The sequence below is a fragment of the Erinaceus europaeus genome, chromosome 14 (genome assembly GCF_950295315.1).
Source record: "Erinaceus europaeus chromosome 14, mEriEur2.1, whole genome shotgun sequence".
NCBI classification, from domain to species: domain Eukaryota; kingdom Metazoa; phylum Chordata; class Mammalia; order Eulipotyphla; family Erinaceidae; genus Erinaceus; species Erinaceus europaeus.
The window spans coordinates 34,195,397-34,267,485 of NC_080175.1; positions in this window are offsets into that span (position 1 = coordinate 34,195,397).

Sequence of the window (72,089 nt, forward strand, 5' to 3'; positions counted from 1 at the left end):
TAGAACAAAAACTACAAGCATTTATCTGGAATCAGAAAACTCCTAGAATTGCCAAAACCATCTTGAGGAAAAGAAACAGGAATGAGGGAGTCGGGCTGTAGCGCAGCGGGTTAAGCGCAGGTGGCACGAAGTGCAAGGACCTGCATAAGGATCCCAGTTCAAGCCCCGGCTCCCCACCTGCAGGGGAGTCACTTCACAAGCAGTGAAGCAGGTCTGCAGGTGTCTATCTTTCTCTCCCTCTCTCTGTCTTCCCCTCCTCTCTCCATTTCTTTCTGTCCTATCCAACAACAACAATAACTATAACAATAAAACAATAAGGGCAACAAAAGGGAATAAACAAATAAATATTAAAAAAAAAAGAAACAGAAATGAGGCATCACACTCCCAGATCTCAAACTATATTATAAAGCCATCATCATCAAAACCGCATGGTACTAGAACAAAAATAGGCACACACCAGTGGAACAGAATTGAAAGCCCAGAAATAAATCCCCACACCTATGGACCTCTAATCTTTGATAAGGGGCCCCAAAGCATTAACTGGAAGAAGGAGGCTCTCTTCAATAAATGGTGCTGGGAAAACTGGGTTGAAACATGCAGAAGAATGAAATTGAACCACTTTATCTCACCAGAAACAAAAATCAACTCCAAATGGATCAAAGACCTGGATTTTAGGCCAGAAACAATCAAATACTTAGAGGAAAACATTGGTAAAATAGTTTCCCACCTACACATCAAGGACATCTTAGATGAAATAAACCCAATAGCAAGAAAGAGTAAAGCAGAAACAAACCAATGGAACTACATCAAATGAAAAGCTTCTGCACATCCAAAGAAACTATTTATCAAAGAGACCCCTCACAGAATGGGAGAAGATCTTCACAAGCCATACATCAGACAAGAAACTAGTCACCAAAATATATAAAGAGCTCAGCAAACTTAGTAACAAAAAAGCAAATGACCCCATCAAAAAATGGGCAGAGGATATGAACAAAACAATCACTACAGAGGAGATCCAAAAGACTAACAATATATGAAAAACTGCTCCAGGTTGCTTTGATTGTCAGAGAAATGCAAATTAATACAATATGGAGATACCACCTCACTCTTGTGAGAATGGCATACATCAAAAAGGACAGCAGCAACAAATGCTGGAGAGGCTGTGAGGACAGAGGAACACTTTCTGCACTGCTGGTGGGAATGTAAATTGGTCCAGCCTCTGTGGAGAGCAGTCTGGAAAACTCTCACAAGGCTAGACATGGACCTTCCATATGTTCCAGTAATTCCTCTCCTGGGGTTATACCCCAAGGACTCCATAACACCCAACCAAAAAGAGGTGTGTATGTTCATAGCAGCACAATTCATATTAGCTAAAACCTGGAAGCAACCCAGGTGCCCAACAACAGATGAGTGGCTGAGAAAGCTGTGGTATATATACACAATGAAATACTATACAGCTATCAAGAACAATGAACCCACATTCTCTGACCCATCAGAGCTAGAAGGAATTATGTTAAGTGAGCTAAGTCAGAAAGATAAAGATGAGTATGGGATGATCCCACTCATCAACAGAAGTTGAGGAAGAAGATCTGAAAGGGAAACTAAAAGCAGGATCTGACTTAATTGAAAGTAGGGCACCAAAGTAAAAACCCTTTGGTGTGGGGTAGAGATGCAGCTTACTGGGGGGGGTGGGGGAGGGTGGGTGGGATGGGACACAGTCTTTTGGTGGTGGGAATGGTGTTTATGTACACTTCTAGTAAAGTGTTATCACATAAATCACTAGTTAATTAATATGAAAGGGGGGAAATTAATTGTATGCCTCGAAGTTTTTAAAATACAGACTGAGTCTTTTTAATATATAGGCTGTGTATTTGATATGCGGACTCTCTCAAAAACCTAGACCAAGTAAATCAGAGGCAACCTGTGGCACAGCTATTTACAAGATACTGGGTACTATAAAGCAAACCCTAACAAAAGGGCTTTTCAAAGTTAACCCAATTACCAAATAATGTGATAACATTAACTATCCATTGTCTTTTCGAACCCTAAGACAGCAGGAACCTCACATCTCCACTATAGAGCCTATATTTCTCCCAGTCCTGGAACCTTAGGATAGGGCCCACTTACCTGCATGCCTCTCCTAATCCATATCAAATAATATTGTATCAGCCGATCACAACCTAATCAATGCAATGATTGCCACCTCAACATGCTTAAGCTTAGACTGTGTCCAGAGAATTCACGTGTTGAATGACAACCCTTATGTTTCATTACTCAGGTGAGACCTTTCCTTTCATAATATTCTCTAATTCCATCCCAGGTGGATCACTTTCTAACCAAGTCCCAAAATCTAGATATAGACCAGGTTCTGTGAGAGAGAGCATATGTTCACACATATCCATAAACAAGTGCAAAATATATACCTGAAAGCAGAAGTACACTACAGTTTGCAGTGAGGACCCCCCCAACACTTCCTCTCAACTATTCCAACCTTTGGGTCCATGATTGCTCAACAATTTATTTGGCTTTGTGTGTTAACTCTCTTTTCAGCCACCAGGTTCCAGATGCCATTAGGATGCCGGCCAGGCTTCCCTGGACTGAAGACCCCACCAATGTGTCCTGGAGCTTGCTTCCCCAGAGACCTACCCTACTAGGGAAAGAGAGAGGCAGACTGGGAGTATGGACCGACCAGGCAACATCCATGTTCAGCGGGGAAGCAATTACAGAAGCCAGACCTTCCACCTTCTGCAACCCTCAGTGACCCTGGGTCCATGCTCCCAGAGGGATAGAGAATGCTATCAGGGGATAGATGGGATATGGAGATTGGGTAGTGGGAATTGTGTGAAATTGTACCCCTCCTACTCTATGGTTTTGTAATTTTTTCCTTTCTTAAATAAAAAATAAATTAAAACAAAAAACACATAGGATAAGAGGTGTATAATTCAACACAGTTCCTGCCACCAGAAATCCATATCCCATCTCCTCACCTGATAGGCTTCCTACTCTTTATTCCTCTGGGAGTATGGATCCAGGGTCATTATGTGGTACAGAAGGTGGAAGGTCTGACTTCTGTAATTGCTTCCTCTGTGAACATGGGCATTGACAGGTCAATTGATACTCCCTGCTTGTGTCTCTCTTTCCCTAGAGGGATAGGGCTCTAGGGAAGTGGGGCTCCAGGACACATTGGTGGATCTTCTGCCCAGGGAAGTCTGGTTGGCATCATGGTCACATCTGGAACCTGGTGGCCTAGTAATGAGGTTGAAAGGTTGACTATCCATGCCTGACATCTCTGTACACAGTCTGAAGTGAAGCATGCTGAGGTGGTAACAGTTGCATTAATTCAGTTGGGATCAGTGGATGCAATATCATTTGGTATGAATTGAGAGAAGCATGCAGGAAAGTGAGGCCTACAGTAGAGGATCCAGGATTGGGGAAAACATAGGCTCTATATTTGGCAGCTGTATCCGTACTCCCGACCTGTCTCTCTCTTTCTCTAGTGGGGTGGGGTTTTGGGGAAGTGGGGCTCCAGCATACATTGGTGTGGTCTTCTGCCCAGGGATGTCCAGTTGGCATCATGTTATCATCTGGAACATGGTGGCTGAACAAAGAGTTAAAATATAGAGAAAATCAAATTGTTGACTAATCATGAACCTAAAGGCAAAAAGAGTTCATATGAAGATTAGGGGGGAGTCTCTATTTTGTAGTTTGTTAGTAGGCCTATTTTAGTTATATTCCAAAGATATAACTATAACTATACTAGCTTTATTTTTTTTTCCCTAAGACTGACATCTAAGTGCATGTCAATGGATCTAAGTTATTGTCTGGGGAGATGATATCACGGCTGGAAAAAGGACCAGAATGCTGGATCAGGGAAGAAAGTAGCTCCTAAATATGGAAAATGTGTATAAATATTGCTGACTGTAAAACCCCATTGATTTGATCTGATCTGGGACCATATTCAACTTAGGAGCCTATGTGACTTCTGCATCCCTATAGATCTGAGCTCATATTCTGTGGTCATGAGTAGGGACATTCCAAGCTGACCCAATTTCAGGACCCATCTTCCTCAGGTGGAATATAGAGTATATTGTCCATCCTCCCCTCAGAGGATGGAGCATTCACTAACGTGGTTGATCCAAGTTGAGAGCAAGGTCCTATGGCAGCCTACAGTGGGGTCTATTGTGTTGTTCCTGATAGAGATGACCAGTAACAATGGAGAGAGGGATCTATTCAAGATCTAGGCCTTCATGTCTGTTTGGGAATCTCTTGCCCTTATTTATCTTTTGTAGTCCTTACTTTGCTAAGGTTAGGTTTGGAGTGAGTAAGGGAAGTGTAAGGAAGTAGGTGAGGGGGTTATCTAAGTCTAAGTAGACACTATTTCATTATAACTTTTTTTAAAAAAAAAACATGTATTCCCTTTTGTTGCCCTTGTTTTATTGTTGCAGCTATAATTGTTGTCATCGTCATTGTTGGATAGGACAGAGATGAAGGGAAGACAGAGAGGGGGAGAGAAAGATAGACACCTGCAGATCTGCTTCACCACTTGTGAAGCGACGCCCCTGCAGGTGGAAGCCAGAGGCTCGAACCAGGACCCTTGCTGGTCCTTGCGCTTGGCACCACCTGTGCTTAACCAGATGGACTACCACCCACTCCCTCATTATGAACTTTATGGTATCTTTTTAGATCTTTCTACTTGCTTGCTGTATATACTGATTCACTGCAGACTATTATGCACTTTTGCTTTCAGGTGTGTATTTTGCCCTAATTTATAGATACATGTGATCATATGCCCTACCTCATGGAACCTGGTCGATATTAAGGTTTTGGGACTTTGTTAGGAAGTGAACCACCTGAAATGGAATTAGAGAATTTATTAAAAGAAAGGTCTCATCTGAGTAATGAGGATGAAGAGTTGACATTCCATGCCTAACGTCTCTGGACACAGTCTGAAGTGAAGCATGCTGAAATGGTACTCATTGTGTTGATTACTTTGGGATTAGCAGATGCAATAATTTTGGGTCTGAATTGAGAGAGGCATGATAGATAGGTACCCTGCTGAATGAGCTATCTCTAATCTACCACATTTTTCTTTAATGCACTTAAATACCTTATTAATTTATATATTATCTTTTCCACATTAGAAGCAAATGAGCACACATGTCTTTTTGGATAGTTGTGTTTGATTCCTTAAGATATATTCCCCAGGAGTGGAACTGCCTGCTCATAGGGTAGGTGCATATCTAGCCTTCTGAGTGTTCTCCAGACTGCATTCCACTGGGGTTGGATCAATTTACATTCCTCCCAGCAGTGCAGGAGTATTCCTTTACCCCTGTACACTTTCCAACAATTTTTTATTACTCTTTATGATATATGACATTCTCACAGGAGTGATGTGGTATTTCACATCCATCGAAAAGTCTGTGTATACCTATGGTCATATCAGCATAATTTGTAATAGCCAAAACTGGAAGCATTCCAGGTGTACAACAACAGAAAAATGGCTGAGAAAGTCATGGTCTATATACAAAATATAATACTACTCAGTTAACCAAAAAAATATAAAGAGCTCACCAACAAGCAAAAAAATGACCCCATCTAAAAACAGGGAGAGGACATGAATGGAATATTGTTCATACAAGAGATTCAAGAGGCTAACAAGCAAAGAATGTTCTAAGTCATTTATGGTCAGAGAAATGCAAATAGAGACAACAATGGGATACCACTTCTCTCCTGTGAGAATATCATACATCAGAAATGGTAGCAGCAGTAAATGCTAGAGAGGCTGTGGGGACAAAGAAACATGTACTTCTGGTGGAATGTAAATTGGTCCAACCCCTGTGGAAAGCAGTCTGGAGAACTCTCAGAAGGATGGAAGTGGACATACCCTATGATCTTGCAATTCTTCCCCCAGGGTTATATCCTAAGGAACCAAACACACCCATCCAGAAAGATTTGTGTATACCTATGTTCATAGTAGTACAGTTTGTAATAGGCAAAACCTGGAAGCAACCCATACATCCAACAACAGATGATGGCTGAGAAAGTTTATGAGATGCATCCAATTCTAAGTAGAAGCAATAATTTTGTTTTGAAGCAAGGTGTTTTATTCTTTTATAAAAGGGCATGCTGTTGACAGAATGGTGGTCAGGCAGCTATGTGACTTTCACACCTTTCTTCCATGCATTATTTTTAAATTTATAAAAAGGAAACACTGAAAAAAACCATAGGATAAGAGGGGTACAACTCCACACAATTCCCACCACCAGAACTCCGTATCCCATCCCCTCCCTTGATAGCTTTCCTATTCTTTAACCCTCTGGGACTATGGACCCAAGGTCATTGTGAGATGCAGAAGGTGGAAGGTCTGGCTTCTCTTAACTGCTTCCCACTGAACATGGGCGTTGACAGATCGATCCATACTCCCAGTCTGCCCTAGTTGGGTGGAGTTCTGGGGAAGCGGAGCTCCAGAACACATTGGTGGGGTTGTCTATTCAGGGAAGTCTGGTTAGCATCATGGTAGCATCTGGAACCTGGTGGCTGAAGAGAGTTAACATACAAAGACAAACAAATTGTTGACCAATCCTGAACCTAAAGGCCAGAATAGTGTAGATGAAGAGCTGAAGAGCTGGGGGGGGGGGGGGTGCCTCTGTTTTGTAGTTAGCTAGTAGGCATATTTTAGTTCTATTCCCACATAGTCAATGACTGCCACCTCTCCAGATTCAAAGGAGGTCTCGAAACTTTACATCAGGCTCAACCTGATGCTGTTGACTGGCTACGGAAGAAGGGCAAACGCTAGAAGAAGAAGAAGTTCTATTCCAAAGTGCCTGTGGCTATACTAGTTTTTTGTTTCTTTGTTTGTTAAGCAGATTTGCTTAACTTTTGAGCCACTCTCTGCCCCAATCATCTTAATGGCCATTTTTCAAAAGTAAATGTCTCCCAGTACCTACTGATCAATTCTTGCCACAATAAATTTTCCCTCAAGTCTCATTCCAACTTATCACATTTTAATTTCCACTTTTTTGAAATCTTAGCATACTTATTTGGCAATGCCTTGAAGTACTATCTCAGCAAGAAGTTAGTTACAGAGTCCTACTAGAATATAATTAGTATTTTATGTTGGTTTATTTTAATCTAACCTCACTTATTGAATAAAGTTACATTGTGACAGAGTCCTGGATCTAAATTTCTTCTCTACTAAATAACTAGGAGACCCACTGGATGGTGCATAGAAGTCATTATCTATGTTAAGTTGTTGAAAATGTAACCTAAGACTGAATTTGCTCTCTAGGATGAGGTAGCAGTGATGTATACTAAGATGCTGGAAGTCCATCTAAGTCATCACACTGATGGTCGGTCATACACCAGGTTTTAGAATCCATCTTGTACAATGGCATAGACCTGGCTTTTTTGTGAACAGAAACAAAAATAGGTAAAAGTATCATGATTTGAGGCAAAAGTAAGTTTCTAAAATCATGCCAGACTATAGTTAAGTGTGGCTAGTTCTCTATCCTCTTACCACATAGTGATAGATGTAAACTGGGCAACCTTCTAGAGAAGGAGTTTCCCTCATCTGTATCTGACTTCTGTGAAGTAAATTTGGGAATCTAACTTCATGGTAGAGAAATGAGATGACTGTTCATAACTTACACTTTAGGGTTCTACCTAAAAAAAAATATTTTTGGGAATATCATCTGCCTGGCATTTAGCTATTAACCTGGAAACATGGGGGGTTACAGAAGTTCTGATGGTAAAGGCATACTCATACTCATGAGAGATAACTTAGTTTGTCTCAGCTCAAAACCTGAGGAAATAGTTCTAACAGGTTGCAGGGCAATTTAAATGACAACACAAACCATTTATCAGGAAATTCCACTGTTCACATCACAGTGTCTTGTTAGCTTCACATGAAATTGGTGACAGTGACAAGTATTACATTATAGAATGTTAAGATGAAATAAGTTCATATATAAACAGGGACTTTGGCTATAGTGAAGAAAGTGCATTGCTTAGTATCACTACCAAACTGTTTTGGAAAACATGTCTATCTTACGGGGCACATCACCTGGACTGCTGCATTTGGAATTAACATAGTCTTCAACATATAGCAATTGGCACAGGAGTTAATGGATCATATTTTCTATTCATATTTTCTATTATTCTCATTTTCATTCTTTGTGTTGTGAAGAATGTCAGTCATATAAAGTTAGGACTACAAAACATGAATAAGGGCAAGAGATTGACATACTTCAATGATGGCTCTTTGGGTCACTACTAGGCCACCTATCATCTGGGGCCCTAGTCAGGGAATCCTTGGACTCCCACAAACATATGAAGGGCCTAGATCTCTAACAGATACATATCTCTGCTCTCACTGGCCATCTCCATCAGGAAAAACATAGTGAACCCTCTTGTGGGCCTCTGCTGGACCTTTTCCTCAATGTGGGTCAACATTTATAGGGACAGCCCCATTCTCTGAAGGAAGGAAGGGTCAACATACTATGCCACTCCAGAAAGATGGGTCCTACAATGAATGCATCCTAAACTGTTCTTTTTTTTTCCCTGAAGCTTAGAGATATTTTATTTTCAAACAAGTGTCAACAGGAGGTAACTTTGATATTCATAAATTTCTGGAGATAGTTTCAGTTATCCATAGAATAACCTTCAGACTACTTATATAGGTGGACACACTTGATTTTAAAAAATAAAGTTATTTGTTTCCTTCTTTAAAATTATAATGAATTTCTTTGCTTTATTCAAATTTTCTTTTTTATTTTAATTTTATTATTTTTTTAAACCAGAGCACTGCTCAGCTCTGGCTTATGGTGGTGCAGGGGATTGAACCTGGGACTTTGGAGCCTCATGCTTTTATTAACCATTATGCTATCTACCTCTGTTCTTCACATTTTCTTATACCATTGGAACAGAATCATGAGTTTGTGGATGAGCAAGTCTCTGAAGAGAGCTGTATGGGATTTGCAACTGTAAATTGTCCTTCAAGTCTTCAAGTCACAGTCCCTCTCTCTCTCCACAATAAGGGATTACCAGTACCTGCTGTTCACAGAAACACACACACACATACACACACAAAAAAAACTTTCCTCATCCCCAACACCAACACAGTGTATCAGGAAGTATCAGGATGCCACAGAGGCAGTGTGCAAGAACTCAGCACAATTCAGATCAGATGTGTGGTAAGAACTCCACTATCTAACAGCTATCTGAGACTCTCTGTGCTTGTACTCATAAGCCTATATTGCATTTCAAAGCGTTTTCTCCACCTGCAGCCTCTGTGGTATCTAAATCCTAGCTTCTGGGTTTTAGGATGAGACAAATTTGATACTGAACAAATAGGGAAAAGGGGAGAATACAGGTCCATGAAAAATGATGAATGAAATAGTGGGGGTTGTATTGTTAAATGGGAATCTGGGGAATGTTATGCATGTACAAACTATTGTATTTACTGTTGAATGTAAAGCATTAATTCCTCAATAAAGAAATAAATTATTAAAAAAAAAAAAAGAAAAAAAAAGGCCACCAGGAGCAGTGAATTCATTGTACAGGTGCTGAGCCCCAGCGATAACCCTGATGGCAATAAAAAAAAAAAAAAAAAAAAGAGTCAAAAGTGGTGTCTGTATCAGAACTGAAGTAATAGTAATATTATCACTTATGTGAAAGTGTATTTCTAATGTCTTCAACTCTGCTACAACTTTTTTTTTCTTGCCTCCAGGATTAGAACTGGGACTTGGTGCTAGCACTATTGAATCCACTACTCCTGGCACTGGCAGCCATTTTATTCTATTTTATTGGATAGGACAGAGAGAAATTAAGAGAGATGCGGAAGATAGAGAAGGAGAGAAATAGGCACCTGCAGACAAGCTTCGCCACTTGTGGAATGTCCCCGTTGCAGATGGGGAGCCAGAAGCTCCAATCTGAATCCTTGAGGGAGTCCTTGGGTTTAGTACTATGTGAGCCTAACTGGGTGTACCACCACCCGACCCCAAATCTACAACTTATTTTTATTTATTTAAAAAACATTAATCTACCAATAAAGAAATTTAAAAATAATTTTTTAAAAAGTATGTTCTTAATTATGACCTACAGGGATACAAAGGTTCCACAGACTTCTGTGCCAAATATGGGCCTCAGATAAGTTCGATGGAGTTTATGCTAACAATATTTATATACTTTACCCATATTTAAAAGCTCCTCTATTCCCTGATCCAGTTTTCTATTCCTATTTCCAAGTCTGACACTATCTCCACAGAAGATGCCTTTAGCCCACCCCCATGCTAGCTCTCAGGCTCAGGCAAAAATTAGTAAAATAGTGGGCCCCTTGGAATATACCTAAAATAGATTTACTAGTTTTTTTTTCCAAAATGGACACCCCAAATCTTATCTGCTATATGCTTACCTTTGGGTTCCTGATTATTAAACAGCTTGTTCTGGGGGGCTGGATGATGTCACAGGGGGTTAAATGCACATGGTGTGAAGCAAGGATCCTGCTTCTAGCTCTCATCTCCTCACCTGCAGGGGGGTCACTTCTGCAGGTGTCTGCCTTTCTCTCCCCATTTCTGTCTTCCACTCTTCTCTTGATTTCTCTCTGTCCTATATAATAACAACAAGGGCAACAAAAGGGGAAAAAAGCCTCCAGGAGCAGTGCAGACATAGAGTCCCAGTGATAAACCTAGAGAAAAAAAATGTTCTACTTTATATGTAGATTTTTCAGCCCCCCAAATTGCAGATGCTACCTTGATGCCAACCTGAATTTCCTGGGCAGATAACCTCGCCAATATACCCTAGACACCCAACTCTCCAGAACCCTACCTCACTAGGGAAAGATGGAAACAGGCTGAGATAAAACTGCCAATACTCATGTCCAGTGGAGAAGCAATTACACAAGCCAGACCTTTCACCTTCTGCACCCAATAAGGTTCCTTGGTCCATGTTCCCAGGGGGATAGAGAATAGGATATCTTCTAATGGAGGGGATAGGATATAGAACTCTGATGGTGGGAACTGTGTGGAATTGTACTCCTCTTATCCTATGGTCTTGTTGATCATTATTAAGTCAATAATAATAATAATAATAGAAAAATGCTTACCATAAATATTGACAGAATATGTATACTATTTTAGAGAAAGGTATCAAATCTAGGTATTGCAGTGTTTTAGCACTATTTTTAATTTGAGTGATCGAGGCTATGTTATTTAACTATGGTATGACCCTTGCTTCTTTCCCTATCAATTACTTAAAGCATATTCTGGTTTGTCTAAATCACTTAACCCTCAATCAAAGTCATGTGCTCCTACCCTGACACCTACCATAGTTTTTGCAGAGATTAAGAGATAACTTTAGCTACCATTTCTTTGTATCATCATCATCATCATCATCATCATCATCATCATCATCATCATTTTTGCCAAGAGGATTACCATTGGGACTCAGTACCTTCATAATTCTACTAACATTTCTTGGTGGCCATTTCCTGCTCCTCAATCCTTTGTTTTGGAGGGTGAGAGACATAGAGAAGGAACGTGCCAGAAAGAAGGAGAGAGAGAGTGACAGAAAGGAGACATTTGCAACTGTGCTCCACTGCTCATGAAGCTCCCTCCTGAAAGTGAAGGATAGGGCCTTGAACCTGGGTCTTCTAGTATGATAATGCGTGTGTTCTACCAAGTTCATCATCTAACAGCTCTGGCATTTCTCCTTTTTGAATTCATTTGCTTTAGTCATCTATATTCCATGTATGAACAAAATCATTTGATAGTTGCCCTTCACTTCTCTGTCTATGAAATCATAACCCTGAATTTTTATAGTTTTGTAAAACATGGTTAAATCCTTAAAAAATGAAATTTAAAATGTATTAATTAAAAACATATCCTGAGGTAATTAGAATGACAAAATTAGGTAACATTCAAATACTATCTGACATATTACAGGTGCTTAATTAGTGCTAATCCCATCTCTCACACCCTGTACACGGTTAACAGTGTTTTTAATGTAAAGTTTATTAAAAACAAAATTAAGATTTATCTGATTTAAAAATTGCTTAAGAAGCCAGACACTTCGGCTATTTAGTTGATTCAGCTGTCTGGTGAAGTTCCTTAGAATTACTGGAGTGCTATTGCTCATGAATTTTTTATGAGATTAAAGTTACTTACATAACAGATGCTGTGGCCTAAAACTATATAATGTTAATAGAGAATTATGTTCCATTTCAGAGCATTTCAGCAGATTTAAGCATTTTTTCAGTAGGAGGCTTTATATTTGTGAAGTATTCCAAAATATTCAACTGAATCAACTAATAATTTTGAAATGTGAATTTTAAGGTCAGGATCACTGTCAGAGTATGGAAGTCTATATAAGGCAAAGCCCTGCAAACCAATCTGTATAATATAGCCCCCTCCCCCTTTTTTCTCAACAAAATGGTGTTATAAAAGACATGGTGATTCACAAGACTGCTGTTGTCATCGGAGTGTAATTTTACATCTCCCCAAAATTTGTGTCAGCTAGACTTACCCTCCACTAAATTGCTAGTTACCTCTACCACAGGTGCCTGGGCTCTGTTTGAACTTATCTTCTTTCAACCCATTCTGAGCTTACCCTTTTAAGTCTTTATGGAGCAGGTCATATAGACCACCATTCACTAACATTTTATCCTGCTTTCCCTTGCTTTGTATTGTAAGCTCCACATATGGGTGATACCATCCAGTATTCATCCCTCTTCTGAATTTTATCTTTTAGTATGCCTCCCTCAGTTTCTTTCTTCCTTTCTTGCTTTTTAAATATTTTACTTAATTATTATTTATTGAATAAACACAGAAGAAATCCAGAGGGAAAGGGGGGATAGAGAAGGAGAGAGACAGAAAGACACCTGTGGCACTGCTTCTCCACTCATGTAGCTTTTCCTTTCTCGGTGGGGATCAGGGGTTTGAACCCAGGTCTTTGCACATGATAACCTGTGTGTTCACCAAGATATGCTATCATCTGCCCCGCCTCCCCCAGTTTAATCTGTATTGTGGCAAAAGAGATCTTTTCTTATGGCTAAGAATTGTCCTTTTCATTTTTTTAATTATCTTTATTTTGTTTGATAGAAACATCCAAAACTCAAGAGGGAAGGGGGTGACAGAGAGGGAGAGTCAGAGAGACACCTACAACACTACTTCACCACTTGCAAAGCTTTCCACATGCAGATGGGGACCAGGGACTTGAACCCAGGTCCTTGTGCACTGTAATGCTTGAACTCAATCAGATGTGTCACCACCTGGACCCAAGAACTGTCTTTTTAAGGAAGTCACTGTATACCATATATAGATCTCTTGCATGTGAAACACAATCAGTCCCACCGATTATGGAGAATTGAAAGCCTGAAGGATAATAGCATTGCCATATGTAAGTCCACCACACTATGTTTCTGGAGTCTCTCCCCAACCTCTGACTAAGGTCAGTCTAGGGACGAGATACTACAAAAGTCCCAGGGCAATAAAAGAGTGTCTCTTATGAAAATAAGACATTTCTCAAGCAAGTCACCCACCCATAATCCCTCCTACACAATTTTAAATAAAGAAGAAATACATATATATTCTATTTGAGGCCATAATCTTTTGTTTCTTAATAAAAAATACTTTGAAAAGTGAAATATGATCTGACTAAAAGTAAGGCATAAAGCCTCACACAAAGAGGAAGCTTTCCTAGTGGTAGAGCAGTGCTGTGCATTGTTACTTCTCTCCTTCTTTTGTCTCTATCCCTCTCTGTTTCCTTCTTTCTAAATAAAATACATAAGGAAAAAAAAGGAAGAATAATGTGATATGTGGGGGTGGGTGGGTATGTGTGTGTGTGTGTGTATACAGTGAGGCAATAGAAGCCCCATAAGGCTATGCTGAGCAAATATATGCAGGCAGTCACCCTGTGCAGGCAGTCACCCCGTGCAGGCAGTCTCTGATACTGTTCTTGCTTGTTTCATGTTGCCATAACTAATCTATTGTTCCTTACATGTCCCAGCTACACTAAGTTGACAATACTCCATGAATGACTGATTTTGTCACAATTTTCATACCTTGGATAAGGTCAATATGATGTGGCTTCTTACATCAAATTATAGATTCTTAAATTTCATCTCACTACTGAAATCTGTATCAACTTTTATGATACTTCTCTCTTTTGGCTTGCTCCTGCTCAGACTTTCGTGTTCAATGTAGTTTCAAACAAAAATGTTTTTTGTTGCCAGATCAATAGCTCACTGATTTGGGTACATACCTTATGTGTGGAAATCTGGTTCAAGTTTTAACACCATTGCTTCTGGGAGCGTTCCTACATTCCTACTTAGGACCACAGAATTCAGATCTACAGGGATGCAGAGGTCACATAGGTTCCTAAGCTGAATATGGGCCCCAGATGAGATCAAATCAATGGGATTTACAGTTAACTATATTTATACACCTTCCCCACATTTAGGAGCTACTTTCTCCCCTGATCCAGATTTCTAGCCCTTTTTCCAGCCTTGATATCATCTCCCCAGACAATAACTTGGGTCCACCTGCATATCAGATGTCAGGCTCAAAAACAAACAAACAAAAAACAGTATAGCCATGGGCCCTTTGGAATATAACTAAAATAGGCTTACTGGCTATTTATAAAACAGAGACCCTGGGGCTGGGTGGTGGCGCACCTGGTTGAGCGCACATGTTACAATGCATAAGGACCCAGGTTCAAGTCCCTGGTCCCCGCCTCTAGGGAGGAAAGCTTCATGAGTGGTGAAGCAGTGCTGCAGGTGTCTCTCTGTCTCTTCCTCTCTATCCAACCCTCCCCTCTCTATTTTTGGCTGTCTCTATCCAATAAATAATAATAATTTAAAAAAATAGAGACCCCCAAATCTTAATCTGCAATATTCCAAACTTTAGGCTCATGATTAGTCAAAAATTTGTTGGCTTTATATGTTAACTCTTTTCTCAGCCACCAGGTCTGAGATGCTAACATAATGCCAACAAGACTTCCCTGGGCAGAAGACCCCACCAATGTGTCCTGGAGCCCAGCTTCCCCAGAGCCTAGCCCCACTAGGTAAAGAGAAAGATAAGCTGGAAGTGTGGATAGACCTGTCAATGCCCATGTTCAGGGGGAAGCAATTACAGAAGCCAGACCTTCCTACTTCGGCACTCCATAATGACCCTGGGTCCATACTCCCAGAGGTTAAAGAATAAGAAAGCTATCAGGGAAGGGGATGGGATATGGAGTTCTAGTGGTGAGAATTGTGTGGAGTTGTACTCCTCTTATCCTATGGTTTTTGTTAGTCTTTCTTTTTTATAAATAAAATTAAAAAAAAAAAACTTAACTCCATATGGAAGTTCATAGGTATAGTATGGGAAATTTTGGTGCTGTGATTTCTCCTCCTAGCTCTCTGTATGTCTTCCTGTCTACAAGCAGAACTATCCCTGGAGTGATGAAATCATACAGATGCAAGGCCTGGCTCCTAAAATAAATAACTAATAAAATAAATGAAATGATTAACCTCTTTGTCACTACATTTTTGATGTGCCTACTTATTTTCCTCTTAGTGCTTGTTTCCAAATAAATTTACACATATCATATACATAACAATCTGTCACTATTTTATTTCGATCTTCTATAATACTTGACAAATAAACTGGAATGAGTAATATGAATTTGTCTATCTCCTCAAACCTTTGTTTAATTGTACTTTTTCATTCTCATTTATTTTTCTTGATAATTCTTACTTACTCTTAAATATTTATGTCAGGTACAGCCTCCATGGGTATTTATAATAAATCATCCTTAGAGTTCTTTCCTGGGTAAATTTTGTTATAAACTTGTACCATTTCTTCAACTTGTTCAGGTCATCATTAGAATAGCACATTTTTCAGATCAATGACATTATCTCTAAAATGTAATGTGATGTTTCCAATAGAAAAAGCACCACATTTACAATATGCTTATGTCAATTTTACATGATTCTAATATTCAAAAGGGCACCTAAGATATTTTAAACAAAAGGCTAACCTTTTACATACATAGCGCTTTCTAGGTTAATCATATGCCAAACTAAATATTGTTTACCATTACTCATTTGTAAGATTTTTTTATCTAACATCTTATAAATTTTCCATGCTTACATTTATAAGCCCTCTGTCATTATATCTTATATTAATAAATACCATATATCCAGTTAAGTTATTTATTACTTATTAGTATGTTTATGGTATGAGTTCAAGCTTGATGTACTTGTCCAGCCTTGGCTTGTTGCAAAAACAATAATTCCAACTATGGAATTAATTTGACAGTGTGGTTAAAATAAAGTTTACCATGAATGTAAATAAACTTTTCTGAACTGCCAATTCTGTTCCATTCATATATCCTCTTCTTTAATCAATAGCATAATGTATACATAACAAGAAATTTATGGTAAATTAATTTTGGCATTATAGTTCTTCCAATTATATTATTTCTTTCTAGAAACATTTTGTCTTCTGGATATTTTATTTCATAATATTTTTGAATAGTTTATCAATTTGTTTTGCATAATTAATTACTACCTATGTTTATATCATCGTGAATGAATTGAATAGCTTATATAAAATTTGAATATTATGGATGTCAACTTTGTTATTATTTCTAACAGGCTTTAAATATTCTTTCTCATTTTTCTTTAAGTACGTGTCATGGAAAATTTGTAGTGGATACATCTCTGAAACTTTTAATCTCCATATTTCTCTGTATATTTATTTTATTTAAAGTGGAATCCTTTTTCATAGTCCCTAGCTATCACATGAGCTTAAACATCAAATGTTTATTTATTTTGTGGAAAGCAAGAGACTACTGCAAGTAAAGAATTGTTTATTCTGTCTAGAATAGCAATATAAAGTCAGAGCTCTTTCTCTAAGCTAACAAATTGGCCTGAGTATGATGAAATTCCATACATATGTACCAGTCCCCAGGTCCTCAACAGATACATAAATAAATAAATGTAAATAAATTCAAGTTTAAATACATGATAATATCATCTCTTGAGTGTCTTTCCTTTACAGATTGCTTTAAAGGTATGCCTTTAATGTATCTTTCAGACCTATTGTTTGAGTTGATTCTTACATGAATCCTATGGAGAATACAAGACATGTTTTAATTGTGGAGGACAACAAAGTGTATGACCTACCAGGTAAATCATCAGCTAGCCACCTGATGCTTTGTTTTGCGCTGTGTTGTGTTTGTTCTATTATTTATAATACATAGCACTGCTAACTTTTGTTCTATAATGGCGACAAGGACTGAACTTGAGACTTTTGAGCATCAGGACTGACTTTGTCTTTTGGCATAGACACTATGTAATCTCCCTGGTGCAAATGAAGATACTTTCTTTACTGGTGATTTGAGAGTTTCCATTTATACTTATCATCTGGGATAGTAATTCTCAATTGAAATTAGAATCATATATTCCATAAATCACTGTTATAGTTATGATAATGTCTGTGAAAAATGTATCAGCTTTTCAAGTTTCTATCGACTATTCATAAAGATTCTCCTTGACTTTATAAAGGTCTATGAATTTTTATAAGAGTCAAGTTTAGAAAACAGGCAATGTTTCTAATTTAAATTCAATGTAATCATCTGTTATCTATTTAAATTAGATAAAGAAAATGAGATAAAGGGAATAGACATTAATTTACACTAGCTATTATCTTTCCCAGGAGTATGCTATTAGAACTAAAAAAAGGTATGTGGAGATTGTCCTTCAGTTTAATTTTGTTCAGTAATGCCACTAATGATCCCATTAAGAGCATTAAAAGTTTCCTTTTCTGATCAGTTTTCAGAATATTGAGCTCCATAAAGTATCTACAGACTAATCAGTTAAATAAATCAAGGTCACCTTTAAGAATGCATCCTAAAGCTAATTGTTAATACCAGACTCATCACCCAGCTCTCAATCAGTTAGTTTCTTAGCTTTATTGGGGTACAGCTGGTCTACAACACTGTATAAGTTTCAGAGCCCTGTATTTCCTTTAAGCACCATGGTTAGCAGAGAAAATTCACTTGAGATTCAACAATTTGGTTTTTGGAAAAGTTTAATAAAGGAGACTTGGAATAACTTAGAAGCAAGAATGTCAAAATCTTCTTCACAATGTTTGATGCCAGCAAATGCCAGAAGACAGATCACCCAATACAGCATATAATTTAAAATGCATAATAACCCAGGTTTGAGTCTCCTACCACCCCATGGGAGCACATGCAAAGGGTAAGCTTCACAGCTTTGATGTCTATCCTTCTCTATCATTTCTCTATATCTCTGTCTCTCATATCTCACCCTCTAAAAACTAGTCCACTGGAATTAGTAGAATAATGTTGGCATGGAACTTCAGCAATAAATCTGGTGATTAGAAAAAGAAGAAGAAAGAAGGGGGTTTCCAGAAGATGGCGGACTGAGAAGCTGGTAGTGGCTGAGCTCTGACCACATCTCCTGGAAACGGTAGGATTTTCTGCCTTTAGCAGGCCAGCCAATAAGGGGTCCTAGCGGTGACACCAAGGAGGTGACTATAACTTAATTTGGGTTAAGGATTAGAGTAGGGAAAAAGGGGGAAAAAATTTTTTTCTTTCTTTTAATTTTCAAGCATACCTCCTTCCTCCGCCCACATAACCAGTCCCTGGGGCCAGCTCCTAGAAGGGGAGCGGAGCTCCTTTTCTTTACCAAATTCTTGCCCCACCAGGGAGTATCATTAATTCTAAGTCTATACCCTTCTGAAACCTCTGGCCTTTTTTCTTTCTAAGTAGCCAACCCCCCCCCCCACATCACCCCACATAGCTAATTAAATAATTAAAAATAAACACAAAAAAAACCTACCTTTCACTGCCCTTTTATGACTGTTATTTTTCTTATCTTTTTCTTTTCTCTCTCTCTCTTTCTTCTTTTTTTCTTTTTCTCATTCTTGTCATCCCTTCTTCCTTAATCCTACAGCTTCCAAAGTCACAGCCCCCAGCCCCCACACCACAGTGTACTTTTTTGAATTCACTGATACACATTAGGGAATTTCCTTTCACTGCTCTTTAATTACAGCTCTATTTCTTATCTTTTCCATTTTCTCTCTCTCGTCTCTCTCTCTCTTTCTCTCTTTTTAATCTTTTCATACACTTCTTCCTTCTTCTTTGCCTTTCTGAATATGTAAAATATTTTAGGGGAGAAATCTGACTCAGAGTGGACTCTCTATGTGTGTATCTCTGCTCTAGTTCCCTTTCCCCTCTTGTTACCCCTAGAATATACAGTGGATAGTAAATTTGCATAACTGTCTATTCTTGCTATCCTTACTTTTCTCTTTCTTCACTGGGATTTGGTTACTATTTTTTCACGGATTGGAGAAATTGTTTGGCTAATTTGTAATGATTAAACTACTTCAATACTTGCTTCACTTGCTACTGTAATTCCTGAGGTTGGTGAGTGCAATTGTCATAAATGTATTTAGTACAGTTTTACTTGTACTCAAGACACAACAACCGAGGAACAACAGAGCATAAAAAAAGGAAACAAATAAATCAAAAAAATGGGTAAATCAAAAACAAATAAAACTGCTACTCCAATGAATGAAGACAAGAAGAAACTACAAATCAGCCAGAAGTAACCATAGATAAGAAAAGTATGCAAGCAATAATAAACTTATTAATCACAGAAATGAAAACAACATTGGAGGAAAGGAATGGCAGTATTAGGGAAACAACAGTTGAAACCCCCAAGGAAAATACTGATTATCTTGAGGCAATAAGAGAACTGAAAGCTGAAATAGCTGTAATGAAGAAAGAAGCTGAGGCAAGGGAAAGCAGACTAACAGAAGCAGAAAACAGAATTAGTCAGACAAAGGAAGAGTTAGAGAAATCGAAGAAAGAGGTAAAAGAGCTTAAAAAGAGATTGAGAGACACTAAAAACAACAACAGAGACATATGGGATGATCTCAAAAGAAGTAACATTCGTAAAGTTGGCCTGCCAGAGGAAGAAAGAGAGGAAGGGGAAGCAAACATTCTAGAGGAAATAATAGAAGAAAACTTCCCAGACCTGAATAACAAAGGACATCAAGATTCAAGAGGCCCAGAGAGTACCAAAAAGAATTAACCCAGACCTGAAGACACCAAGACACATCATAATCACAAATGAGTAGAAGTAAGGATAAAGAAAGGATCCTAAAGGATGCAAGAGAGAAACAAAAAGTCACATACAAGGGAAAACCCATAAGATTATCTGCATACTTCTCCACTCAAACTCTAAAAGCCAGAAGGGAATGGCAAGATATCTATGGAGCCCTGAATGAAAAAGGGTTTCAACCAAGGATAATATATCCTACTAGACTTTCATTTAAACTAGATGGAGGAATCAAAACCTTCTTAGATAAAGAACAGTTAAAGGAGGCAACCATCACCAAGCCAGCCATGAAAGAGGTTCTGAAAGACCTCTTATAAACAAGAAAATCAATATAATGCTTGCAATATATCAGAGAAAACAAATTTTTTTGAACAATGGCACTACAATACATTAAATCCATATCAATGAATGTTAATGGCTTAAACTCACCCATCAAAAGGCACAGGGTGGGGGGATGTATCAGAAAACATAACCCAACCATATGCTGCTTGCAAGAATCCCATCTGTCACAACAAGATAAACACAGACTTAAAGTGAAAGGATGGAAAACTATCATACAGGCTAACGGACCACAAAAAAGGGCAGGAACAGCCATTCTCATCTCAGACACGATAGATTTTAAATTAAATAAAATAATAAAAGATAGGCAAGGACATTACATAATGATTAGAGGATCAATCAGCCAAGATGACTTAACAATCATTAACATCTATGCACCCAATGAGGGACCATATAAATACATTAAGCACCTACTGAAAGAATTTCAAAAATGCATCAATAGTAATACAATAATAGTGGGAGACTTCAATACCCCACTCTCACACTTAGACAGATCAACAAAGCAGAGAACCAATAAAGACACAAGAGAATTGAATGAAGAGATTGACAAACTACACCTCTTGGACATTTTCAGACTCCTCCACCCCAAAAAACTGGAATACACCTTCTTTTCAAATCCCCATAACACATACTCAAAGATAGACCACATGTTAGGCCACAAAGACAGCATCAATAAATTCAAGAGCATTGAAATCATCCCAAGTATCTTCTCAGACCACAGTGGAGTAAAACTAATATTTAACAACAAACAGAAAATTATTAAAAGACACAGAATTTGGAAACTAAAGAACATGCTCCTTAAGAACCACTGGGTCGGGAGTCGGGCTGTAGTGCAGTGGGCTCAGCGCAGGTGGCGCAAAGCACAAGGACCGGCATAAGGATGCCGGTTCGAACCCCGGCTCCCCACCTGCAGGGGAGTCAATTCACAGGCGGTGAAGCAGGTCTGCAGGTTTTTATTTTCTCTCCTCCTCTCTGTCTTCCCCTGCTCTCTCCATTTCTCTCTGTCCTATCCAACAATGACGACAACAACAATAATAACTACAACAATAAAAAACAACAAGGGCAACAAAAGGGAATAAATAAAATAAATATTAAAAAAAAAAGAACCACTGGGTCAGAGACTTACTCAAGCAGGAAATTCAAATGTTCCTGGAAACAAATGAAAATGAAGACACAACCTATCAAAATATTTGGGACACAGCTAAAGCAGTACTGAGAGGAAAACTTATAGCCATACAATCACATATTAAACAACAAGAAGAAGCTCAAATGAACGACCTTACTGCACACCTCAAGGACTTAGAGGAAGAGGAACAAAGGAACCCTACAGCAACCAGAAGGACAGAAATCACTAAAGTTAGAGCAGAAATAAACAACATTGAAAATAAAAGAACCATACAAAAGATCAATGAAGCCAAATGTTGGTTCTTTGAAAGATTAAACAAAATTGACAATCCCCTAGCCAGATTCACCAAACAAAAAAGAGTGAAGACTCAAATTAATAGAATTGTAAACGATGGAGGAGATATCACAACTGACACCACAGAAAATCAGTTAATCCTGCGAAACTTCTATAAATAACTATATGCCACCAGCTAGAGAATCTGGAAGAAATGGAACAATTCCTAGAAACATATTCCCTTCCAAAACTGAACCAAGAAGAACTACAAAATCTAAATGCACCAATCACAGACAAAGAAATTGAAACAGTTATTAAGAATCTTCCCAACAACAAATGTCCTGGATCAGATGGCTTCACAAAAGAATTCTACAAAACTTCCAGGAAACAGTACCCATACTTCTTAAGCTTTTCTATAAGATTGAAGAAACAGGATTACTCCCTTCACCCTTCTATGAAGCCAACATCACCCTGATACCAAAAGCTTATAGGGACAGAACAAAAAAGGAAAACTACAGACCAATATCTCTGATGAACATAGATGCCAAAATATTAAACAAGATCTTGGCCAACCGGATACAGCAACATATCAAAAAGATTATTCATCATAACCATGTGGGATTCATCCCAGGAATGCAAGGTTGGTTCAACATCCATAAGTCAATCAATGTCATTCACCACATCAATAAAAGCAAAGCCAAAATCCACATGATTATCTCAATAAATGCAGAGAAAGCTTTTGAAAAATCCAACACCCATTTATGCTCAAAAAACTACAAAAAATGTGAATAGATGGGAAATTCCTCAAGATAGTGGATTCTATATATAGCAAACTTACAGCCAACATCATACTCAATGGAGAGAAGTTGAAAGCATTCCCCCTCAGATCAGGGACGAGACAGGGCTTTCCACTGTCACCGTTACTCTTCAACATAGTATTGGAAGTTCTTACCATAGCAATCAGGCAAGAGAAAGAAATAAAAGGAATACAGACTGGAAGGGAGGAAGTCAAGCTCTCACTCTTTGCAGATGATATGATAGTATACATAGAAAGACATAAAGAATCCAGCAGAAAACTACTGGATGTAATTAGGCAATATAGCAAGGTATCAGGCTACAAAATCAGTGTACAAAAATCAGTAGCATTTCTTTATGCAAACACTAAATCTGAAGAAGAAGACATCCAGAAATCACTCCCATTTACTGTTTCAGCAAAATCAATCAAATACCTAGGCATAAAGTTGACCAAAGAAGGGAAAGACTTGTCTGCTGAAAACTATGAGTTGCTACTCAAGGAAATAGAAACTGATACCAAGATATGGAAGGATATCCCATGCTCATGGATTAGAAGAATAAATATCATCAAAATTAATATTCTCCCCAGAGCCATATAAAGATTTAATGCAATACCCATCAAAGTTCCGCCAAGCTTCTTTAAGAGAATAGAACAAACACTATAATCATTTATCTGGAACCTGAAAACACCTAGAACTGCCAAAACCATCTTAAGGAAAAGAAATAGAAATGGAGGCATCACACTCCCAGACCTTAAACTATATTACAAAGCCATCATCATCAAAACAGCATGGGACTGGAACAAAAATAGGCACACAGACCAGTGGAACAGAATTGAAAGCCCAGAAATAAATCACAACACCTATGGGCATCTAATCTTTGATAAGGGGGCCCAAAGATTAAATGGAAAATGAGGCTCTCTTTAGTAAATGGTGCTGGGAAAACTGGTTTGTAACATACAGAAGAATGAAATTGAACCACTTTATCTCACCAGAAATAGAAATCAACTCCAAATGGATCAAAGACCTAGATGTCCAACTAGAAACAATCAAATACTAGGAGGAAAACATTGGTAAAACACTTTCACACCTACACCTCAAGGACATATTTGATGAATCAAACCCAATTGCAAGGAAGACTGAAGCAGAAACAAACCAAAGGGACTACATCAAATTGAAAAGTTTCTGCACATCCAAAGAAACTATTAAACAAACAAAGAGACCCCTCACAGAATGGGAGAAGATCTTCACATGCCTTACATCAGACAAGAAACTAATCACCAAAATATATAAAGAGCTCAGCAAACTTAGCACCAAAAAAGCAAATGACCCCATCCAAAAATGGGCAGAGGATATGAACAAAACATTCACTACAGAGGAGATCCAATAGGCTAACAAACATATGAAAAACTTTTCTAGGTCACTGATTGTCAGAGAAATGCAAATTAAGACAACACTAAGATACCACCTCACTCCTGTAAGAATGGCATACATCAAAAAGGACAGCAGCAACAAATGCTGGAGAGGCTGTGGGGACAGAGGAAGCCTTTTGCACTGCTGGTGGGAATGTAAATTGGTCCAGCCTCTGTGGAGATCTGTCTGGAGAACTCTCACAAGTCTAGACATGGACCTTCCATAGGACCCAGTAATTCCTCTCCTGGGGTTATACCCCAAGGACTCCATAACACCCAAACAAAAAGATGTGTGTACTCCTATGTTCGTAGCAGCACAATTCATAATAGCTAAAACCTGGAAGCAACCCAGGTGCCCAACACCAGATGAGTGGCTGAGAAAGCTGTGGTATATATACACAATGGAATACTATGCAGCTATCAAGAACAATGAACCCACCTTCTCTGACCCATCTTGGACAGAGCTAGAAGGAATTATGTTAAGTGAACTAAGTCAGAAAGATAAAGTTGAGTATGGGATGATCCCATTCATCAACAGAAGTTGAGATAGAAGATCTGAAAGGGATACTAAAAGCAGGATCTGACTTAATTGAAAGTAGGGCACCAAAGTAAAAACCCTGTGGTGAGGGTTAGACATGCAGTTTCCTGGGCGGTGGGGGGTGGGAGTGGGTGGGACGGATGGGTCACAGTCTTTTGGTGGTGAGAATGGTGTTTTTGTACACTCCTAGCAAAATGTAGACATATAAATCAGTAGTTGATTAATATGAGAGGGGGAAAATCAATTGTATGTCTCAAAGTTTTTCAAAACACAGAGTCTTTTTAATATATAGGCTGTGTATTTGATATGCGGACTCTCTCAAAAGCCTAGACAAAGTAGATTAGAAGCATCCAGTAGCACAGCTATATACAAGATACTGGATACTGTACAGCAAACCATTACAAAAGGACTTTTCAAAGTTAACCCAATTACCAAATAATGTGATGATAACATTAACTATCGATTGTCTTTTTGAACCCTAAGACAGCAGGAACCTCACATCTCCACTATAGAGCCCCTACTTCCCCAAGTCCTGGAACCCTTGGATAGGACCCACTTTCCCGTATGCCTCTCTGAATCCATACCAAATAATATTGCATCTGCCGATCACAAACTAACCAATGCAATGATTGCCACCTCAACATGCTTCACCTCAGACTGTATCCAGAGACTTCACGTGTGGAATGACAACCCTTCAGCTTCATTACTCGGGTGAGACCTTTCCCTTTATAGTACTCTCTAATTTCATCTCAGGTGGTTCACTTTCTAACAAAGTCCCAAAATCTAGATATACACCAGTTTCTGTGAGAGACAGCTTATGTTCACACGTATCCATAAACTAGTGCAATATATATACCTGAAAGCAGAAGTACACTAGAGTTTGCAGTGAGTACCTCCCTAATACTTCCTCTCCACTATTCCAAGCTTTGGGGCCATGATTGCTCAACAATCTGTTTGGCTTCTTATGTTAACTCTCTTTTCAATCACCAGGTTCCAGATGCCACCAGGATGCTGGCCAGGCTTCCCTGGATTGAAGACCCCACCAATGTGTCCCGGAGCTCATCTTCCCCAGAGACACACCCTGCTAGGGAAAGAGAGAGGCAGACTGGGAGTATGGACTGACCAGGCAATGCCCATGTTCATCGGGGAAGCAATTACAGAAGCCAGACCTTCTACCTTCTGCAACCCTCAATGACCCTGGGTCCATGCTCCCAGAGGGATAGAGAATGGGAAAGCTATCATGGGAGGGGGTGGGTTATGGAGATTGGGTGGTGGGAATTGTGTGGAGTTGTACCCCTCCTACCTTATGGTTCTGTTAATTAATCCTTTCTTAAATAAAAAAATAAAAAGAAATTAAATGTAGCTCTTTTCTTCTTCACAAAAAAAAGAAGAAAGAAAATCCAGTATGTTGCACAAATTTTTCACAGCTTAAAGTTAATATTTTTCAAAATACAATTGTTCTTTCTTATATATGAGAGCTCTTCATTGTACTTCCCATAGTTTTACAGTGAAATACTATTAAATAGCTGATAAATAAAACTATGTATGTTATTGCATTGCTATTAACTTGAGGCTAAAGTTCTGTCATTTTTTGTATTATATAATTTTTTAATCTGGGGACAAATAAAAATATACTAGTAGAATCTCTTAACAGTTGTGAGATAGAAGAGCCAAAAGTCAAATACAGAATGACAATTGGGTATAGTTTTCTCACTTTGTAAGGGAAGAAATTGTTATAGGAAATTTTATTTTTTAAATGTGATAGAATTGATGTTGTAGGTACATCTAAATGATACCTCAGATTCCCAGATGTTGCCATAGGATTTCCAGGAAAGCAAATTGTGAGATTTATGTTTCTGTACATGAGATGTAGTGAAGACTATTTCTATGATAAATGTATCATTGGAGGAAAGGAAGCAAACTTGCACAGAGAAAGAAGCTGAATTCTACAGCACTCCCTCCATGATCTCAAATAATCTTCCTTGTCCTGATGAGTTGTGCTTACCAGTGGAAAAAAAATGTGCTAGTTGTATTTCACTTAGGACAAAACTGTTCAACTTTGTGCCCTGGCACTGAACAGTCATTCCATGGGGATTGCTCACAGGAAGGAGGTATGACCTTTGGACAAACGAGCTTTCTTTATTACAGGGAAAAACTCCTTGATGGATTCAACTGAGAGCTGTCAGTGGTCATTTCTCCCCAAATTTTGAACAATGGTGTTTACTCCCTTGAAGATTCCTGGGGAATGCACCACTAAATACTCAGTAACTGAGAATTTAATTGAAAGCAGAGTCTCCTTTCTTGTCTTTCTCATGAGTATGAACGTATACTTGAGTTACTTTGGACTACATGCTCAGTGTTGCTATTTAATATATACTTTCACAAGCATCATTATAAGCAATGCTGAACATGACTATTATGAATACAAACAGCACCACCGCTAAAACATCAACACACTAAATTCATTCTTTGTAAGTAAGAGCCCACATACTATAAACAGAGATATACATGGAAAGCACATTAGATTTTTCTGACCAAAGTTGTGCATTTTATATAAAACAAGTACGAGTGCTAAAATCATCCTGTATTTGAAATTTAATACAGACATATTGTTTACCTAGGAAACAAGAGTCCTGGGAAATGTATATGAATATGTCTCTCTAAAATACTACATGCCGAACTTTGATCTTGTATCTTCTTTTATGGCTCAATATCCTTTTTCCACTAGAGACAGGGACATTCTAATGCATTCCAATGACCTTGGGGTTACCTCATAGTGGCTTTCTAGAATTTAATAAATGCTTGTGGTTGATTTCATCTCCATCTTGATGATGTTTCTCAGTGAAAGGTAGCTTTAAATATAAGACCTGACCTAGCATTTTGCTCCTTAAATGCTTTCATTACTCTGATTTCTTCAAAACTGACCTCAGTATCTTACCCTTTCAAAGTTACTAGGAAACCAGTTCCTAATATTGAGCTGGTAAGTAATTCAGCTTTGTTAGGCCTGACACAAATTATTGTATGATTAACTCTAAAATGACGGGGGAATTGAGCTATACTATACTTTATCGAGAGGTTGGAATAATGAAACACACAAATCAGCAGTTCCATATGAGTCAATCAAAATACACTGATGTAGAAATTTAAAGGTCTTTTAAAATATCCAAGAATACCTCTTATGAAAATTTGATTGCAACATGTCACTCCCTGACTTGCTAGATTAGTGAAGTTACCATCTCCTTCGCCCCCCATATTTTTGTGTACATTTTCCTTGACTCCATTTCAAATTCTGGGTAGCAAAGCAAGCTTTCTTTCTCTTAATGAAATTAAAGTTCTCCCTTTAAGTAAATAAATGACACTGTTCTTGGTTTATGGTAAAATGTTTTATCAATGGTACAAATAGCATGCCAGATGAGTAGGTATATAGACCAAGTTGGGGAAGAGCAAAGAAGCTTCTGATAACATGAGCCTCAGGTTATATTGTATCATCTTTCCAGCTTTTAACTGGTAAAATAATCTAGAAATGTTCTAAACTCTTTCTTTGGGTAATTTTTATGGAGATTCCATTTATTGGTTAATAGTTAAAACATAGACATTGATAGTTAATTCCAACTGGAGCTTCTAAAAACATAGCTGAGTTGTATCATAAACAGCCAGCGTTTAGAAGCTAGGTATGAATTGATGAGTGCCTGAAAGTGACATCTCATAAATAAAAAAGATACTCCTCTTCTCTCTATCTCTCAGAAATTCCAAAGTCATTAGGATCTTTGTGACAAGAATTAGGGCATACACACACACACACACACACACACACACACACACATATACATCTTGCTATTTCTTGCTTCCACAGACACAAAACTGACATTAGATTTTAGAATTAACAAGAAAATATACTATTATAGCTCAAACAAATGTGTTAAAAATATTGAAAAAGAGGGGCCAGGCAGTGGCACATCTGGTTAAGCATGCACACTACAAATATTTTTAAAAAAGGCAAGTAGAAGTATGAAGTTTGTAATAACATGAAATGACCCAGGTAGAACTCAGACATGAGTTAACCTATATGAGGCAACAACAAAAATGCAGAAGAGTAAGCATTGCATAAACAAAAATTCATTATGAGTCAAGATAAAAACATACCAATAGAAATTATAATATTAACCCCAAACAGAACAAAACACTTAACACAGTATATATCAATAAATAACATCAGTAATCTCTGAAATGTAAGCAGTAGGTATTGGAGAAAGTTACTGAAGGAAATACATGTGATTAGAGTGATATGTCTATAAATATTATAGTTTGAATATACTTTAAAAACAAAAGTAAAAAAAACTATACTAACATAATCTTAAAAATCTCACAGTCAATGATAATTTTTTTTTCTGTGCTGTGTTATTGTTCTGTACAAAATAACCAAAGTAAAGTATGTCAATTTCTAAGTAGAAAGAAGATGTTTGAGTGATCAAAAAAGTGAAGCAACATCTTTAAAGAGCTGGAAGAGGGTAGATGCATTAAATACACAGAATTATAAAACTTTACTTGACAAAACTGCCTTCAAAATTAAAGAAAGAAAGATATGTGTTCATCTGAAGAAGGGTTGAGTCATTGAGTTACATGATGAACTCTATTATATTAATTGTAGGGTGGCTCTTCAGACAGAATAAATAGTTTGTTAGATGGAAATATCAGTCTAGAAAGAGAATTAAAAAGAAACACAGGACACAGTAACTACCTGGGTCCACACAAAAGCTTTGTCTTGATTCTAAATGACTTTGAGATACTAGTGAAAACATCCTTAATTAATAAATGCAAATGGGATTTGTGTACACATTAATGTGTTTATACAAATATGTATGCATATCTATGCATTCTGGGAGACGCATGCACCATGGAAATTGCAGATAAGCTGCAAATAGATAAACAGGAATACACATGTATAAGGGCTTTGTTAGTCTCCTGGAAAACATTCTTATGATGTTGATGATAAATACATTTTAGAATAAATGGGAAGTTTGAATACTTCATAATTCCAACTGTTAGGAGACTACCTAGGGACAAACTTCTTTGAAGGACATTAGCCAACCTGCTCCCTGCACTTTCAGGGGGTCAGGAAGAAGGACCAGAGGTCAAGATGTCTGCATCCTGCACCAGTATGTCCTCTTCCATCTGGCTGAGGCCATACCATGAAGATGAATGTAGATGTGAGCAACTAGAAATAATGGCTAATTAGTTCACCCCTTAGATCTTTACTACATCATCCCCTAAATTATAAAAATTGGAATACTTCCAGACTGGTTCTATCTTTCCCTAGTGGGGTAGGACTCTGGAGAGATGAAGTTGCAGGACACATTGGTGAAGTCTTCTGCCCACGAAGGTCAGAATGGAATTGTAGTAGCATCTGCAATTATGTTGAAAGATGGTAATATATAATGCAGGACAGATTGATTAATAAACAGGAACCAGAAAGTAGGAATAGAGCAGGTGAGAGTAAGGACTTTAAGGTGGTAAGAATCTAGGAATTCTATTTTTAGGTATATTCCTAGGGGCCCATGACTTTAGTAAGTTTTGTTTGAGCTTGGTGCAGGCTGACTAAAAATATTGTTTAGAAAGATGGTGTCAGAGTTGAGTAAAACTAGAAAGCTTGATTAGGGAAAAGAGTAGCTCTCAAACTTGAATAAAATATATAAATACAATTGTGTTTACCACAATAATCTGACTCAAGGCCCATGTATATTCATATTTAGTGCAGGAGTCTGGATAGCCTTCAAGTAACTGAGAGTCTTGTGTTTGAAGTCCATGGTCACAGCTGGGAACATTCTAGGCTGCACTTACCTCAGGACCACTCTTCCTAGAGTGGCACAGTTGGCTGACTCAGCCTCCCTTCAGAAAGTGGAGCAGTACATAATATTGCTAGTTCATAGTGATAATATGATTCTGAAGAAGCCCACAACAGAGATATGGACCAGTCTGTCAATGCCCATGTCCAGTAGAGTTCTGTCGAGAAATTACAAAAGCCAGAATTCCCATCTAGTGCAAGCCCCCCCCCCCAAAAAAAAAAATGTTGGTCTATACTCCCAGTGAGGGAGAAATGTTAGGGAAAGATGACCAGAGGGCTCTAAACTCCAATTCCATCAGGACCCATAAGAAAAGAGTGGGAAAAAAAGCCACTTGGAAGTAATAGGTGTTACGTGATTTAGAAAGTAAGAGACATCAAGATCATAGGGGGAAAAATGGACAAATAAATACAAACATAGGTAGATAGTTGTAAAAATAATAGTCAATACATATCTGTGATCTTAGGAGAAATAATTCAGTTTCTGGTGGAAGGAATGGGAATGGGAATACAGAACTCTGGTGGTGGGAACAGTGTGGACTTATACCTCTGTCATTTTATAATTTTGTAAAACAATATTAAATCGCCAATAAAAAAAAAGTTGGAAGACAGATAAACTCTGGAATCTCTCCATAGCAAAATGTTATATAAAAAAGCAATTCATAATGGTTCAGTTTTTAATTCAATAAAAACATATCTGATCTAATATTTTACATAAAGCTAATATTTTCTAAACATATGCTGTAAAATTGATAAAACTGTAAATAATTTTAGTAAAAAATAGATTAGAGCATATCAAAATTAATTCATTGAAGTAAAACAGTACTGCAAAAAAAATAAAGTACTAATTTTATGTGCTAGAAAAAAATAGAAATGTCTGAAAACCATTTTTATCTTAAAAGTAGGAAAGAGACACCGTGGTAACTTGTCAGCAAAACATTCCACTGGTATTACTTCAGTTATCTTGTGTCTATTACACCTTACATGACAGGACTTTATGACATCCTTCAGCCTCTGAAACTTTGCAGTTTTGTTTGTTATTTTTCTTTCTGCCATCTAGTCTGAGTAATAGTAGATGATCGATTATTAATTTGTTGATTCTTCTGTGGGGTGGGTTCATTTCTTTAGTTTTTCATTCAGTACTTCTGTAGTACTGTTTCTGTCTCAATATAAAAAGGGAAAAATAGAGGGGGAGAGAAAGAAAATTGGAAAATAACTGCAGCACTATTTCAACAATGTGAAGATTCCTTCCTGTAGACAGCAGGGGCTCTAACCCAGGTAATGCACAGGGTATTGTGTTTCCTACTGTATACACAACCACCAGACCCCAAAATAAATTTATTTTAAGTGATTTTAAAAATTTTTGTTATAATCTTTATACTTTTTAATATTCTCTGTTGAAATATTGGTCTTATATATTTTTTTTATTATTTCACATTATATGATTTTTTCTTTGTAAGCTTTTTTTTAAATTTTTTATTTGTAAAAAGAAAACATTGACAAACCATAGGATAAGAAGGGTACAGCTTCGCACAATTCCCACCACCAGACCTCCGTAAACCAACCCCTCCACTGATAGCTTTCCTACTCTTTAACCCTCTGGGAGTATGGACCCATGATCCTAAGCTAATTGTGGGCCCCAGATCACATCAAATTGATGGGGTTTACAGTACTATTTATACACCTTTCCCATATTACGGAGCTACTCTCTTCCCTGATCCAGTTTTCTGGTCCTTTTCCCAGCCATGGCATCATCTCCCCAGATAATAATTAGGATTCACCTGCATATCAGATTTCAGGCTCAGGCAAAAAACAAAACAAAATAAAAAACACTAGTATACCTACAGGCCCTTTGAAATATAACTAACATATGCCTACTATCTATCTACAAAATGGAGCATCCCCCAATGTTTCACCTGCACTATTCCAGCCTTTAGGTCCATAATTGTCCAACGGTTTGTTTGGTTTTGTATATTAACTCTTTTCAGCCACCTGGTTCCAGATGCTAACAGGATGCAACTAGACTTCCCTGGACAGACAACCCCACCAATGTGCCTTGGAGCTCCGCTTTCCCAGAGCCCTTCCCCACTAGGGAAAGAGAGACAGGATGGGAGTATAGAAGGACCTGTCAACATCCATGTTCAGTGGGGAAGCAATTACAAAAGCCAGACCTTAAACCTTCTGCATCCCACATGATATGATTTTATTCAACACATTTGCTAGTGCTTATGTAAAGAATTTTCTAGTAAATGCCAAATATTAATTTGAAGAATGTATTGTTGATTTTTCCCATTCCACCTGAACCCTCATGCAAACAAAAACCTGACTATTTTAAATTTAACATAATTTAATTTCCCTTGACTTACTATACCATATAATTTCAGTGATATAGCTTCATGTACAGGCTATGTTTTTTTCTGCTGTTTAATTGATGCATTAAAATAATGTGATTTGAGGAGTGGAGAGACAGTGCAGTTGCTGAAACACACACTTTTCCATGCACAGGACCTGGATTCACTCTCACAGCATCATATAGGGACTTCTTTTTTCCCCAGGGATGGTTTTATAAACAGGGCAGGGATGGTGCAGTGTCTCTCCTTCCCTATCTCTCCCTTGCTGTCTCCCTACCTGATGCTGAAGAGAAAAGATAACAATAATAAGGCAGAAGTCATACAAAAAAGCTCTGAAAAGAAAAAAAAAACAATGTTATGAGTTATATATAGCAGTTTTTAATTCATTATTTTTCCTATATAATGAAATATATTAATCGTAGATACAGACTGACATTTTGGGTATTTGAATTCCTCCATTCATCGTTTCTCCTTGCATTGCTATTATATTGATTTTGATGTTTTATTTTTTTTCTCAAAGTAAGTATAATCTCAATTCTTTATTATTGGGGGATTAATGGTTTACAACTGACAGTAACATACAATAGCTTGTATATTTGGAACATTTCTCAGTTTTCCCCATGACAACTCAACACCCACTAGGTCCTACTCTGCCATCATGTAACTGCCATCTGTTTGGGTATGTTACTGACCAGCAAATTAGAGAACTAAGTCTTCTGTAAAGATTTGAACCTATAGGTTTGCTTGCCATTATCAAGGACTCTGTATATTATGGTTTCTTTCAGCATTCATGCAGACAGTTTATAATGCTGACGCGAGGGTTCCTGGAAGATGGCGGACTGAGAAGCTGCTAATAGCTTGAGCTCTGACCATATCTCCTGGAAATGGTAGGATTTTCTGCCTTTAGTAGGCCAGCCAATAAGGGGTCCTAGTGGTGACACCAAGGAGGTTACTATAACTTAATTTGAGTTAAGAATTAGAGTAGGAAAAAGGGGAAATTTTTTTTCCTTTTAATTTTTAAGCATACCTCCTTCCCCACCCCCACCCCCCATAACCAGTCCCTGTGGACAAGCTCCTAGCAGGATCCCCTGCTAGGAGCTCCTTTTCTTTACCAAATTCCTGTCCCACCAGGGAGTATCATTCATTCTAAGTCTTTACCCTTCTGAAACCTCTGGCCTTTTTTCTTTTCTTTTTTTTTAAATTTTTTTATTTAAGAAAGGATTAATTAACAAAACCATAGGATAGGAGGGGTACAACTCCACACAATTACCAACAACCAACCTCCATATCCCACCCCCTCCCATGATAGCTTTCCCATTCTCTATCCCTCTGGGAGCATGGACCCAGGGTCATTGAGGGTTGCAGAAGGCAGAAGGTCTGACTTCTGTAATTGATTCCCCGCTGAACATGGGCGTTAGCTGGTCGGTCCATACTCCCAGTCTGGCTGGCCTTTTTTCTATCTAAGTAGCCAACCCACCCACCTCACCCCGCATAGCTAATTAAATAATTAAAAATAAATACATAAAAAAACCTTTCCTCTCACTACTCTTTTATGACTGTTCTTTTTCTTATCTTTTATTTTTTCTCTCTCTCTCTTTCATTTTTTTTCTTTTTCTCATTCTTGTCATCCCTTCTTCCTTAATCCTACAGCTTCCAAAATCACAGCCCCCAGCCCCTACACCACCAAACAGTGTGCCTTTTTGAATTCACTGATACATATTTGGGAATTTCCTTTCACTGCTCTTTAATTACAGCTCTTTTTCTTATCTTTTCCCTTTTCTCTCTCTTGTCTCTTTCTTTTCTTTTTATCTTGTCATACACTTCTTCCTTCTTCTTTGCCTTTCTGAATTTGTGAATTATTTTTGGGAAGAAATCTGACTCAGAGTGGACTCTCTAGGTGTGTATCTCTGCTCTAGTTCCCTTTCCCCTCTTGTTACCCCTAAAATATACTGTGGATAGTAGATTCGCATAACTGTCTATTCTTGCTATCCTTTCTTTCTTTTCTCTTTCTTCTTCACTGGGATTTCGTTACTATTTAGTCACGGACAGGACAAATTGTTTGGCTAACTGGTAATGATTAAACTGCTTCGATACTTTCTTCAGTTGCTACTGTAATTCCTGAGGTTGCTGAGTGTAATTTTCATATAGGTATTTAGTACAGTGTTACTTGTACTCAAGACACAACAACTGAGGAACAACAGAGCATAAAAAAAAGAAACATAAATCAAAAAAATGGGTAGATCAAAAACAAATAAAACTGCTACTCCAATGAATGAAGACAAGAGCCCAGAAGAAACTACAAATCAACCAGAAGTAACCATAGATAAGAAAAGTATGCAAGCAATAATAAACTTATTAATCACAGAAATGAAAACAACATTGGAGGTAAGGAATGGCAGTATTAGGGAAACAACAGTTGAGACCCCCAAGGAAAATATTGATTTTCTTGAGGCAATTAGAGAATTGAAAGCTGAAATGGTTGTAATGAAGAAAGAAGCTGAGGCAAGGGAAAGCAGACTAACAGAAGCAGAAAACAGAATTAGTCAGACAAAGGATGAGTTAGAGAAAACGAAGAAAGAGGTAAAAGAGCTTAAAAAGAGACTGAGAGACACTGAAAACAACAACAGAGACATATGGGATGATCTCAAAGGAAGTAACATTCATAAAATTGGCCTGCCAGAGGAAGAAAGAGAGGAAGGGGAAGCAAACATTCTAGTGGAAATAATACAAGAAAACTTCACAGACCTGAATAACAGAAAGGACATCAAGATTCAAGAGGCCCAGAGAGTACCAAACAGAATCAACCCAGACCTGAAGACACCAAGACACATCATAGTCACAATGAGAAAAAATAAGGATAAAGAAAGGATCCTAAAGGCTGCAAGAGAAAAACAAAAAGTCACATACAAGGGAAAAGATTATCTGCAGACCTCCACTCAAACTCTAAAAGCCAGAAGGGAATGGCAAGATATCTATCAAGGCCTGAATGAAAAATGGTTTCAACCAAGGATAATATATCCTGCTAGACTTTCATTCAAACTAGATGGAGGGATCAAAACCTTCTTAGACAAACAACAGTTAAAGGAGGCAACCATCACCAAGCTGGCCCTGAAAGAGGTTCTGAAAGACCTCTTATAAACAAAAACATCACTATAATACTTGCAATATATCAGAGTAAACAACTTTTTTTTGAACAATGGTACTACAATACATTAAATCCATAATATCAATAAACGTCAATGGCTTAAACTCACCCATCAAAAGGCACAGGGTGGGGGGATGTATCAGAAAACATAACCCAACCATATGCTGCTTGCAAGAATCCCATCTGTCACAACAAGATAAACACAGACTTAAAGTGAAAGGATGGAAAACTATCATACAGGCTAACGGACCACAAAAAAGGGCAGGAACAGCCATTCTCATCTCAGACACAATAGATTTTAAATTAAATAAAGTAATAAAAGATAGGCAAGGACATTACATGATGATTAGAGGATCAATCAGCCAAGAAGACTTAACAATTATTAACATCTATGCACCCAATGAGGGACCATATAAATACATTAAGCACCTACTGAAAGAATTTCAAAAATACATCAATAGTAATACAATAATAGTGGGAGACTTCAATACCCCACTCTCACACTTAGACAGATCAACAAAGCAGAGAACCAATAAAGACACAAGAGAATTGAATGAAGAGATTGACAAACTACACCTCTTGGACATTTTCAGACTCCTCCACCCCAAAAAACTGGAATACACCTTCTTTTCAAATCCACATAACACATACTCAAGGATAGACCACATGTTAGGCCACAAAGACAGCATCAATAAATTCAAGAGCATTGAAATCATCCCAAGTATCTTCTCAGACCACAGTGGAGTAAAACTAACATTTAACAACAAACAGAAAATTATTAAAAGTTACAATGCTGACTCAACTTTCAATTATTTTTTCAAATATATATTTATTTATATATAATTCACAGATTATTTTTTGAATCAGTGACTGAAGTCACTATAAAAACCATGTAAACAATGATGTGATATCTTATGGTTTTGTGAATTAATATCGATACAAAATCATAAGATAACAAGGATATAATTCCACCACCATAGTTCTGTGTCCCCATCCTCTCTACTCTCACAAGGTCATAGATAAGGGTTGACTATTATCTCTAAAACTACCTCTAATTATATATATTTGCATTTTTTTCTGTGGAACCATCTTCTTTTCCTTTCTAAATCACATCGACACATTTTACTACTTCTAAGTGTCTTTTTATTCTTCTTCTACATCAGAGTCCTGATGGAATTGGGGTTCAGAGCTCCTAACATTTCTCCCCCTATGGGGACCAGAGTCTTTTCTGGGGTGCAGAAGGTGGAAGTTCTGGCTTCTGTAACTACTTCTCCACTGGACATGGGTATTGGTAAAATCATCTACACATACCCCCAGACTGTTTCTTTCTTTCCCTAGTCGGTTAGGACTTTGGAGACGTGAGGCACAATTCCTTTAGGTACACTCAAGTCATTTTTCCGGGACATATCAACAAGATCATCTGCCCAGGGAAGTCAGGATGAAATCCTAACATCTACAACTTGGTGTCTGCGGTTTAATGAATCTCTGAAGAAATCCTGGTTGTATTTTATTGAGTTTTCAGGTCACTTCTTATTACTTTTCCTAGTTTGTCAGAGAAGTTATCTGAGAAGGACCCTATTCCATCTCAACCTTCAATTCTTACTTGCGCATTCTTGAGTTTGTTGAAAGGTGGAAATTTATGTCTTTTCTAAATTTGTGCAGTACTTTTATACTTACACAATTCAAAAATATCAGTACTATTATGGGACTTTGCAAAGTTTTCTACAGTTATATCATGTTACTGGTAATATTGTTTTTTTTAACTTTTTTTGGTCCTCCTCTATTTTGGCTGTAACTTCAATCAGTAATGATATTTAACAACTGTCATCACTGTTTTTCACAGGCACTCCTAGGTAAAGCTATTTGCAGTGAAAAAACTCTGAATCAAGTCACAATGAGAAAAGCCTTGTAATTGAGGTTTTCTTGGAACTACAGGATATATTTTTTTTACCTGTAACAGTTTCTGAGAATGGAAGTTAGGGTTGCTCCAGATTTGCTCTATTCTCTGAATTAACAGGCTATTAGTTTGTCCAATGATAGCAGACAGTTGGTTTTCAATACTATTGCTGATCTAGAAAGTTGTCAGGTATCAAGGAGGCAAGTCAGTGAGTAGAACACAGAACCTTTATCATATGAATCTGTATTCCATCCACAGCCTATGCAATACACGAGCCTACCTATCATGCATCTGTCTGTCTATCTATCTATCACCTCTCTCTCTCTCTCTCTCTCTCTCTCTCTCTCTCTCTATATATATATATATATATATATATATATATATATATCCATCTATATATAATCTGCCTCATAAAGAAAATTAATAGAAAAGAGATGGAGATGGCTTAGGGCTAGTGAAATATCACATAGACTGATGTCATTTAGGTTCACTCAAGTCATTTTTCTTCATTAATTAACTTATTAATTTTAGATAGAGACAGAAATTGAGAGGGAAGGAGGAGCTTGAGAGAGAGAGAGAATAAGACATCTGCATCATTGTTTCACTGCTTCTGAAGCTTCCCTCCTGCAGGTGGGAACCAGGGACTTGAACCCTCTTCTTTGCACATTGTCATGTGTCTGCTCTATCAGGTGTGCTATCACCAGGACCTTGCAACTCTTTTTTTCTTACATATATAATTTTTTTATTGTTACAGTCCTGTGGTTAGTTACCAGATAATTAAATAATTGACTGGATAATTTTTATTTTACTTGTGAGTTGAATATATAGGACATAAATAAATATAATAAAAATAATTTTAAGAGTAAGGAAAGAGAAAAGAAAATTCCTTAAAAAACAGAATCATTAAATAAAAGCTCACAATATAAATACAGTTGTTGGTATATGTATATAATTTTCTCAGTTTTCTGTCAAACTCTTTCAACCCCCGGCCTATGTCCTCCTCCACCATCTTTCACAAGGACCTGAAAACTCCACCCAATCACTTATTTTTAAAATATAGAATTAATGTTCACCCCAGACAAAACCATATAATATATTCCTAGGACCACCTGGGCTATGCTTTATTCATTCTCTATTATGTATGGAGATAGTTGCAGAATACATTGATCCTCATTTCCCTGATTTTAACAAATTATAGAGAAAACATAGTCAGTTAAAATATAATTCCATGTACATAATATCTCCTGTTTTTTTAAGTGTTCAGCTTAAGACTACATATATTCTGATAACCCATAAATTATTTTCTGTGCATTTAACTATTCATAACTATTACTGGAGCAACTTTAGCATATACTCTGATGTAGAGGAATGAGGATCCTCAAAACTCATTCTACATGTTCTACAAAGTTTACACTGTCAAATGCAGTTGGCCAAAGATACACTTGACTGAAAACAGTTAATCTCATTTCTTACAGAAAACTCTTGATAAACTCAAAGACATACGTCTGATACTGAATTCATCATTTATCCTTTTACCATCTGAGTTCTAGTTATTCCAGAACATCAGATATCCAATACTTAATAGATTTGATCTCTATAAAATAATTTTTCTAACTTTTATTAGATTCTATGATATATTTTCTCCTGAAACTTGTGGAGCCATTGAAATAATTTGTTAGTACAAAACTATATGAAACTATGGTACTAATTTAAGGTGGATCTTTAATGAGTTGTTGAGAATTTTTTTTCTCTGCAGTTTTCTCTAACATCTGTAAAGATTATTATTTTGAAAGAGATAAATAGAAAAAATATAAATTAGGAAAGTCAGACTGGCAAGATTACAACTTGTACATATATATATATATATATATATATATATATATATATAATTTATTGACCAACATGTATTTCTCAATAGGTGCTATAAATCACTTATTCTGAAATATAGAATTCATATTCACTGTTTTCATGTAACATACATTTTATAACCAGCTGGGATATGCCCTATTTGTTGTTAATTATGGTGTGGGGTTAATAACAGAATATGTTGGTCCCTGGGTCAGATAAATAGAGTAAACAGTTAATGCTATTTATATACTTTCCTCATGTTTGGGAGCTACTCTCTGTCCTAATCCAGCTTTCTAGCACTAGTCTCCACTCTAACACCATCTTCCAACACAATACTTTTAGTCCACTTACATGTTAGCTATCAGGCTCAGGGAAAAATTACTAATGTCATAGACCATTTGGAGCATATCTAAAATAGACTCCCTAGCTCCTTCCCACATGAAGACCCCTAATTTCATCTGCTCTATTCTTATCTTTGGGTTCCTGATTATTAAACCATTTGTTCTGCTTTATATCTTACCAACTTTCAGCCACCAAGTTGCAGAAGCTACTATGATTCCATCTTGACTTCCCTGGGCAGACTCCTCACTGCCAAAGTCTCACCTTTCTGGAGCCCTACCCCACTAGAGAAATACAGAAAAAGTACTGGGGTATGTATCAACTTGCCAATGTCCATGTCCAGAGGAAAAGCAATTATATAAGCCAAATCTTACACTGTCTGCACCCCATAAAGAACTTTGGTTCACTATTAAATAACTACTAATAAAAATAATACATTGGTTCATAATTTCCTGGTCTTAACAAATTATAAAGAAGTCATGGTAAGTTAAAATATAACTCTATGTACATAATAATACTATAGAAAAATGGGAGTCATGACAATCAGTTCTGTTTTAGCCATTTTGAGTTTATGTCTAGTAGAAGAACTACAGCTCAGAAAGTAAATGGAAAAGATCAAGGAATATATTTGGATATATATTTGGATTCATAACAACTATGAGTCCTGGTTTAGTCTCTTCCTGGGTATGTACTACTGTGCAACTACTTCATGCTTTCTAGACCACAGCTTCTTTATCTTTAGAACTGGGGTAATAACACTAAATTTAAAAGTTACAATTCTGAGAACTTGAATTTTAATTACTATTATCATAAAATTTGGTGATACACCTTTTAAAATTGCCATATTTCAGTATGAAAGCTAATATTTTAAAACTGCTGCAGCAAGAGAACAGTTTATACAGTGGTTAGGATGGAAAGGATGTTTGATTTCGGTAGTGTATTTGTGAGCTGGAACAACATTACAAAAGATCCTGCTGTTCTGAATCTTTTTCTCCAGAGGCACAGACGGTCAGGATCAATAAGTTACCCCAGGCCTCTATTTGTGAATTTGTATAAAATACATTTTCTACTGGAATTTAATTTATGTGTGGCTAGTGAATACCCTGCATGCAATTGGAGCTAGGTATAAAATTCCTTAAAGTTAACTTTGTACTTAAACTTTTTTTATTCTAAAATAATGATGCAAATAATACATTATTCTTATTAAATCCACTTTTTAAACGTGTCACATAACATAGCACAGGCACAAAATGGTCTGAGAGACCTAATTACCCTTTTTAAAAATAATAAAAAAAAACAGTGTTTCTAATATTCATGTTTAGAATCATTATCCACAGTATGACTTGCTCTGGTCTTTTCTGATTTGCATTAAAACTTTCTTACAAAGATTATATCAGTCTTAATTTTTTAAATAAATCTTTATTATTTTACTTTACAATGTCTCTCATACACACACATACACACATACTCTCTCACACACTCCAATTTATGTATCTAATTTTCTTATTTGTAATGACTTTTACATTAAAAGCATAATGTATTCATTGTTGTCTGTTTTTTTTTCCTTCTTCATTTTAAAACTTAAAATTCATCCAACTTGATTAAAATACTGAGGGAATCCCTGATGGTAGTATCTCAATTTTTTAATCTTCTCTATAGATGAATATTTGAATTTTTGAGTACTTATGCAAGAATTTCTGCAAGTCACAAACCTATCAATAATAATTAATACATTATACTGTAGGATACATGTATCTTCAGATACACAACTATAATAACTTCTTCATGTGTCAGTTTGACTGGATTAGGGTGGATTCAAATAATCAAACATTTTAAATATGTTTCCAGGGCATTGTTCACTGAAACTAACATTTGAATCAGTGAGATCAATAAAGCAAATTGTGAATGAGCCTCATTTCTATCTGAAGATCTGAATAAAAAAAATAGCTAAAATGAGGTAACTTTATCTACCTGACTGGTAGTCTCCTACCAACAAATGAGATTCTGGAGGAAAACACTAATTATCTCAAGGTTACTAGAGAGCTGAAAGATGAAATAATTGAGCTAAGATCACAACTAGCTAGACAAGCTAAAACAGTATCAGAACAGGGTAACAAAATAGATGAACTCCAGAAAACAGTAGAGGGGAGAGAGAATAGAATAAATGAGGCTGAAGACAGAACTAACAAGATCAAGGATGAATTAGAGACATCTAAAAAAAAAAGAGATCTCAAAAAGATATTAAGAGACACTGAAAACAACAACAAAGACATAAGTGATGACTTCAAAAGAAGTAATATAATCATTATTGGTTTACAGGAGAAAGAAAGAGAGGGAGGGGAAGGAAGCATTCTTTAGGACATAATAGCTGAGAACTTCTCTAGTCTAGACAACATAAAAGACATAAAGGATCAAGAAGCCCAGAGGGTCCCAAACAGAATTAACCCAGACTTAAAGCTAACAATACACATCATACTTAGAATGGAAAGGAATAAGGATAAAGAAAGGATCCTGAGGGCTGCAAGAGAAAAACAAAGAGTCACCTACAGAGAAAACCCGTAATATTAGCAACAGACTTCTACACACAAACACTACAGGCCATAAGAGAATGGAAAGATATCTATGGAGTGCTCAATGAGAAAAGATTTCAACCAAGAATACTGTATCCTGCTAGACTGTCATTCAGACTAGATGGAGACATAAAAACATTCTCAGACCAGCAACAGTTGAAAGAATCAACTATCACCAAGCCTGCCCTGAAAGAAGTTATGAAAGCTCTCCTATAAACAGTCAGACCACAATAAAAATGCCATATATCGGAACACTAGAAATCTACAAGACTGGTGTTAAAATATCTTCAATCTTTGATATCAACCGACGTCAATGACATGGATTCACCTACTAAAACGAACAGAAAGGAGACCGGCGGTAGCGCAGTTAGTTAAGTGCACATGGCGCAAAGCGCAAGGACTGGAGTAAGGATCCCAGTTCGAGCCCCTGGCTCCCCACTTGCAGGAGAGTCACTTCACAAGCTGTGAAGCAGATCTGCAGGTGTCTATCTTTCTCTCCCCCCTCTGTCTTTCTCTCCTCTCTCCATTTCTCTCTGTCCTATCCAACAACTATTACATCAATAGCAATAACAATAATAACTACAATAATAAAACAAGGACAACAAAAGGGAATAAATGAATAAATAAGAAAACACAACCCAACAAGATACTGTCTACAGGAAACCCACGTAACTCATCAAGACAAACACAGACTCAAAGTGAAAGGATGGAAAACAATCATACAAGCCATTGCCCACCAAAAAAGGGCAGGGACAACTATTCTCATATCTGACATGAGACTTTAAAATCAATAAAATTAGAAAAGATAGGAATAGACATTGCTTAATGCTCAGAGGATCAGTCAATCAAGAAGACTCAATCATTATTAGCATCTATGCACCCAATGAGAAGCCATCTAAATACATCAAAAATCTACTGAAAAAGCTACAGCAATATATTAACAGCAACATAGTCATAGTAGGAGACTTCAACACCCCACTCTCTCAACTTGACATATTACCCAGGCAGAGAATCAATAAAGACATGAGGGAGCTAAATGAGGAGATAGATAAACTAGAGCTATTGGACATTTTCAGAGGCACTCATCCCAAGAAATTTGAATAAACATTCTACTCATGTCCACATGGGTCATTCTCAAGGATAGACTATATGTTAGACTACAAAGACAGCATCAGCAAATTCAAGAGTATTGACACCATCCCAAATTTCTTTTTAGACCACAGTGGAATTAAACTAACACTTAACAGTAAACAAATGATTAGTAGTACTAGTCCCAAAATTTGGAAGCTCAGCTAACACTGCTTAACAACTACTGGGTCAAAGAGGAAATCAAGGAAGAAATCAAAATGTTTCTAGAGTTCAATGAAAATGAAGACACAAGCTATCAAAATATTTGGGACACAGCTAAGGCAATACTGAGAGGGAAGTTTATAGCCATACTAGCACACATTAGGAAACAAGAAAAAGCACAAATAAACAGCCTGATTATACATCTTAAAGACCTAGAAGAAAATTAACAAAGGGACCCTAAAGCAACCAGAAAGACAGAAATAGCCAAAGTTAGGACAGAGATAAATGACATTGAAAATAAGAAAATAACATCAACGAAAGTAAATGTTGGTTCTTCAAAAGAGTGAACAAAACCAACAAACCTTTAGCCAAACTCACAAAACAAAAAAGGGATAAGACCCAAATAAATCGGATACTAAATGAAAGAGGAGATATCACAACAGACACTGCAGAAATTCAACATATAATGCGAGGCTTCTATGAACAACTATATGCCACCAAGCTAGAGAACCTGGAAGAAATGGATGATTTCCTAGATACCCACCAACTTCTAAAACTAAGTAAAGAGGAAGTGGATAACATGAACAGGCCCATCACAGCCAATGAAATTGAAACAGTTATCAAAAATCTCCCCCAAAATAAAATTCCTGGACCAGATGGAACAGGAGATTAATTAATATGTTTTACTAGGATCATTATTAAAATATTAAATGTTACACAATATTTCTAAGAAGTTCCATGATTTTGAAAATGACAGATAATCAATTTATGAATGTTTATACTATTCAAACATCCAATTTTCATTAACATAAATAATTTTCTCTTTGCTTTCATTAAATGACATTAAAACAATATTTGAGGGAAGTATATGTATCCTAAAGGATTGTTACAAGATTTGGTAGAATAAGATTCTTATGAATTTTTGACCTCTGATTATATAGCATCTGTTTCTGTGTAGGTGAGAGCATATTCATTTCTGTGCTGAGTCAAAAGACAAAATCATACTACACAGGAAGTATAAATTAATGCTGAAGCCACCATTGAATCAACCCACTGATTGAACCAGTTGATGAACACATGGAAGAATGGCCAAGTTAATAATAAAATTAAAATGCAAAGCTTAGTGTAAACAGGAAGGGCATTTTCTTACTTTCGTTAACTCGAACACTGTAGAAACAAAACTTTGAAAACTCAAATGAGAATGAAGCAATTTGAAGAAAATTAAGTGTTGAAGGCTATATTTTACTGACCATTATGGTTGTAAAATTATAGAGATTGGGAGCTCAGTCCTTAGGCATGCAGGATGCCACCACTGAGTAGCTTTCTTGGGCACACTTTTTCTTTCTTTTTTTAAAAAAAATATTTACTTATATAAAGAAAACAATGACAAAAGCCCATAGGATAAGAGGTACAACTCCACAAAAGTTCTCACGACCAGAACTCTGTATCACATCCTCTCCCCTGATAGCTTTCCTATTATTTATCCCTCTAGGAGTATGGACCGAGGGTAATTATGGGGTGCAGAAGGTGGAAGATCTGGCTTCTGTAATTGCTTCCTGCTTCTTCTTCTAGCGTTTGCCCTTCTTCCGTAGCCAGTCAACAGGTCAGGTTGAAAGCTGTCAGGATCTGCTTGTTGCTGGCTTTGAAAGTGACTGGGATCCATGTGAATTCAGTCGGCTAGGAAGGATCGTCAGTTTCCCCAATGAATGGGTACTCACGGGATGCACCACGAGAAGGTCAATCCAATGCATCCCTGCTTCCCGCTGAACATGTGCATTGGCAGCCTGATCCAAACTCCCAGACAGTCTCTCTCTTTTGCTAGTGAATCAGGGTTCTGGGGAAGTTGGGCTCCAGGACACAACTGTGGGGTCTTCTTCCCAGGGAAGTCCAGTTGGCATCATGGTAGCATCCACGCTGGTGGATGAAAAAAAGAGTTAACATACAAATCAAAATAAATTGTTGACTAATCATGAACCTAAAGGCTGGAATAGTTCAGATGAAGAGTTGTGGCAGGGCATCTCTGTTTTATAGATAGCTAGTAGTCCTATTTTAGTTATATTCCAAAGAGCCCATGACTATACTAGCTTTTTCTTGTTCTTTTTTTTTTTTTTCCTGAGCCTGAAATCTGATATGCAGGTGGATAGGTGGATCTAACTTATTGTCTGGGGAGATGATGCTATGGCTGGAAAAAGGACCAGGAAGCTGGATCAGGGAAGAGGGTAGCTCCCAAATTTGGGAAAAGTTTATAAATATTGTTGACTGTAAACACCAGTAATTTGATGTGATCTGGGGCCCATATTCAGCTTAGAAGACTATGTGACCTCTGCAACTTTGTAGACCTGAGCTCATATTCTGTGGTCAGGAGTAGGAAGGTTCCAAGCTGCCCCAATTTCAAGACTCATCTTCCTCAGCTGGAACTTAGAGTATATTGTCTAGCCTCTCTTTGGAGAATGGAACATTCTATACCATTGTTGATCCACATTGAGGGCTAGATCCTACGGGGGCCCACAGAGGGGTCTATTGTGTTGTTTCTGATAGAGATGATCAGTAATAATGGAGAGAAGGTTCTATCTGAGGCCTAGGCCCATCATGTCTCTTTGGGAATCTCAGGATTCCCTGACTATAACCCCAGGTTATGGGATGGCCTGATAGTGACTAAAGAGTCATCACTAAAGTATGCCATTCTCTTGCCCTTATTTAGCTTTTGTAGTCCTTACTTTGATAAGGTTAGTTTTGGTGTGAGTGAGGCAAGTATAATAGGAAGTGGGTGAGGAGGGTATCTAAATCTAAGTAGGTTATGTTAACAAATGACAGTATATAGACATTTTTAGTTTCTGTTAAAGATTTGCTGATTATATCCTACTACATATGTCTTTAGTTTAGTTTCTAAGAGGGATATATAAAGACTTGCAAATACCATGAGAATAGAGACAAGGACTCTTGAAACTAAAAGACAGATTTGGGTTTTTACATCCTGGTTATTTAAAGACAGAAGTATCAAAGTATTAGATTTATTTTCTGACTAAACAGGAGTTGAGATATACTGGGAAAAATATATTAAAATTTTGGGGTCGGGCGGTGGTGCAGTGGGTTAAGCGCACGTGGCGCAAAGCGCAGGGACCGGATTAAGGATCCCGTTTCGAGCCCTTGGCTCCCCACCTGCAGGGGAGTTGCTTCATGGGCGGTGAAGCAGGTCTGCAGGTGTCTATCTTTCTCTCCCCCTCTCTCTCTGTCTTCCCCTCCTCTCTCCATTTCTCTCTGTCCTATCCAACAACAAAGCAATGTCAACAATGGCAATGATACCCGCAACGAGGCTGCAACAACTAGGGCAACAAAAAGGGGGAAAAATGGCCTCCAGGAGCGGTGGAGTCATGGTGCAGGCACAGAGCCCAGCAATAACCCTGGAGGAAAAAAAAAAAAATATATATATATATATATATTAAAATTTGTATTAACTTCATAAAAAAGATTTTATGAACTTAATGTTTGATAATGATTCCTATTAATGTCTTAAGCATTCATGAAGATGTATACAGTGTTGTATAGGGTATGGATTGATCACATTGCACTTGTGTTTTGTTTTTTCTGAACTTAAAGTGATATGTTGAAATTATTATATTCAGAGGGGAGTTTTAACATTTAGTTTTAACATTTAGTAGCTATTTTCTTTATTTGCTACAATCTTGGGTAACTTTCAAATCATTTCCATACTGTACAGTTAAAGTTTGCGAAGTCCAAGTGTATGTGATTTGAAGTATATGGACAGTTCTCTCCTCCCAGAAACACCCCCCCCCCCCCCCCCCCCGGTGTGTGTTCCTATTGATCTACTGGTATTTTCTGGGTTATTCTGAGATTCCCATTCAGGAAACTTCCATAAGATTTTGAGGTCTCATTGAGCTCTTATACTCTCCTTGAGTATAAGAATATATTCCTTGCCCTGATTTTTAGTGGCACTCTAGGTTTTCTGAGAACACAAACTATGGTCAGGGGTGTTTCCTTCCTACAATGTGAAGAGCTCTTTCTTTCCTATGAATGTGGGAACTCTGGATGATATTATACAGTCTTACTTGACCAAGTATTCTGCTTCTTTTTTTTTGGTCCTTGACTTTCTGTAATTCACCTATTCCCTGCTGGAAACAGTAAGAGCAAACTAATTATAAGACTATTATAAAGTATAAATACTAAGCAGTCTAAGAGAAGTTATTAGTGAATTATAAAAATAGCACACTATCTTTCTATTTTTTGTTTATATCTCAGAGGAAAATGTCAACCTGGCAACAGTGAAACTGAATCCAGGAGTTCCTGGCTCTGAAAATATATAAAAAACAAATACATATATTTTATTTTTGAATTATATCTTTCACCTTTTTATTTTTATTTTTTATCAATGGATAAGCTAATATCCATACTGTTTTATTTTTGAGAATTTAAAACTAATATTTGAATATTTGGTCTAAAAAGTATGAACTCAAGAATACTTAAAATAAATACTTTCTGTAATGTGAAAATATGTCAATATATGTTGATAGCTTAGGGAACTTAGGTTATGCTAACAAATGAACAAACAAGGCACATTGGTGGGGTTGTCTGTCCAGGGAAGTCTGGTCACATCATGCTAGATATAGACCAGGTCCTGTGAGATACAGCATATGTTCACATGTATCCACAAATGAAGGTATATAGACATTTTTAGTTTCTGTTAAAGATTTGCTGATTAGATCCTACTACATATGTCTTTAGTTTAGTTTCTTTTTTTTCTTTTTTTTAATTTTTTATTTAAGAAAGGATTAATGAACAAAAACATAAGGTAGGAGGGGTACAACTCCACACAATTCCCACCACCCAATCTCCATAACGCACCCCCTCCCATGATAGCTTTCCCATTCTCTAGTCCTCTGGGAGCATGGACCCAGGGTCATTGAGGGTTGCAGAAGGTAGAAGGTCTGGCTTCTGTAATTGCTTCCCCGATGAACATGGGCGTTGCCTGGTCGGTCCATACTCCCAGTCTGCCTCTATCTTTCCCTAGTAAGGTGTGTCTCTGGGGAAGCTGAGCTCCAGGACACATTGGTGGTGTCTTCAATCCAGGGAAGCCTGGCAAGCATCCTGGTGGCATCTGGAACCTGATGATTGAAAAGAGAGTTAACATACGAAGCCAAACAATTTGTTGAGCAATCATGGATCCCAAGCTTGGAATAGTGGAGAGGAAGTGTTAGGGAGGTACTCACTGCAAACTCTAGTGTACTTCTGCTTTCAGGTATATATTTTGCAGTAGTTTATGGGTACGTGTGAACATAAGCTCTCTCTCACAGAAACTGGTGTATATCTAGATTTTGGGACTTTGTTAGAAAGTGAACTACCTGAGATGAAATTAGAGTGTACTATAAAAGGAAAGGTCTCACCCGAGTAATGAAGCTGAAGGGTTGTCATTCCACACGTGAAGTCTCTGGACACAGTCTGAGGTGAAGCATGTTGAGGTGGCAATCATTGCGTTGGTTAGGTTGTGATCGGCGGATGCAGTATTATTTGGTGTGGATTGGGAGGTGCATACGGGAAAGTTGGCCCTATCCAAGGGTTCCAGGACTGGGGGAGGTAGGGGGTCTATAGTGGAGATGTGAGGTTCCTGCTGTCTTGGGGTTCAAAAAGACAATCGATAGTTAGTGTTATCATCACATTATTTGTTAATTGGGTTAACTTTGAAAAGTTCTTTTGTTATGGTTTGCTGTACAGTATCCAGTATCTTGTATATAGCTGTGCTATTGGATGCTTCTAATCTACTTGGTCTAGGCTTTTGAGAGAGTCTGCATATCAAATACACAGCCTATATATTAAAAAGATTCAGTTTGTGTTTTGAGAAACTTTGAGACATACAATTGATTTTCCCCCTCTCATATTAATTAACTACTGATTTATATGTCTACATTTTGCTAGGAGTGTACATAAACACCATTCCCACCACCAAAGGACTGTGACCCATCCCTCCCGCCCACTCCCACCCCCCACTGGCCCAGGAAGCTGCATGTCTACCCCTCACCACTGGGTTTTTACTTAGATTCCCTACTTACAATTTGATCAGGTCCTGCTTTTAGTTTCCCTTTCTAAGAGGGATATATGTATCCACAAATTAGGGCAAAATATATACCGGAAAGCAAAAATAAACAATAGTCTGTAGTGAGTCAGTATAAAGTTCATAATGAAATAGTGTCTACTTATACTTAGATACCCTCCTCACCCACTTCCTATTATACTTGCCTCACTCACACCAAAACTAAGCTTATCAAAGTAAGGACTACAAAAGCTGAATAAGGGCAAGAGAATGGCATACTTTAGTGATGACTCTTTAGTCACTATCAGGCCATCCCATCACCTGGGGCGCTAGTCAGGGAATCCTGAGATTCCCAAAGAGACATGATGGGCCTAGGCCTTAGATAGAACCTTCTCTCCATTATTACTGATCATCTCTATCAGAAACAACACAATAGACCCCTCTGTGGGCCCCCGTAGGATCTAGCCCTCAATGTGGATCAACAATGGTATAGAATGTTCCATTCTCCGAAGAGAGGCTAGACAACATACTCTAAGTTCCAGCCGAGGAAGACGAGTCTTGAAATTGGGGCAGCTTGGAACCTTCCTACAAGTAAATAATAAGGCTTTATGTTTCTAGAATTGAAAAAAAAATACAAAAGTAATAAAAAAGAAATAAGGTGAATTCCTTTAATTTCTTCTCCTCCATCACATAATTATTCCCATAGATCACCTTCATATCTAAATGACTTTCACCCAAACTTATTCCTCTGCTCATCCTTGTTCCATTTCAAAGCAACATCCCTGGATGTGAGATCTTATAGGATCAAAGAGTCATATGAAACCTGTCAGCAGAGACAACATGTCTGGTACATTACTATCAAGGCACTTACTGACCTACTATTTCATTAGGTCAAGTCTTAGAACTTTTTTTATCCACTGGTCAAATTAAAGGATTGTTTGTTACCAATTTACATTTTATGTAAGTTTTTAGTTTTGTAAATTTCTTAAGCTTGTCCTGTGAATCATTCTCTAATAGGCATCTATTTTCTAAAAAAAAAAAAAAAAAAAGGTAGAATTAGCATTTGGGAAGGAATTATGTTGATGCACCATTTTGTTTTTTGTCATCAAACAATTACTGATTAGATTTGACAAGAACAATAGAAAGAGATACCACCTGAAGGTTTTGTAGAATTCATTTGTGAAACCATCTGGTCCAGGACTTTTGTTGGTGGGGAGATTCTTAATAACTGTTTCAATTTGTTTGGCTTTGTATTTCAACTCTCTTTTCAGCCACCAGGTTCCAGATGCTAGTATGATGATATATATATCCAAGTAAGCTATTTCACAGGTCATCTGTTATTATAGTTTTTAGTTCTTGCTCTCTATTTCTTGTGAAAATGTCAGTCTCAGAGACAAATGTGTCCTTTGCTCTCAACTGTTGACCTTACATATTGGTTCACAGTAGATAAGAAGTTTGAACTTCTTTTTGTCTTATACCTTTATTTGTAAGATGAAAAAAGAAATCCATCTTTCCATTTGCTTCACAAGATATGACAGATAAATGAAAATTTAATATCAGCACTTGAATATTTGCCCCATGGGACTAAAATTACCTTCTAGTGATTTTTGTCAGTTTTTCTTACATATGAAAATGAATTTAAAGTAATTCAAATGAAGACATAAAAATTTTAGAACTAAAATAATATAATATATATGCATTATTCCATTCCATGAATAAAGTTTTGAGCTATTACCAGTACTCTTATTAGTCATATCACAAAAATACCAATGTAGTTGGCAAACAATAAAATTAATTGAAAACTCAATATTGTACAAATATATATATATAGTCACAGAGGGATACCAAAGCCAAATTCAAAATTTTTGTGGTATGACTTCAGTCAAAAGAAAGTGTTATCTTTATCATCTTTATGAACAGAAACTTCTCCCCACAGTTTCTTAGTGAGTGAAATCTTTAATATGCACCTGAAAACCAAAGTCAGCCCACGTCTGGATATGGAAATTGGAGGGTTCCACAGGGTAACAGAATGGACAAGAGACAAAATTAGGGATTAAGAGGTTTTGCAGGACAGCTCAACCAGGAGTGTGTTTGCATCTTCATACATGAGGCTCAAGCTTGAATTTGGTCCCACCATGATGGTAGGAACCTTTAGTGCTCTGGTGTTTTTCTCATTTTCCCTCTGCTTCTCTGTCTCTGTCTTCCTGTCTGAAAAAATGAATAATCTGTCTTGGAGTGGTGAAAGTCTAGTGACTAAACAAATAAATATAGAAAGATATATATGTATGTGCTAGTGTTGGCATATATAGTTAAAGGATGTAAAATGGTGTATATATAGATATTTATTTTAAGTATTAATATATATGTATAATATATATATATATATTTTATACACACAGACAGATAGAGATAGGTAGTAAGAAACGATAGACATATGGAATAATGGCCTTTGAACAATGCCGTAGTTAGGTGTACTAGGCCCTACATAATTGAAAATCCACATATAATTTTTCTTTTTTTTATTATTTTTATTTATAAAAAGGAAACATTGACAAACCATAGGATAAGAGGGGTACAGCTTCGCACAATTCCCACCACCAGACCTCCGTATACCTACCCCTCCCCTGATAGCTTTCCTACTCTTTAACCCTCTGGGAGTATGGACCCAAGATCATTGTGGGATGCAGAAGGTGGAAAGTCTGGCTTCTGTAATTGCTTCCCCTCTGAACATGTGTGTTGACAGGTTGATCCATACTCCCATCCTGTCTCTCTCTTTCCTTAGGGGGGAAGGACTCTGGGGAAGTGGAGCTCCAAGGCACATTGCTGGTGTTGTCTGTCCAGGGAAGTCTGGTCGCATCCTGCTAGCATCTGGAACCTGGTAGCTGAAAAGGGAGTTAATATAGAAAGCCAAACAAATTGTTGAACAACTGTAGACCTAAAGGCTGGAATAGAGCAGGTGAAGCATTAAGGGGTCCTCCATCTTGTAAATAACTAGTAGGTATATTTTAGTTATATTTCAAAGAGCCTGTAGCTGTACTAGTGTTTGTTTTTTTTTGTTTGTTTGTTTATTTAAATTTAATTTTTATTTAAGAAGGGATAAACTAACAAAGCCATAGGGTAGGAGGGGTACAATTTCACACAATTTCCACCACCCAATCTCCATATCCCATCCCCTCCCCCTGATAGCTTTCCCATTCTCTATCCCTCTGGGAGCATGGACCCAGGGTCATTGTGGGTTGCAGAAGGTGGAAGGTCTGGCTTCTGTAATTGCTTCCCCACTGAACATGGGTGTTGACTGGTCGGTCCATATTCCCAGTCTGCCTCTCTCTTTCCCTAGTAGGGTGGGTCTCTGGGGAAGCAGAGCTCTAGGGCACATTGGTGGGGTCTTCAGTCCAGGGAATCCTGGCCAGCATCCTGATGGCATCTGGAACCTGGTGGCTGAAAAGAGAGTTAACATACAAAGTCAAACAAATTGTTGAGCAATCATGGACCCAAAGCTTGGAATAGTGGAGAGGAAGTATTGGGGGGGGGGGGTACTCACTGCAAACTCTAGTGTACTTCTGCTTTCAGGTATATATTTTGCACTAGTTTATGGATACGTTTGAACATATGTTCTCTCTCACAGAACCTGGTCTATATCTAGGGTTTGGGACTTTGTTAGAAAGTGAACCACCTTGGATGGAATTAGAGAATACTATGAAAGTAAAGGTCTCACCCGAGTAATGAAGCTGAAGGGTGGTCATTCCACACCTGAAGTCTCTGGACACAGTCTGAGCTGAAGCATGTTGAGGTGGCAATCATTGTGTTGATTAGACTGCAAGCAGCAGATGCAATATTATTTGATATGGATTGGGAGAGGCATAAGGTAAAGTGGGCCCTATCCTAAGGTTCCAGGACTGGGAGAAATATAGGCTCTATACTGGAGATGTGAGGTTCCTGCTGTCTTAGGGTTCAAAAAAACAATGGATAGTTAATGTTATCATCACATTATTTGGTAATTGGGTTAACTTTGAAAAGTTATTTTGTTAGGATTTTCTGTATAGTACCCAGTATCTTATATGTGGTTGTGCCATTGGTTGCTTCTGATCTACTTGGTCTAGGCTTTTGAGAGAGTCCGCATATCAAATACACAGCCTATATATTAAAAAGACTCAGTCTGTGTTTTAAAAACTTTGATACATACAATTAATTTTCCCCATCTCATATTAATTAACTAGTGATTTATATGACTACACTTTACTAGGAGTGTACATAAACACTATTCCCACCACCAAAAGACTATGTCCCAACCACCCACCCACCACCACTCCCCACAGGCCCAGGAAGCTACATGTCTACCCCTCACCACATGGTTCTTACTTTAGTCAGATCCTGCTTTTATTTTCCCTTTCAGATCTTCTTTCTCAACTTCTGTTGATGAGCGGGATCATCCCATACTCATCTTTATCTTTCTGACTTAGCTCACTTCACATAATTCCTTCTAGCTCTGTCCAAGATGGGTCAGAGAAAGTTGGTTCATTGTTCTTAATAGCTGTATAGTATTCCATTGTGTATATATACCACATCTTTCTCAGCCACTCATCTGTTGTTGGGCACCTGGGTTGCTTCCAGGTTTTAGCTATTATGAATTGTGCTGCTATGAACATAGGAGTACACACCTCTTTTTGGTTGGGTGTTATGGAGTCCTTGGGGTATAACCCCAGGAGAGGAATTACTGGATCATATGGAAGGTCCATGTCTAGCCTTGTGAGAGTTCTCCAGACTGCACTCCACAAAGGCTGGACCAATTTACATTCCCACCAGCAATGCAAAAGGTTTCCTTTGTCCCCACAGCCTCTCCAGCATTTGTTGCTGCTTTCCTTTTTGATGTATGCCGTTCTTACAGTAGTGAGGCGGTATCTCAATGTTGTCTTAATTTGCATTTCTCTGACAACCAGAGCAATCTGGAGCAGTTTTTCATATGTTGTTAGCCTTTTGCATCTCCTCTGAGGTGAATGTTTTGTTCATATCATCTGCCCATTTTTGAATGGGGTCATTTGCTTTTTTGGTGCTAAGTTTGCTGAGCTCTTTATATATTTTGGTGATTAGTTTCTTGTCTGATGTATGGCATGTGAAGATCTTCTCCCATTCTGTAGGGGTCTCTTTGTTTAATAGTTTCTTTGACTGTGCAGAAGCTTTTCAATTTGATGTAGTCCCATTGGTTTGTTTCTGCTTTAGTCTTTCTTGCATTTGGGTTTATTTCATCTAAGATGTCCTTGAGGTATAGGTAGGAAAGTGTTTTACCAATGTTTTCCTCTAAGTATTTGATTGTTTCTGGTCTAACATCCAGGTCTTTGATCCATTTGGAGTTGGAGTTGATTTTTGTTTCTGGTGAGATAAAGTGGTTCAATTTCATTCTTCTGCATGTTACAACCCAGTTTTCCCAGCACCATTTATTGAAGATAGCCTCCTTCTTCCATTTAATGCTTTGGCCCTCTTATCAAAGATTAGATGTCCATAGGTGTGGGGATCACACATAATTTTTCAAGTCCTCAAAAGCTTAGCTATAGGAAGCCTGCTATTGACCTGAAATATTACTGAGAACATGCTCAGTTGACCTGTATGTATTTTTTTTGTTATAAACCTTATATGTTGTGGTAAAATAAAGTTCATTACATAAAGATGTGGTTAAGGAAGATAATTAAAGTTCTAAAATAAAAATCCTAATGTCATTTCAGTGCTATTGACTCAGTTTAGAAAGTGAAAATATCAGGAGTCCAAAAGGTTTAGGTTTAATTACATAAAGCTGAACAATAAGTGTTCATGCCTAGAATTTGAAAAAGTTATTCTTGAAATGTTTGACTATGGTATGCTCAAATTGTAGGTTGATTTCCTTCTCATTTGGTCTCATACTTTCCTGTGTAAGTACCACGTGCTAACCAGTTGTGCCACTGGAGCTCCAGTCTCACTTTCCTAAATTATCTATTAAATTAGCATTGATCAAAAATTAAATGATGTGACTTTTTGGTTTGACTTATTTTAAAAGTTTTTAAATTAAAATTTAATGTAGAAACAGAAGTATCACAGTCATTAAATATCTCAATGTACCAATCATGTACGTGAGGGATTTTTCTAAAATTGAGTCCACTCATGGAATAGCAAAAGGTGATGAAAAAGAACACTGTAGTTGGGAGTAGTTAACCAATTGGAGTCAAGAGTGACTTGCTAACCTGGCTTCTACCAGCATAGATTACATTTGCCTTCAAACACTGGCTTCTGTTAGATACAAAGACAAGCATATGAAAAGTAAAGATAAGCTCTTCCAATTGGACTTAAAGGAAATTCCTAATGGCAAAAGAATGTAGGATAAATTTTACTTTACCAAGTTAAAACCCAAGTAATTTATTGGGTTATAACTTCCAACAGTGAAAAGCTTGTAAGTCTAGTGCTAAAAAAATCCTAAATGTTAGCAATTTATTAATAATGAAAATCAAACATTTTATTATATCTCTTCCATATGGAATACAGTAGTAAATATTTACTAGAAGAACTATTGATGTTGCAATTTGGGGAGAAAAACCATTACAGTGTTATTCATTCCTATCGTCTAATAGTTCTCAAATGAAAAATAGTGCAGTAGTCAAAATTTCATTGTGGTACTTTTTTTCTGTAGTGGTAAATACTTGATGTAATTTGCTCTGGGATGCTTAACGTTCAAATGAAACTGGTATATTGTTTTTATTTTTACAGAGGTGTTCCTCAGATGTCATCCGGATTGTGGTAGGCTTTATGTAAATTAAAAATAATTCAATTCTACTGCAAATATGCTTGTTTCAGAATATCTGTAAATGTAACACACCTCCATGCACCTACCGTGGTGAGCTTGGCTATGCTGACACTTCTATAAACCACTGTTTCTTCTTATTAGTAAGGACTAATTGGTCCTATTTCTGTGGAGTTTTGAAAGTAGTGAATGAGATCTCACGGTTGCATGCTTACAAGTCTAAAATGGTATTATGTAGAGTAGTCACATTAGTTTTGCAAGATGGGGCATACATTTCTCAAAACCAAGTCTAAACAATGAGCATTGATAGACCAGGATTTGTAATGCACACCAAGTTTATCTACCTATTTCCTATACATGGATATGGGATCCTAATGAGTGAAGAACCCTCTCCAGTGATGGGAAACAGACGTTTCCCATCACTGGAGACAACAGGATCCAAATGATAGGACAGCAGTCATCCATTGAGTCATGCAGCCTCCTGCTACCCTTGGTCTTTTGATGTGCAGTTTTCATCACTAGAGAAAGATGCATTTTTCACGATGTGGGTCCATGTAAAGGTGATAGAGCTATATAACTTGGGGTGGAGAGATAGCATAATAGTTATGCAAAATACTTTCATACCTGAGGCTCTTAGGTCCCAGGTTCAATCCCTAGCACCAGCACCATTAGTCAGAGCTGAACAATGATGTGATTTCTCTTTATATATTTCTTTTTGCATTTCTCTGCCATTAAAATAAAATAAATAAAGCATATATTGAACAAAAGATCATAGATAACAGCTTATGCTGACCCATTAGCACAATTCCTTGCAGTAATCAAATATTTTTACCTTGGCATTTAAGAAGATAATATTTGCAGCAGTCTTGATTTTCTTGTGGTTACTGAATCAAACTGCGTACAATTTTATTTCCACATGTTCACATTAGTACACGTACAATAAATTCAAACTTCATGCAGATACTCTGAACAACCATAAGGCATTTCTTTGTTGCTTTATTAACTTAATATGCACAACTGAAGAGAATGAAGTTAATAACATTTAAGGAACAAACACACACACACACACACACACACACACACACACACCAACATTGGGCTGATTATACTGAAGATCTTGGTGAGTTTCCAGATAGATATTCGGGGATATTTGAAAACATGTGTTCTTTTGGTCACAAGTCTCCCTGTGATCTTTTGGCTTTGAAAGTATTGATCATATGTCAAGAACTTCTTAAAACACAGACTGAGTCTTTTTAATACATAGGCTGTCTTTGATATGTTGACTCTCTCAAAAGCCTAGACGAAGGAGAACAGAAGCAACTGGTAGCACAGCTATTTACAAGATGCTGGGTATTATACCCCAAACCTTAACAAAGGGACTTTTCAAACTTAACCCAATTACCAAATAATGTGATGATAACAATAGCTATCCATTGTCTTCTTGAATGCTGTTCCTAAGACAGCAGGAGCCTCACATTTCCACTATAGAGCCTATACTTCCCCCAGTCCTGGAACCTTAGCATGGGGTCCACTTTCCTGCATGCTTCTCTCAATCCAAATCAAATAATATTGCATCCACAGATCACAACCCAATCAATGCAATGAGTGCCACCCCAGTATGCTTCACTTCAGACTGTGTCCAGAGACTGCAGGTGTGGAATGACAACCCTTCAGCTTCATCACTCGGGTGAGACCTTTCCTTTCATAGTATTCTCTAATTCCTTTCCAGGTGTTCCACTCCCCAATAAAGTCCCAAAACCTAGATATAGTCCAGGTCCCTTGAGATAGAACATATGTTCACACGTGCCCATAAGCTAGGGAAAAATATATACCTGAAAGCTGAAGTACACAAAAGCCTGCAGGGAATACTCCCCAACACTTCATTTACACTATTCCAGTCTTTAGGTCCATGGTGGTTCAACAATTTGTTTGGCTTTGTATGTTAACTCTCTTTTCAGCCACCAGGTTCCGATGCCAGCAGTATGCCGACCAGACTTCCCTGGACAGAGGAACCCACCAATGTGTACTGGAGCTCCACTTTCCCAGAGACCCACCCTACTAGGGAAAGAGAGAGGCAGACTAGGAATATAGATCGAACAGTCAATGCCCATGTTCAGCGGGGAAGCAATTACAGAAGCCAGACCTTCCACCTTCTGCAACCCACAATGACCCTGGGTCCATACTCCCAGAGGGATAGAGAATGGGAAAGCTATCAGGGGAGGGGATGGGATATGGAGACCAGGTGGTGAGAATTGTGTGGAACTGTCCCCTTCTTATCCTATGGTTTTGTTAATGTCTCCTTTCTTAAATTAAAAAAAAAAAAAAGTATATAAGGACGGAAGTTTCACTTCTTTGACTGCAGCAGAAACATCCTGCCCACAGCATCAGTGGAGGTATCAATGAAGCTGCAGGCACAGAGGAGAATCAGTCAAGCCCCAGACCTTGATCTCCTCCACTCACCCCCATTCCTTTCCCCAGGTATTTTAGCCTTTGCATAGTCACCATTAAGGTTTCTGCATTTAAGATTTGGAGCAAAAATCTCCACCTAACTCTGCTGAGCACTCTTGGTAGGGTGACCAAAGAACAACCTGCCAGTGTTCAATCCTCAACTGACTTAGCACCCAGGGCTTCTCCCCTTGCCCCCCCCCCACCATCTTTTTCTCTCTCTCCTCAATGCCCCACAGTACTGCAGGAGTTTTTGTTTGCACTCTTCCATAGGGAGATAGTTCTGCTTCTTCTTGTTTCTGAACAGCCTTCTCCTAGTGCAACATTTTTTGGTGGACTTGGGATTTCCCTCATTTACTCTTCATTGTCCCCTATAATGACTTGAGAAATTGCTTTTTGCTATTATTTACAGATTTCCTTCCAGAATGTGTCCTATATATCCTTCATGCAGTTCTGTTTCAGGTACTGCTTCCATTTCTCCTCAACTTGCACTCATGCCCAGCAATGCATTTACCAGTGCCATCTTTCCATGTCCACCAGGTGCCCTCCCTATTAACTCAGAAGTAAAACAGACTCTTTCATCTTACCTCTTCTAAACTCCAGCCCATGCCTCTTCTGTGTGTCTCCACAAACACCCCAATTTTCTCATCTTGCATGTTTTCTTGTGGCTATCTTCTTACTCAGGCACTATTACAATTTTTTATTAAATTTTCATATCTCCTTCCTATCTTTCTTTTTAAAAAATATTTTATTTAGATTATGAGAGAGGAGGGAGGGAGAGGGAGATAGAGAGGGAGAGGGAGAGGGAGAGGGAGAGTATAGTACTGATCAGCTCTGTCAGATGGTGGTGCTGGGGATTGAATATGGGAGCTTAGAGCCTCAGGCCTCAGAGTCTTTTGCATAACCTTTATGCTGTAGTCTCCCAAAGTATCTTGGATCACAAAGTCTGTGTTTTTGACATTTTCATGGCAATAGCAACATAAAGTGTACCCCAGCAGCCTCCCTGAACTGAACACATGCTAGTTTGAACTTGATTACAGGGAGTTGGGCATGAAACCATGTATTTTGACATTTAGAATCATAGATTGCTATTAAAAGGAGGAGGAGAAGAAGAAGAAGGAGAAGGAGGAGAAGGAGAAAGAGAAAAAGTAATAGTTTTCCTCCTGTTTTACAGGATGTTGTCTGCTCAGTGTCTCTTCCAGTGTGTGTGTGTGTGTGTGTACTCATGTAACAATATACATTTTTATTTCAGCCAATAAAATGGAAATATATATACACAGTGTAGGTTATTAAAGTGCTTCATATTTTGCTCCTATGAATGCATGTGCTTTGTATATTTGATTTTTTTCTTATTTGTAATTTATGTATATAGTGCCTGGTTCAGTCATTTATTTTCCAAAATGCTATACTTTAAGACTAAAAGGGCACTATAAACAAGCTTCATTGTGGTAAAAGTGTGTAAAAGTATCTCTTTTTTTTTTTTTTTTTGGTACCATTAGCTGCAAATAATACTTGGTACCATAAGCACCAACATCATAAAACTCCTTTTTTTTTTTTTTTTTTTTTGGTAACACAAAACACAAGCAATCTGATTTTTTTTTTAAATCAATATTTGGAGTTGACCATATATAGATCATTCATTAAGAAACTGAGATTCTAGACTTTCTTTTGATCAATTAGCTTCATTAAACTTACAATATTTTTTTAAGTTGAAAGTATACTGAATTATTTTCTTAATTCAGGTTTTCTTTTTCTTCTTTTTTCCTAACCAGGGTTATCGCTGGGGCTCTACACATTCAGTGGCCTTTTTTCCCCCTTTTTGTTTTATTTTCTTTCTAAATATTAAATATATCAGAGAGAAATTGAGCAGAGAAGGGGATACAGAGAGAGAAAGCGAAAAAAAAAAAAAAAATAGACAACAGCCAACCTGCTTCACTAGTTGTGAAGCGTTCCAGTGCAGGTGGGGAGCAAGGACTTGAACCCGAGTCCTTCAGCTTGGTGATTTGTGCATTTAACCAAGCTCCCTGGTCATTGATTTTTTTTAAAAAAACATTTTAAGTCTTAAAAAATGGGGATATTAAATTCATGTAAGAAAGTAAAAAAAAAAGTCCATAATTTGAAGTTCAATTTTTCTCTGTTCTATTCAAATTAAAGCAATAATAAATAAAACCTTCATCACTTTCACCTGATTTTTCATAAATAAATGGAAAAAAAAAGAGAACAACAGAGAGAGAGAACTATAACACCAAAACTTTCTTCAGTTCCACAGGAATCACCTTCTATACTGAATGGCATATGGGTGAAACAGAACACTGTACGCATGAATTATATCACCAGCCTTAATTTAAAAATAAAATAAAGATGTTTGTCTCCATTTATTTTAGTGAAATAGAAATAATGATAGAGAGGTCACAGTACCCATAGTGGCTTCTGATGGTGATCAGAATTCAACCCTGGGCCTTGAAGTTCCAATTAATGGTTCCAATTAATTGAATTTATAAATATAAATAATGTATAATGTCATGAAATTTATGTGTTATTAATACGACTACTATTCATAGAACACATTTGCAGAAAATGGAAATACAATGTGCCATACAGTCAAATTTCTACAATATAAAGTTTAAAAGCAGTGACTGAAAAATTGTTTTTATCTGGAGGTAATCAAAATAAAATTTAAATATTTTGTGAGGGCATGATAGTTCAGTTAATTTTATGATGGATTCACAGTGTGAACTTAAGAGAAAGACCCCAGGAATCAAATTGTCTAGATACAACTTAGAAAGAACCTGAACTAACTCCTTTAAAATAAATGAACACGTGTTTGCAACAATAGCCTTCTTTCTGTACAGCAACATACTTGTCAGAAATTTTTCTGCGGCTTCCATTATCTAGTTGAAACATTAGGTGCTCTGCTACAAAATAAAATAAACCTCATGGGAAATAAGAAACAGTACTCATGTAACAATATACATTTTTATTTCAGCCAATAAAATGGAAATATATATACACAGTGTAGGTTATTAAAGTGCTTCATATTTTGCTCCTATGAATGCATGTGCTTTGTATATTTGATTTTTTTCTTATTTGTAATTTATGTATATAGTGCCTGGTTCAGTAATTTATTTTCCAAAATGCTATACTTTAAGACTAAAAGGGCACTATAAACAAGCTTCATTGTGGTAAATGGTGGAAATGGGAATACGTATGCATTCTCATGTGACCTTCAATTATATTTCAGGTTAAATAAAACATATGCTCTTTGATGATTTTTTTTGTTAGAAAACAAGTATATAAGTAAATTCTTAGACATACATGCTCTGCAGATAATGCCTATGTACCCCTGGTGTGACCCTTTGATTTTGTTTGTTTGCCTATTTTAAATTGTGAGTTTAATGCTTTCCAGTACAGTTGTTGGAAGTTAATGCCTTAGAGTACACTTGTTGACACATGGGTACAATTTCCCATCTCACCATAAAGTGTCTGAAAAACACTCTCATCCCCAGCTTCATTATTTTCCCATCATCATCTGGAAGCCCCCACTCACACCCCTTTCCCTAGAGTCCTTTTCCTTAATGCAATACTCCCAACTTTACTTTGACTTTTTTCCTTTTTCTGATTTTGTTTCTTAAGTTTTTCCCTTGAGTGAAATCACCCCATAGTCCTCCTTCTCTTCTGGCTTATCTCACTTAACCTGATTCTTACAAACTCCATCTAAGATGAGATTAAGAAGGTGAATTCATCATTCTTAATAGCTGAGCAGTATTCCATTGTGTGTATATAGCACAGTTACTGAGCTATTCATCTATTCAGCTATTGGACACCTAGGTGGCTTTCAATTTGTGCAAGTAAACAGGGCAAACACCTGAATTCTTGAAATCTGCTTGCTTTGTTCTGTCCACAACAGCACACAGGCAGAGCAAAAGCACCAATGTTCCAGAAACAGCCACCTTAGGAGAAACAGAGAGCAGGAGAATGAGCACCCAAGTTTTTCCCTTCTCAAGAAGCTGGGACAGCTCCAATCCACACATTCCAAGTAACTTCAAATATGAATTCAAATATAAATATTAGCCAGTTATTTATTAGATTACTAGAATAGACCCCATATTCATGATTATATCTAAACAAAGAGTTCTTCTATACAGCTTCTTCTTTTTTAAATTTATTTATTTTATTTTATTTATATATTTACATTAGCCAGTTATTTATGAGATTACTAGAATAGACCTCATCTTCATGATTAGATCTATACAACCAGTTCTATAACCAGCTTCTTCTTATTATTATTTAAATTTATTTATTTAATTATTTTAAAAAAGGAGACATTAACAAAACTGTAGGATAGTACGGGTACAACTACACACAATTCCCACCACCAGATTTCCATATCCTATCTCCTCTCCTGATAGCTTTCCTATTCTTTATCCCTCTGGGAGTATGGACCCAAGGTCATTGTGGGTTGCAGAAAGTGGAAGGTCTGGCTTCTGTAAATGCTTCCCAACTGAACACAGGCATTGATTGGTCAGTCCATACTCCCAGTCTGCCTTTCTCTTTCCCTAGTAGGGTGGGTCTCTGAGGAAGCCATGCTCCATGACACATTGGTGGGGTCTTCTGTCCAGTGAAGTCTGCTCAGCATCATGCCAGCATCTGGAACCTGGTGGCTGAAAAGAGAGTTAACATAGAAAGCCAAACAAGTTGTTGAACAATTATGGGCCTAAAGGCTGGAATAGTGGAGATGAAGTGTTGAGGGGTATTCACTGCAGAATATTGTGTACTTTTGCTTTAGGTATATATTTTGCCGTAGTTTATAGATACATGTGGACATATGCTCTATCTCAGGGGACCTGGTCCATATCTAGGTTTTGGGACTTTGTTAGGAAGTGAACCACCTGGAATGGAATTAGAGAATACTATGAAAGGAAAGGTCTCGTCCGAGTAGTGAAGCTGAAGGATTTTCATTCCATACTTGAAGTTTCTGGACACAGTCTGAAGTGAAGCATGCTGAGGTGGCACTCATTGCATTGATTAGGTTGTGATCAGCGGATGTAACATTATTTGATACGAATTGAGAGAAGCATGCAGGAGAGTGAGCCACACCCTAAAGTTCCAGGACTGGGAGAATTATAGGCTTTTAGTGGAAATGTGAGGTTCCTGCTCTCTTAGGGTTCAAGAAGACAATGGATAGTTATTGTTATCATCACATTATTTAGTATTTGGGTAAGCTTTGCAAAGTCCCTTTGTTAGGATTTGCTGTATAATACCCAACATCTTGTATATAGCTGTGTCACAGGTTGCTTCTGTTTAGTCAAATCCTGCTTTTAGCTTCCCTTTATGTTCTTCTTTCTCAACTTCTGTTGATGAGTGAGATCATCTGATACTCATCTTTATCTTTCTGACTTAGCTCATTTAAGATAATTCCTTCTAGCTTCATCCAAAGTCGGTCAGAGAAGCTGGGTTCATTGTTCTTAATATCTGTGTAGTATTCCATTGAGTATAATATATACCACAGCTTTCTCAGTCACTCATCTGTTGTTGGGCACCTCAGTTGCTTCTAGGTTTTAGCTATTATGAATTGTGCTGATATGGACATAGGTGTGCACATATCTTTTTGGTTGGGCATTATGAATCCTTGGGGTATATCCCCAGGAGAGGAATTACTGGGTTATATGGAAGGTCCATGTCTAGCCTTGTCAGAGTTCTCCAGACAGGTCTCCAGAGAGGTTGGACCAATTTATATTACCATCAGCAGTATAGAAGGATTTCTCTGTCCCCATAGCCTCTCCAGCATTTGTTGCTGCTGTCCTTTTTGATGTATGCCATTCTCACAGGAGTAATGTGGTATCTCAATGTTGTTTTTATTTGCATCCCTCTACAATCAGCGACCTGGAGCAACTTTTCACATGTTTGTTATCCTTTTGGATCTCGTCTGAGGTGAATGTTTTGTTCATGTCCTCTGTCCATTTTTGGATGGGGTCATTTGCTTTTTTGGTACTAATTTTGTTGATCTCTTTGTATGTTTTGGTGATTAGTTTCTTGTCTGATGTATGGCATGTGAAGATCACTTATCAAATATTATATGTCCAATGTGTGGGTATAGATCTGGGCTTTCAATTCTGTTCCACTGGTCTGTGTGCCTATATTTGTTCCAGTACCAGGCTATTTTGATGATGATGGCCTTATAATATAGTTTGAGATCTGGGAGTGTGATGCCTCCATTTCTGTTTCTTTTCCTCAGTATGATTTTGGCAATTATAGATGTTTTCTGGTTTCAGATAAATGATTGTAGTTTTGTTCTATTCTCTTACAGAAACTTGGTGGAACTTTGATGGGTATTGCATTAAATTTTTATATGCCTCTGGGTAGAATATTCATTTTGATGATATTTATTCTTCCAACCCATGAGCATGGGATATCTTTCCATTTCTTGGCATCAGCTTCTATTTCCTTGAATAGTGACTGATAGTATTCAGTATACACCCCTTTCACTTCTTTGGTCAGCTTTATTCTAGGTTTTTTTTTATTAACTTTGCTGCAACAATTATGGGAGTGATTTCTGGATGTCTTCTTCTTCAGATTTAGTGTTTCCATAAAGAAATGCCCCTGGTTTTTGTACATTGATTTTGTAGCCTGACACTCTGCTATATTGCCTAGTAACTTCCAGTAGTTTTCTGCTGGATTCTTTAGGTTTTTCTATGTATACTACCTTATCATCTACAAATACTGAGAGCTTGACTTCTTCTCTTCCAATCTGTATTTCTTTGACTTTTTTCTCTCACCTGATTGCTATGGAAATAATTTCCAATACTATGTTGAAGAGTAATGGTGACAGTGGACAGCCCTGTCTAGTCCCTGATCTGATGAGAATGATTTCAGCATCTGTCCATTGAGTATGATGTCGGCGGTAGGTTTGCTATATATGGATTCCACTATCTTGAGGTATTTCCCATCTTTTCCTATTTTTTGTAGTGTTTGAGCATGAATGGGTGTTGGATTTTGTCAAAGGCTTTCTCTGCATCTATTGAGATATTCGTATGGTTTTTGGCTTTGCTTTTATTTGTGTGGTGAATGACATTGTTTGACTTATGTATGTTGAACCAGCCTTGCATAAATAAATAAATAAAAAATAAATAATAAATAAATCTCACTTGGTCATGATGAACAATCTTTTTGATATAGTTCTGTATCCATTTGGCCAAGGTCTTGTTTAATGTTTTGGCATCTATGTTCATCAAGATATTGGTTTATTGTTTAACTTTTTATGCTTTGTCCCTGTTTTCTTTTGGTATCAGGGTGATGTTGGCTTCATTGAAAGTAGAAGGGAGTGTTCCTGTTTCTTTGATCTTGTGGAAAAGCTTTAGAAGTAGGGTATCAACTGTTTCCTGAAGTTTTTTGTAGAATTTGTTTGTGAAGCCATCTGGTCCAGGACTTTGTTGTTGGGGAGATTCTTAAGAACGGTTTTGATTTCTTTGTCTGTGATTGGTGTATTTAGTTTTTGTAGTTCTTCTTGGTTCAGGTTTGCAAGAGCATATGTTTCTAGGAATTCTGCCATTTCTTACAGATTTTCTAGCTTGGTGGCGTATAGTTCCTCATAGAAGTTTCACATGATTTTCTGGATTTCTGTGGTGTCAGTTGTGATATCTCCTGTATCATGTACAATTCTATTAATTTGAGACTTCTCTCTTTTTTGTTTGGCGAGTCTGACTAGGGGTTTGTGAATCATGTTTAATTTTTCAAAGAACCACCATTTGGCTTCATTCATCTTTTGTATGGTTCTCTTACTTTTGGTGTTTTTTTATTTCTGCTCTAAGTTTAGTAATTTCTGCCCTTCTGGTTGATTTAGGGTTCCTTTGTTCCTCTTCCTCTAAGTCCTTGAGGTGTTCAGTAAGGTCGTTTATTTGAGCTTTTTCTTGTTCTTCAATATATGATTGTATAGCTATGAGTTTCCCTCTCAACACTGCTTTAGCTGTGTCCCAAGTATTTTGATAGCTTGTGTCTTCATTTCTTATTTTCTCTGATATATTGCAAGTATTATAGTGATGTTCTTGTTTAGAAGAGGTCTTTTAGAACCTCTTTCAGGGCAGGCTTGGTGATGGTTGCCTCCTTTAACTGTTGTCTGTCTGAGAACATTTTGATGACTCCATCTAGTTTGAATGAAAGTCTAGCAGGATATATTATCCTTGGTTGAAACCCTTTTTCATTCAGGGCTCAATAATTATCTTTCCATTCTCTTCTGGCTTTTAGAGTTTGAGTGAAAAAGTCTGCTCATAGTCTTATGGGTTTTCCTCTGCATGTGACTTTTTGTTTTTCTGTTACATCCTGTAGGATCCTTTCTTTATCCTTACCTCTTTACATTGTAGCTATGATGTGTCTTGGTGTCTTCAGGTCTGGGTTGATTCTGTTTGGGACTCTCTAGGCCTCTTGAATTTTAATGTCCTTTCTGTTGTTCAGGTCTGGGAAGTTTTATTCTATGATTTCCTCTAAAATGTGTGCTTCCCCTTCCTTTCTTTTTTCCCCTGGCAGACCAATTACATGAATGTTACTTCCTTTGAGATCATTCCATATGTCTCTGTTGTTGTTCACAGTGTCTTTCAATCTCTTTTTGAGCTCTTTTACCACTTTCTTAGTTTTCTCTAGCTCATCCTCTGTCTGGATAATTATGTTTTCTGCTTCTTTTAGCCTGATTTCCCTTCCCTCAGCTTCTTTCTTCAGTTCAGCTATTTCAGTTTTCAGTTCTCTAATAACCTCAAAGTAGCTAGTATTTTCCTTGAGGTTCTCATCTGTTGTTTCCATATTTCTGCTAGCCTTTTCCTCCATAGTTGTCTTCATTTCTGTGATTATTAAATTTACTATTGATTGCACACTTTTCTTATCTATGGTTACTTCTGACTTATTTGTAGTTTCTTCTGGGATCCTGTCTTCATTCATTGTAGTAGCAGTTTTACTTGCTCTTGGTTTAACCCTTTTTTATTTATGTGTCTTTTATTTGTATGTTATGTTGTTCTTCAGTTATTGTGTTTTGAGTACAAGCCATGCTATACTAAATACCTTTATGACAAATGAAATCACCAACTCAGGAATTACAATAGTAAGTGAAGCAAGAATTGAAGCAATTTAAGCAATACTAGTTAGCCAACAATGCCTCCAGTCCAAGAAATAATATCAATCAAATCCAAATGAAAAATAAAGAGAAAGAAAAAAAGGGATAGCAAGAATAGACAATTATGCAAATCTACAGTCCACTGTAAAATATAGGGGTACCAAGAGGAGAACTGGAAGTAGAGAAGAGACACACACAAAGAGAGTCCACTTTGAGTTAGATTTCTTCCCCAAAATAATTCACAAATGAGTATCAGTGAATTCAGAAAGAAGAAGGAGGAAGGAAGAAAAGAAGACATGAATGAGAAAAAAAACGAAAAAAAAACAGTGATAGAAAATAGTTTTTTTTTTAATTAGCTATGAGGAGGGAGAAGGGGAAGAGTGGATAGATGAGGTATGTAGAGTGAAACAAGTTCCTCTCACAGTGGGCGGGACAACCAGTCACCTAGCAATGGTAAATACACTAAAAGTTAATTTTGGCGAACCTGAAGGAGGGGTGGAAAGGGACATGTGTATATATAATAGTAATAATAAAATAGAACAGAGTAAAAAGCCATTCTGCAGCTTGGAGGGCTCCTGATTGGCTCAGGCACCCTGAGCAAAGACAACCAATTGTTTAAAAAAAAAAAAAAAAAAAAAAAAAAAAAAGGTAGTCTTTCCCAGGCAGGGTGAGGCTCTGATTTTGTCACTCCAATTGAGCTTGAGCCACTTAGAAAGAAAAAAAAAAAAAGCAAAGAGAATCAGAAAGGAAAAGGATTGGAATCACACCCCTGATGAACCAGGAATCTTGGAAAAAAAAAAAAAAGCTTCACTTCAGACTGTGTCCAGAGACTTCACGTATGGAATGACAACCATTCAACTTCATTACTCGGGTGAGACCTTTCCTTTCATAGTATACTTTAATTTCAGCTCAGGTGGTTCACTTTCTAACAAAGTCCCAAAACCTAGATATACACCAGTTTCTGTGAGAGAGTGCCGGGATAGCCTGAGGGTACTTCTTCCCGAGCTAGTGCTCTCTGGGTTGGAGAGAACTCAACTGGAGCTGATCTAGGCTGCTGCGTGGGAGAGGGATCAGGAACTTGTGCCGCACCAACTTTGCAGGAGATACACTCTGGAACTCTCGGAGCTGGAAAGCAATTTCCAAGTGTCTTTAATCAGAAGAGCAGCTGTTTTTATACTCTCCAAGTAGGGTGGAAACAGGATGTGATATAGAGAGGGTAGAGAGAAAAGTGACTGGTGAAAATCAGAGTGTGACAAGGAGGGGGCGGAACAGGTGAGAATCCTATCACTGAACCACCAATGCCCTGGAGGGAGTGCTTTATGTAAATGTAAAAGTGATTTCTGTAAATAGACCAAAGCTTTGAATGGGATCAGTAAATCCCTATATAGGCATATGGTTAAGCAGAAGCCAGGGGGAGTTGGCATACTACCCAACATCGCCCCCTTTCTTTTTAACTATTTGCCATAGTATCAGGAGTGCGGGGCACTCTGTGAGGCAGGGAGACTGATAAGAGGCACACCTTTTTTTGGGGGGTTCTACTGTCCCTCCTTGCTCAACCTCTCCGTGGAGAGAGAGACTAACAGGATTGACACACCCCTCAGGCTCAAGCCCTTCCAAGCTCAACCATATCCTCACAATTCCCCAACATCTTCCTCTTACTTAATGGCCATATATAACTGGGTCAATGTCTGTAAAAGGCTTCATCTCTGTCAGGGGAATAGCAGTGTAGGGGTGAACATAAACCTGTTGGGAAGAAAGCAGAATGATAGTGTGTGTCTTCAAAAAGAACTAGCACAAGACAGGGAGGGATAAGTAAGAGTAGCAAGAGACAGAGTGAGCCTGATGGGTGGAGGAGTGGGGGCCTGATAAGCCGAGGGGCTAGAGGGGTGATCTGGCATTGCAAAATCCCGAGTCAGCTGGCGGAAAGTTCTATGAACTGCTACAGTCATTCTTCAAGAAGTCCAGCAGTATAAAAGGAGTGTCCAGCAAGTTCTATAGAAGCATCAGTCCAATGTCAATGGCCAGGAAATAAATGCCACATGTCTATCTTGATGGAGGAGGACGGCCACTGGAACTTTTCTTCTCTGCAGAGAGTGACCTGGAACCACCAAAACATGGTGGGTGAAACAGAAGCAGGAAGAGCAGACACCGATGGTTGAGAGAAAGGCAGTAGGAAAGTCTTGTCCTTTGGAGTCTGTGAATCAGGTTCTCCAGATCGTGTCAGGTCACATCATGGGTTTTGGGGGATGGCTGTAATTGTGGGTGATGTCAGAGGTCAGGGGTCCAAGATGGATTTCTGGGGATTCTATATGAGCAGATGCTTCTTTATGTGAAGGCTTGTCATAGCTGTAGTCAATTACTTATGAAAAAACTTTGTAACAAATTAGAAGTTTACTACAATTGATAACTCAATGATTATAATTGGTTTAGGTATCTTTATAATTTCGTGTAAAGGTCATCTTATGTGACCTCATGTAGCAGTCTTTATATAGCAAAATTTTCATACCGAATTTAAGTCACATATATTGATTCTTAACTATTTTTACATTGGGTTTTTAAGCAAACTCAGGTTACTAGAGTTAACACATTTTAGTGACATTTTTTTTTTTGGTACATTTACAATATCGGATTGATGCCAAATTTGTTGTGGATTAATTTCCACAAGATAGCTTACAGGACATTTTTGGGGCCCTCCAAAAATGTCCTGTATAGAGGATTTGTATTTTAACTTAGGAGATGATGAATTGTCACATTGAATATTTAGAGTTTTATCTTAAACACTCAGTTACTTAAATGAATTGATTTTACCTCTTCTCGTAAAAATGTAGCTTCGAAGTTACAATTTAACTGTTAAGTTAATGTTTACCAAACTTGAAACACGCATATTAAACATATAGTTTATAACACACAGGAGAAGAAAAACTTGTAAATAAGATATATAATTTCAAATGTGAATTTAGATCTACTGTCATAGTTGAACCATCTTTACTCACACAGTTTAAGACTAAACATTTCATATTGATATCAAGACTTAAAAAAGAAATCAAAAGGGGGAATGAACAATTTTTGGACTGTTTCTGGACGTCTCTAGAAACCATGGCTGTGTCCAGCCGTTTTATATAAAGTCAGTTAACTTTCAGAGTACTCTGAGCACAATGGGTCATACAAAAATTTTGGTCACTCAACTCACTCAATTTTTTTTTCACTCACTCACTCACTCACAAAACACAACTGGCCAGTCATAGCATAACACATTCATTCGGGGGCAGGGGGGAAGAGTTCTGTGAATCAGATTTTTTTTTTTGATTCTGCCATGCTGTATTATGGATCCTGGGGTGCATCCTGTAGCCAGTCCTCTTGCAGCCAGTCTTCTTGCAGTGTTTCTTGTTCTTCAGGGATATCAGCGCCATCATGTGGGTATTGCCGGACATGGCGGGCAGGAACCCAAACAGGCTTGGAGTAATGTTGTGGAAAAATACATGCGAAACCCCTCCCCATAGTCAACAGGGGGTCAGGTCCTTTCCAAATTTTATCAAGTGGGTCTTTTCATTTGACTTTAATAGCTGGGAGGGTGGGTGGTGTTTGCCAATGAAGAATTATAGGAGGTTGGTCTGAGTTTTTGTAAATATTAAAGAGATTTAATGTAGTTAAGGCTTTTGCCAGCTGGATATTAGGGGGATACATTTCCCCTTTTTCTTTATTTAATTGAGCCTTAAGAGTTTTATGGGCCCTCTCAACAATGCCTTGTTCCTGTGGATTATACGGAATGCCTGTAGTATGAGTAATGTTCCAGAGGGAACAAAAATCTTTAAATTGTTTGCTGGTAAAAGCAGGTCCATTATCCGTTTTAAG